General features: G+C 31.9%; 5 protein-coding genes across 13 annotated transcripts; 4 read left to right on the top strand and 1 right to left on the bottom strand.

Annotated features, from left to right (window-relative positions):
- Nucleotides 1-744: 744 nt before the first annotated feature.
- On the top strand, nucleotides 745-10,969 carry LOC112805953 (linoleate 13S-lipoxygenase 2-1, chloroplastic). 2 transcript variants are annotated; one of them, XM_072221491.1, is made up of 8 exons: nucleotides 745-1,100; nucleotides 1,885-2,174; nucleotides 2,759-2,978; nucleotides 4,842-5,165; nucleotides 5,927-6,012; nucleotides 6,117-6,221; nucleotides 6,517-7,091; nucleotides 10,009-10,969. In XM_072221491.1, exons 1-8 carry the CDS (start codon nucleotides 815-817, stop codon nucleotides 10,766-10,768), a joined length of 2,646 nt encoding a protein of 881 aa, XP_072077592.1. In that variant the 5' UTR covers nucleotides 745-814; the 3' UTR covers nucleotides 10,769-10,969. The 2 variants fall into 2 exon arrangements, with proteins under 2 accessions (XP_072077592.1, XP_025704054.1); XM_025848269.3 differs by having other exon boundaries at nucleotides 767-1,100; nucleotides 2,759-2,999.
- A 1,320-nt stretch (nucleotides 10,970-12,289) lies between these two features.
- On the top strand, nucleotides 12,290-16,588 carry LOC112697659 (beta-fructofuranosidase, insoluble isoenzyme CWINV3). Of its 2 annotated transcripts, none has more exons than XM_072221490.1 (6): nucleotides 12,290-12,750; nucleotides 13,458-14,350; nucleotides 14,470-14,634; nucleotides 15,325-15,566; nucleotides 15,968-16,058; nucleotides 16,271-16,588. In XM_072221490.1, exons 2-6 carry the CDS (start codon nucleotides 13,463-13,465, stop codon nucleotides 16,454-16,456), a joined length of 1,572 nt encoding a protein of 523 aa, XP_072077591.1. In that variant the 5' UTR covers nucleotides 12,290-12,750; nucleotides 13,458-13,462; the 3' UTR covers nucleotides 16,457-16,588. The 2 variants fall into 2 exon arrangements, with proteins under 2 accessions (XP_072077591.1, XP_072077590.1); XM_072221489.1 differs by having other exon boundaries at nucleotides 12,319-12,608.
- A 3,856-nt stretch (nucleotides 16,589-20,444) lies between these two features.
- Nucleotides 20,445-26,882, top strand: LOC112697658 (alanine--tRNA ligase, chloroplastic/mitochondrial). 6 transcript variants are annotated; one of them, XM_025750925.2, is made up of 13 exons: nucleotides 20,445-20,662; nucleotides 20,900-21,109; nucleotides 21,562-21,788; nucleotides 22,015-22,193; nucleotides 22,523-22,601; nucleotides 22,709-22,843; nucleotides 22,940-23,089; nucleotides 23,224-23,334; nucleotides 23,453-24,370; nucleotides 24,514-24,786; nucleotides 25,266-25,475; nucleotides 25,600-25,757; nucleotides 26,357-26,882. In XM_025750925.2, the coding sequence occupies exons 2-13, from the start codon at nucleotides 20,935-20,937 to the stop codon at nucleotides 26,691-26,693; spliced, it is 2,952 nt and encodes a 983-aa protein (XP_025606710.1). In that variant the 5' UTR covers nucleotides 20,445-20,662; nucleotides 20,900-20,934; the 3' UTR covers nucleotides 26,694-26,882. The 6 variants fall into 6 exon arrangements, with proteins under 6 accessions (XP_025606710.1, XP_025606709.1, XP_025606708.1 ...); XM_025750924.2 differs by having other exon boundaries at nucleotides 20,878-21,109; XM_025750923.2 differs by having other exon boundaries at nucleotides 20,757-21,109.
- A 702-nt stretch (nucleotides 26,883-27,584) lies between these two features.
- Nucleotides 27,585-31,396, top strand: LOC112697657 (beta-fructofuranosidase, insoluble isoenzyme CWINV3). Of its 2 annotated transcripts, none has more exons than XM_025750921.3 (7): nucleotides 27,585-27,994; nucleotides 28,235-28,243; nucleotides 28,329-29,206; nucleotides 29,414-29,572; nucleotides 30,054-30,295; nucleotides 30,405-30,495; nucleotides 31,017-31,396. In XM_025750921.3, the coding sequence occupies exons 1-7, from the start codon at nucleotides 27,808-27,810 to the stop codon at nucleotides 31,218-31,220; spliced, it is 1,770 nt and encodes a 589-aa protein (XP_025606706.1). In that variant the 5' UTR covers nucleotides 27,585-27,807; the 3' UTR covers nucleotides 31,221-31,396. The 2 variants fall into 2 exon arrangements, with proteins under 2 accessions (XP_025606706.1, XP_072077588.1); XM_072221487.1 differs by having other exon boundaries at nucleotides 27,587-27,994; nucleotides 28,203-28,243.
- Nucleotides 31,397-54,108: 22,712 nt separating this feature from the next.
- On the bottom strand, nucleotides 54,109-54,757 carry LOC112697656 (glutaredoxin-C6). The gene has a single exon (XM_025750920.3). The coding sequence runs from the start codon at nucleotides 54,657-54,659 to the stop codon at nucleotides 54,225-54,227; it is 435 nt and encodes a 144-aa protein (XP_025606705.1). The 5' UTR covers nucleotides 54,660-54,757; the 3' UTR covers nucleotides 54,109-54,224.
- Between the last annotated feature and the right edge of the window lie 6,191 nt (nucleotides 54,758-60,948).

Raw genomic sequence — 60,948 nt, 5'->3', positions numbered from 1 at the left:
TCTGATTTTATCTTAATATTTTAAAAAAAAATTTAAGATATAATATTAAAATTTTTATAACTTAAAAATTTAGAATTCCAACTTTGTTAAATAAAAAAATAGCATAAATAAATCAAAAATTAAAAAAATTATATAAAAAAATTAAAAAATATAATAATTTATCTATTTCTTTTATCAATTTAATTTTTTTTAAAAAATAATTACATAACATATTCTTAATATTTTCAAATATTATCTAATATAATAATTGTATTAGTATTTACTTGTATTTTCAAGCCGATATATATTATTGTGCGTCACAATAATATGGTACGATAATAATATATCAAATCACTTTCAAATTTTATAAAATTATATTCACTTTTTTTCTATTAATATGCATAATAATTAACAGTTATTTTAGACCAAACGTAGTAGAGTTGCCTTATTTGACTATTTAAGATAATTAAGTACGTATATGAGCTACACAACCTAAATTCTAAAAATATATATTTCTTCAAATATTTTATTAGTATTATTTTTTTTATTGTCCACAGTATCCTCTAATTCGATATATCAATGATTAATTTATTGTAGATTTGAGTTCTATTTAAAAATTTGCTGCTGACTAATGGATTGTTGCATACACAAAATGAAATTCGAATCTCCGACACTTATTTAACTCGACGAATGAGCTGATCACTTAATAAACTTAAATTGGTTAATTAGTATTATTAATTAACCAATCACAAACCGATAAAGATTGCACCTTCGCCCTTATATATGCATAATTGGTACGTACGGCATGAAGAACTAATAACAATAACATACAATAATGCAAGTACATATAAACTCTCATCACTTTTCCTTAAGAACTTATTACAAAGGAATTGAAAAAAAAGGTGGTAGCAAAAGGGTGTGGGGTGTGTTTCCTTCAAGAAGCAAAGTTGTTATGGCGAGTAGTGATGGAAACAACAACACAAAATCTTCTCAAAGGGTGAAAGCCATTGTGACCTTAAAACAAAATGGTGGTGGTCTTCTAAATGGAGTTGTTGATGGGATTGATGAATTGGTTGGCAAAAAACTTGTTTTGGAGCTTGTGAGCAATGATCTTAATCCAAGTAACTCCAACTTTCTTTGCTTCTTTCTTTGCATCAATTATATTATTGGATTCATTATGAATAATTATTATTATTATTGGTTTTCTTTAATTTACACTTGGTAAATGATTTCTTCCATTATTCCTTCCTATTCTTCCCCCCTTAAATAGTTGAGTTGCTTTTATTTTTTATGAGGAAATGAAATGATTATTGCATTGGAATAATAGTATTATAAAGAAAAATACATAGATTGATCATATCTCATAGCAAAATGTGTGAACCTGCTTATGCCTTTTTCTTTGAAAAAAAGAGAGGGGGGGGGGAGGATGAAATTTGAAAGAGATATATTAATGGAGATGAAATTTGATGGCTTCACTGAGAGAGAAGTCTTAGGTTACCCAAATAAGGATAGAAGTCTTTCTTATTGTTTGTATTTGTCATGAAATTATTATTTTTAATACATCTTTTTATGCAAGAAATTATATTTTTGGATTTGCATAATTTTTTTAGATTATCTTTTTTAAAATACATTAATAATTATATCTCTAGCAGTATTTTTATTTTTTGAAACAAAAATATAGCATTTTAAATAAAAAATAAAGCTTCATTGCAATGATAAACCCAAGTAAACAATATTTTTTTATGCTAATATATATATATATATATATATATATATATATTACATAAAAATTAAATTATAAAAGTTTTTTCCCATCAAAACAGAAAAAAACTTTTAATTTGCAACTCTCTTGTTTTTACGGTTTTACCCTTCTGATAATATAACCTTTGGTTTCTATGAATGAAGAGGTGAACTCAGAGAAAGGGACCACCATAAAAGGTTATAATGTGCACAAGACAAATGAAAATGAAAATAATGAAGTTCTTTATGAGGCCTCATTTGAAGTTCCACCAGAGTTTGGTGAAGTTGGTGCTGTTCTTGTTGAAAATGAGCAACATGAAGAGTTGTTTCTGAAGAGTATAGTAATTGATGGTTTCCACAATAATAATGGATCTTTAAACTTCACATGTGATTCATGGATTCAACCCAAGAATAATGATAAGGCTTCTAATAAGAGAGTCTTCTTCTCTAACAAGGTTAGAATAGTAAAATTGCATTTTAATTAAGAATGTTTATTTATCATGTTTGTGATTGAAAACTTTACACTACCTAAAATTTAATTTCCATGTTAATTATTCTAAAATGAAAGCCCCACAACCTTTCTTCTTAAATTAGATGCTTCATGGTAAAAAATAATAGTTTATTCAATAGAATAATAATCCTTTAGATAAAAAAAATTAAATAATATTAAATAATTATTTTTTTATCATTAATAAGTTTTATTTTGTATACTAAAAATTTACCAAATCTTTTATATATATAGTTATAAGAATTTAATTTTGATTAACTGATGATAATGTAAAACGTTTTACATAGTCGTATAATCACATCCGCTTTTTTTAATGTCTATTAATGCAGTCAATGTGAAATATAGTTATTTTTGTTAATATATGATTAAGTAATTACGTGTACGTATAAAACTACTTTACATTAACAATGTATCAAAATTAAATTTATAATTATAATTAAATTAAAAAAGTGGTTGTAGGGTCAATTAATTAATTAATTAACCTATATATAAACATGTGTGTTTGTAAAATAAAAATACATGCACACACAGTGTTATTTACCATCAGAAACACCAAAAGGATTGAGAAAGCTGAGAGAAGAGGAATTGGAGGAACTAAGAGGGAATGGAGAAGGAGAAAGAAAGAGCAGAGATAGAATATATGACTATGATGTGTACAATGACCTTGGTGACCCTGACCTCTCCATTCAACTCAAGAGACCTGTTCTTGGTGGTTCTAAACACTATCCTTATCCAAGAAGGTGTCGCACTGGTAGGCCTCACTCTAATAAAGGTATCCCATTTTTTTTTATTGGAGTAGAAATTATATCAAAATATCTAATAATATGAATTAATAAAGTAGATGTATGTATGTCATACAATAATAAATGTACCATGTCGCTTTTATATTTGTCCTAGGTTTTTCTCCAATTGGTTAAATATATATATATATATATATATATATATATATATATATATATATAATTAATAATGATTTTATTCGTATGAGAAAAGAAGTGGTGCTTATTTAGGTACTAATTATTCTATCATTATTAAATTAAATTAAATTAAAGTATGAACTTATTTGTATTTTTCAATTATTTATCTACATGGTATAAGAGCTTTTGTAACTTAATAAAGTCTAAAATTTGAATATTGTTGACCCCAAATTAAAAGAGAGAATTTTAGTATAAGGCCAATAAAAAAATTAAAAGAAAGTTTATGTAAAAATTCGTCCAAACTCAAAAGAGATTCTTGTATCAAAGGTGTATTAAAGATATAATTATTACATTTTTTTATCAATTTAAATTTTTAAAAAAATTGATTTTATGATATAAATAAATGATAATATATTTTTTTTCCACATAATTTGTATGTACTTCCTGATTTTTGTTTTAATTTATTTAATTTGTTGCATGATTTTATGCAATTTAAGAAGTTATTGCTTTCTGTTGAGATGAGAGCTAATCTCAAAAGAACTCATCAGCAATTTTTGGGTCTAAAATATATAGTACTAGTAATTTTTAGAATTATTGGGATCAACTTAATTAAAATAAAAAAATTCTGAATTTAAATATAAAATAATTTATTTATAAATTAATAATTTTTATATAAGATGCTCGCAGAATTAAAATATCCGAATCAATATGAATAGAGTTTAATTTTAATGTATTAATAATATTTTATACAATTATTTAATTATATTTATTATTCTTAATGATATAATCGATAAAAAAATTAATTATTTTTATTAATATAATATTATATACTAATAAAATATACATGAAAAACTGTTTTATATTTAATGTTCATTTATATCAAATTCATTAGGTTGCATACCTATATGAGTGGGCGAAGCCGAGTTTAATGTGATCCAGACCCGATCTGAAAGATACACTGGGTCTATTTATTAGACCCGAACTCGACCCTAAACCTGATAAAACTAATACACTTTCGGGCCACAATTATACTGGGTGAAAATCGCCGTTAACATTATATTACATTGATACCTTCTTGTAAGCTAGCATATAAAAATATCCAAACTTTTAAAACTCCAATCATTATTTAACATGATAATATTTACTTAGAAAAATATAACAAGAACCAACTATTCTTCAAAATTAAAGTATAACACAATCAATACTAAAATATAACTACAATCAATACTAATATTGTCTAATAACACCAAATATTTAAATCAATACAAATAACACAATATTATGGATTAGTCTAAAGTCTTATGCATTCTAAATATAAAACATTAACTTATAGTTTTATAATGACTAATAACACAAAATATTAAAGTTTACAATACTTAAATTCCATATAAAAATAGTCATGATCCATCATTAATAATAGAAAATATTAATTGTGTATGATGACCGGACTACTGAACCGACTCCGGGTGACCCGAGCTATGGTCCGGACCCGACCCAAAATAATGACCGGGTTTATTTTTAAGACCTTTATCCAATTCAAAATCTGGTAAAATCACACCAAATTAGTTTCTAAAGTGTTTGGGATCGAGTCGGACATTCGAGCCAAACCGGGTCATGTGCACCCCTAAAATTCATATAAAAAATATATATGACCTAACTAATTTATTTTTTGTTTTTTTTGTTTTTACTGAAAACAGATCCTTTATCAGAGAAGAGAAGTGGAAGTTTCTATGTTCCTCGAGATGAAGAATTCGGTGAAAGAAAGCAAAAGCAATTCACAGAAACCATAGTATCATCAGGTGTAAGTGCAGTCTTAAAATCCTTGGATGCAATTTTCACAAACCTGAATATTGGATTTCCAAGCTTTGAGGACATAGATTCTCTCTACAAAGAAGGCTATGAGTTACCACCTCTTCATGCAACTGCTTTGAATATCATCCAAAACGCCATTCCAACTTTCTTCAAACCTGCTAATCACAGAGACAATCTTTTGAACTTTGATGCCCCACAACCATTTAAAAGTAAGTACAATATTAATATATGGTCTGGGTTAATCGTCAATTTGATATTGAAAGATTTAATCGCGGATAAAAAGGTTATTGAAAGATGTTATTGACAAAATAACGACTCTATTTAAAAATGTGACAAAAATAATCAATAATTATTATATTTTTTGCAAATGATAAAAAAAAATTTTGTATTTAACAAACGGCTTATTTATTTGGTTTGAATTTTTGTGACAACATTTGAATAAATATTTAGAAAATACATAAAAAGATTAAGAACAAAATTTGATCTCTAGATTTTTTCTTTTATTTTTCAAAAAAATGTAATAATTCATAATAAAAAAACTTTAAAAAAATTATTTGACATAAAATTATCAAATTTTAAGGATAAAAATATCTTATTTTTTTAATAATAATTATAAAAATTTGCAACAAAATTTAATCTTAATTTTTTTTAGAATATATATTTAATATTTATTTTTTATCGTATTTTTAATTAAATATTTCGAATACTTATTTATTGTTATCATTTTTTAAAATTCTTTTTGTTAGTAATGTAAGTTTTTGGATATTATTTTAGTAGTTTACTCTATATACTTTTATTTCTATTGTATGGATATAATTATGAAAACAGTAAAAATAATAAAATTTTATTTTTTATTTTTCTAGAAATAAAATATAAACAAATGCGAATCAAACACATTCTAAAATGCATTGATGCATCCTAAACCTTTGAATTTATTGAGATGATTTTGAAATAATCCTTTGAATTGTAGGGGACAAATTCTTCTGGCTCTCAGATGAGGAATTTGCTAGGGAGACTTTGGCAGGTGTCAATCCATATAGCATCCAATTGATCAAGGTATATTTAATTTGTTTATCCCTGCCTTTATTAATTATTTCATGTATATATTATATGTATTCATGCAAAAGCAATTAATTATGAAATTTTGAATATTTAATTAGGAATGGCCATTGAGGAGTAAACTAGATCCCAAAGTGTATGGTCCACCAGAATCAGCTATTACTAGTGAAGTCATTGAGTCACAAATAAATGGCAGAGTTGAACAGGTACCCATCCAAAGTAATTAATAATATTATAATAATTAAGATTAGATAAAAACTCAGGTATAGTCAACTTTACGTGAAATTGATAGTTAAGAACTATTAAATAATTTAACTGATTTGATTAAATTTTTATCTAACGATTTTTAATTATCAATTTTATGTGAAGTTGACTGCACCTGAGTTTGCACCTTAAAATTAACGGGTAAAACTATTAAAATACCAGTATTTATTTAATGTGAAATATTATATAAATAATTAATATGAGTAAAAGCTAATATTATTTAATTAATAAGTATAGGCAATAAGTGAGAAGAAGTTGTTCATGTTGGACTACCATGACTTACTATTACCATATGTAAGCAAAGTAAGAGAGATTGAAGGGACAACACTGTATGGATCAAGGACTATATTCTCACTAACAAGCAAAGGAACATTGAAGCCACTTGCAATTGAGCTCACTAGACCACAAATCAATAACAATGGACAATGGAAGAGAGTGTACACTCCTTCTTCTTCTTCTTCTTCAACTGAACTTTGGCTTTGGAGGCTTGCAAAAGCTCATGTAGTTGCCCATGATTGTGGAGTTCATGAACTTGTTAGCCATTGGTTAAGAACTCATGCTTCAGTGGAACCGTATGTGATAGCAACAAATAGGCAACTAAGTGCAATGCATCCAATAAATAGATTATTGCATCCTCATTTGAGATACACTCTGGAGATCAATGCCCTTGCACGACAAGTTCTTATTAGTGCAGCTGGCATCATTGAGCTTTCTTTCTCTCCTCAGAGATATTCAATGGAGTTAAGCTCTTCAGCATATGATCAGCTTTGGAGATTTGATTTGCAGGCACTTCCAAATGATCTTATTCACAGGTATATATATATAATCTATTCTTCTTTCATTACCCTTTTTTTTAAGAGTTATGTTTGGATAAGTTTTAAAGTTGTTCCTAACATTTAAATAGTTCTATTTAAGTTTTTAATGTTTTAAAATTGGATCCATGTTGTCTTTTTGTTAGAGATCTGTTTGACGGCGGGACAAAATTAAAATGATTTTAAAATATTAAGAACTTAAATAAGATGAAAATGTTGGGAACAAAAACGATAGATACATAAAAGTAAATTTTAATTTTATCCTTTAATAATATCACTTTTTTACGATTATTCAATTATTTTTTAATCACATCTAACTAAATTGCACTTAATCGCATTATTTTCATTTTAAATAAATTTATTTTTTATAATTCTACTCTTAAAAATTTTACTCATTATGAAATGTTTGTAGAATGATCAGTATATAAATTGGTGAAAGAAAAAAAATCAATATGATACATATACAATAAAATATAGATTGTACTTTTTGTTTCTAATATATCGAAATTCTTTAATATTTAATTTAGTTAACCTTTATTTTTAATTTTATCTTTCAATAATATTAATTTTTTATAGTAGATAATTATTCAATTATTTTTTTAATTTTACTCTTAATCAGTTATTTTTTTTAAGTGAATTTATTTTTAGAGTAAAGTATCGTTTTTGTCCTCAACGTTTGGGGTAAGTTCCAAAGTTGTCCCTAACATTTTAATCGTCCTATTTAAGTCTCTAACGTTTTAAAATTGACTCAATGTTGTCCTGCCGTTAGGGATCCGTTAACAGAATTGACGGCGGGACAAAATTGAGACGATTTTAAAACGTTGGAGACTTAAATAGGACAAAAACGTTAGAGACAAAAACGATACATAAAAATAAATTTTAATTTAATTTTATCTTTTAATAATATTAATTTTTTATTGTACATAGTATTCAATTATTTTTTAATTACATCTAAATAAATTACACTTAATCACATTACTTTCCTTTTAAATAAATTTATTTTTTTATAATTTTAAAGAATTTTGATACATTAGAGACAAAAGATATAATTTATATTTTATTGTATATATATTATTTTTTCTTTTCTGTAAGTTTATATACTAGTCATTCTACAGATATTTCATGATAATTAAAAAATTTTAAGATTAAAATTATAAAAAAATTAATTTATTTAAAATAAAAGTAATATGATTAAGTGTAATTTACTTAGATGTAATTAAAAAATAATTGAATACTATGTATAGTAAAAAATTGATATTATTAAAAGATAAAATTAAAATTTATTTCTATGTATCATTTTTATCCCTAACGTTTTCATCCTATTTAAGTCCCTAACGTTTTAAAATCGTCTCAATTTTGTCCGACCGTCAATTCTGTTAACGGATCCCTAACGGCAGGACAACATTGAGTCAGTTTTGAAACGTTAGGGACTTAAATAGAACGATTGAAACGTTAGGGACAACTTTGGGACTTACCCCAAACGTTGGGGACAAAAACGATACTTTACTCTTATTTTTATTAAGAGCAAAATTAAAAATAAATTAAGTAATTATTTTTTGTAAAAAAATTAAAATTATTGAAAAAAAAATTATTAAAAAGTTAAAAATAAAAATTAATTAAATTAAATATTAAAGAAGTTCGGTATATTAGAGATAAAAGGATATAATTTATACTTTATTATACATGTACATACTCTTTTTTTTCTTTCCTAAAAGTTTATATATTAGTCATTCTATAAATATGAGTAAAAATTTTAAATTAGTAATGCAATTCATTTCGTTAAAATTCATTATCATTTTACTTAATTTTGTAGTTCTTTTAAGAGTAACGTATTATTTTTGTCTCCAATATTTTCGTCTTATTTAAATTTTTAACGTTTTAAAATTATCTCAATTTTATTCCACTATCAATTCTATTAATAGATCAATTAATGACAGGACAATTTTAAAATGTTAGAAACTTAAATAAGATAATTTAAATGTTAGAAATAACTTTAAAATCTATCTCAAATGTTAAGAGCAAAAATAATCCTTTATTTTTTTTTATATAACAATAATGTATGATTTCTGTGGATTCAAAATTATTGGTGTATTCAATTAAAATAAACTTTCAAAGTATATTATACGAGTCATATCTTTTCATAGGTTGCGAAAAATAATTTTATCTTATATGAAAAATATTTTGCAATTACAAAAAGTAACATGATTTTTTTTGCGACACATAGTTACTCTAGCTTTTCGCAGGTGCAAAAGACAGATAACCCATATTCCTATTCATTCCTAAATCCTAATCACCTATTTTAATGATTACACCAACTAGAAAATCATTTATGTATGATTTGCTGTTATTAATTAATTTTTTACTTTTGTTTCCCTTCTAAAATTACCATTTTTTATTAAAAAATCTCCTGTGATAATTTCTTCCTCAACTACAACTTAAAAACCAATAATTGACAACTATAAAAACTAGGACAATATTTTTATGGTGAATTTGAATTCTTTTTTAACTATTTACATAATATACTTTAAGAGGATAAAAAACACAAGTTGAAAATGTAATTTATTTTTATACCAGAAAATATAGGGAGTCAATACATGTATCGTACAATGTATATAATGGGGATTAATTTGTGTGATTAATTTCAAGTATTTTAAATTAGATGTTCGATTCAATAGGATATTAGATGTTTATTATTCCTTGTATTCGACTTGAATGGTTATTTTGGATAGTATAGATGTATTGTGTTTGATAAATTAATAATATTTTATTCTGGATGTTCATTTTTTAATTAATATTGAGCTAAATAAACAGTCCATTGTAAACATTGTACAGATATTTCATTGACTCTTTAGCGGGATTCGTTTTATATAAGCAGCACTCATTTATTTGATATAATTTATTTATTTATTTCCCATAGAGGAATGGCAGTGGAAGATCCTAATGCAGCACATGGTCTAAAGCTAACAATTGAAGATTACCCTTTTGCAAATGATGGTCTCCTCATATGGGATTGTCTCAAAGAATGGATCACAGATTATGTAAACCATTACTATCCAAATCCAAGCACCATTGAATCTGATTCAGAACTCCAATCATGGTGGAATGAGATCATAACAATTGGTCATGGTGACAAGTCTAGTGAACCATGGTGGCCAAATCTCAAGACACAAAAAGACCTCATTCACATTATTACCACTATATCATGGGTTGCTTCAGCACACCATGCTTCAGTCAACTTTGCACAATACATGTATGGTGGATATTTCCCTAATAGGCCTGCAATTGCTAGGATCAAAATGCCTGATGAGGACCCTTCATTGGAAGAGTGGGAAAATTTCATGACCAATCCTGATCAAACCTTACTTGAGTGTTTTCCATCACAAATTCAAGCACTTTTGGTTATGGTCATCTTGAATTTGCTTTCTGATCATTCACCTGATGAAGAGTACATTGGACAATTTATGGAGCCATCTTGGGGTGAGGATCCAATTATAAAATTAGCATTTGAAAGGTTTAATAAGAGATTGAAGGAGATTGAAGGGATCATTGATTCAAGGAATGGTAACATTGATTTGAAGAATAGGCATGGAGCTGGATTAGTGCCTTATGAGCTTTTGAAGCCTTTTTCAGGGCCTGGACTCACTGGAAAGGGTGTTCCATACAGCATTTCCATTTAATCATCTTTAATATTCACTACTAATTATTGTTTATTTTTTTTGCAAAACTACTATTTAATTTGTAGTCCATTATTGATTGTTTGTTTATATGCAATAATTTGATTGTGTCGTCTGATGATCAATGTAATTATCTGACTTGTATCAAGAATAAGTTTAATTATTATTAGATGAATTTAATTTTGATGTATTGTTAGCATAAAACCGTTTTATACATGTATCCAAGACAATTATATAATGCTATATCAGGAAAAATAACTATTTTTATATGAATTTCGCTAAGAAGCTAATAAAATATTTGTACAATGTGTACAATGAGTCAATGAAATATTTATACAATGTATACAATGGACTATTTATTTGGCCAAAAATGAACATCATCTATATTATCCAGAATAACCATCCGAGTACAGGATAATAAACATCTCATGTGATAAAACCACTCATAAGTTTAAACTGATTTTGGGGTTCACCAAGAATTGAATTCTTGACCTTTCGGATCTAGAGCTCTGAAATCATGTCATGAAACCACTCATTCCAAAACCTTAAGCTGATAGGAAAATATAACACTAATAGTTATATCTCTAATACTGAATTGGACATCCTTAAACTTGTACACATTGTACAAATATTCTATTGACTTTTTATACTTCCTCTTATTTTGACGGCGTAAATAGTCGTCAAAAAAATAGTTATGATTACACAACTGTATAAAATGTTTTACACTATTTATGCAAATACAAGATTATATATTGAAGTCAACTCGAAGACTTTTGAGTCTTCGGGATTATTCATAAAATACAGGCTTATGATCTTTCCTAGAAGAGATTGATGCAACTAATCAGGTTTGAAAAATTTGTTTAAGACCTTGAGTAAAAAAAATAAGGCACTAAATAATATATTTCCCACTCAAATTAAACAACACAACCTTTTCGTGTTACTCTTTTCCTCGTTTACAAACCTTTAAAAATGCCAGATGCAAAGAATTTAATCATAAATTAAATAATGTCACAATAACATTAAAATTAAACATTGATAAAGGTTATTTTCAAAAAAAAAAAAGAATAAAATATAAAGGCCAGGTCTTATCATTAAACTAAAAATATACTGTGTCAATTTAAAAGGCTAAAAAATTGGTTAGTCCACATGACGATTGCATACGAAAATTATAGAAATTTGGGATTTGGAGTTTTTTAGAAGCAAAAAAAAAAAGATTTTCTTTTTCTTTTTATTTTTATTTTTTCTAGGTGCGAACAGTATTTTTTATTCTTTTTAACAAAAAAAAAAACTTTTGTAAGGAATGAAACATATGTATTATTGTTATTATTATTAATTTTTTTTCGTGACGAATGAAAACATTTTTCTCACAGAATAAAAAAAGAATTTCCAAATAACACCATTTGAATAGTGATAAAATACCATTTAATTAAAAAATTCCAACTTGCTGGCAATCAAGAAGTCAAGTCATTAATAAAAATAATTTCCAGTTGCATATATATAAAACTAGTGTATGTATGTATATATATAGTAAAATTCTCAATGGTTTTGCATTCCTCTTCACTTGCAAATTCATTATTTCATCATCACTGATTCTATCCTCACACAACAAAAAACAAGTGAAAGATACATATTATACTTTAATTTCTAACTATACAAAAGTTTTAATTTGTTGACCTTCCTTAGCTTTAACCTTTAAGGTGGGTAACAAACATGGAGCCCAATTCATCAGAGGATGCATCCTCAAATATCATCAGTAATGGCATCAAGAACAACAAAATGGTACATGAAACTGATCTATATAGAACTTCGTACCATTTTCAGCCCCAACAAAATTGGATGAACGGTAATTAATATATATATTCAAATATGTTACATGTATATGTTTTTCTTCTTTTTTTAATTCATTTTTTTTTTGTCTTGTGATGACATGTTTTGTTTCGTTGATGAGAATTAAAATTGGTTGCTTCGTTATGCAGATCCAAATGGTAAGCACATGAACTTTCACTTTCAGTTATCTTTTTTAATTGTTCTAATCATAATTTTATAATCTCGAAGCCTAGTTAGTATTATTTAAGGTTAAGTATATGATTTTGATTCTTATGTGTGGTTGGAGGAATTATAAATAATTTCTAGAAATTTTAAGATGGAATATTATATTTCCATGTTTGGTTCAAAGTTTGAAAAACTATTCCTAAACAAGTTTGATTCTAGGAAATCAAAATACCATCATTTCAAATTATTTCTAAAAAATACTTATTAAATTAAAGAAAAAAAAAGAACAGAAAAAAAAAGAAAGAGTTGTCCATTGTCCAATTCTGCCTCCACTATGTTGGCTTCCTGAGGGATTGGCGGCAGGTTTCTTACTGCTGATCCCTCTCGATCGGAGCTCGTAGGGAGCGCGTGAGGAAGTAGGAGAAGCAGAGCGAGAGCAAGAGGGAGAGAGTGAAAGAGGGTAGGAGAAAGAGCGGGTGATAGGGTGAGGTGAGGGTATAATAGTTAGAAAGATGATTTTAAAATCAAATTAAATTTTAAGGACGAATTTGAATAATGTAAAAAAAAAAATTAGAAACAAATAAAATTTTCGGCCTAAATACTAAATCTTAAACACATATCCTAAAAAGTTGAAATATACATTATACAAATGCAGAAATTAAATGATGATTTAATGATTGTAAATTTGTAATAATTGCAGGACCAATGTACTACAAAGAAGTTTACCATTTGTTTTACCAATATAACCCTGATGGGGCAAGCTTTGGTAAGAAAATGGTATGGGGTCACTCAGTATCCTATGATCTAATGAATTGGATTCACCTCAATCATCATCCTCTTCAACCATCTCATCACTATGACATTCATGGCTGCTTCTCTGGCTCAACCACAATAATCCCCTCCAATAATCAACCCTTTATTTTGTACACAGGATTTGATGAAACAAAACACCAAGTTCAAAACTTAGCTATGCCAAAAAATCCACAAGACCCTTTTCTAAGGGAGTGGATCAAACACCCTCAAAACCCTATAATCACTGCCCCAATTGGATTAGTTGAACAAGAAAATTTTAGAGATCCAACAACAGCTTGGAAGGGTAGTGATGGAAAATGGAGGGTCATAATTGGTGCTAGAAATGGTGATTTAGGGAAGGCAATTTTATACCATAGTGATGATTTTGTTAATTGGAAATTAAGCCCTAATAATCATCAATTCTATGTAATTGATGGCATTGGAATGTGTGAGTGCCCTGATTTTTTTCCAGTTTTAATTGATGGTACAAAGCATGGGGTTGATTTAGATTATTCTTCAGTTCAAGATTCTAATGATGTTATTAGGCATGTATTGAAGATAAGTTACCAAAATAAACAGCAAGAACATTATTTGGTAGGTAAGTATGTTTGTGATGAGGACAAGTTTGTTGCTGAGAATAAAATTACAGGGACTAGTTTGGACTTGAAATTGGACCATGGTGAATTTTATGCTTCAAAGTCATTCTTTGACTATGCCAAGAAGAGAAGGGTATTATGGGGATGGGTTAAAGAGCTTGATACAGAACAAGATGATATTCTTAAAGGATGGGCTGGTCTACAGGTACTTTAAGTAACAAATTAATCTAAAAAAGTTAGATAATTTTGTCAATAATATGTATGATTTCATAGATAATTATAATTTTGCATCAATATTGAAATATTGAAATATATATATATAAGGGCATTCCAAGGCAAGTGTGGCTTCATGAAAATGGGAAGTGGCTGATGCAGTGGCCAATAGAAGAGTTAGAGACACTTAGAGACTCCGACAATCAAGTTAGTATTTTGGGACACAAACTTGTTGCTGGATCAACTCTTCAAGTCTCAGGTATCACTGCATCACAGGTAAGCCACTTTATTGTTAATTTTCTCTTGTGAAATTGATGAATTTTTAGACTATATAAAATATCAAAGGCCTTTTTTTTTTCAATTTTTTCATGTCAAAATTATATATATATATATATATATATATATATATATAATAAGAAAATGGATATTGTTACTTCTATTTTAATAATGCTATTTTCTTTTTCTACTTAAAGAAATGAGAGTATAACGTTATCATTTTTCATAAAATAAACTCTTATTTTTGTTTCGGGAAAAAAATATAAAAATAAAATAGTCTCAAAATTAAAAAAATTGACAAATTTGTACTTATATATATTTCTTTAGCATTTTCTTATTAAACTAGTCTCTCACTGTTTACAAAATTAGATATATTAAGTAGTCTACTCTAATACACATGGATTTTATAAGGAAAAAGAGAAAACTAATGAGTAATTTAAAGTCAAATTTTGTTTTCCAAAATTTAAAGGCGAAGTTTGTATTTTGTAGACTTTTTTTTTCTTTTTTCCAAAATTAAGATTATTTAACCATGTACAAATTTTCCATCCATCAATGCCCTCATCTTTCATATCTCATTAAGATTTACATATTAAAATATAATGAAACTTTCATATAAAACAATCATTTTCCATATTTAACAAAAAAGATTATTACTTATTTCATTTATTTTCTGTGTTTTGGTGTTTGAAGGCTGATGTAGAAGTAGTGTTTGAACTACCTGAACTGGAAAGTGCAGAGTGGTTAGATTCCAAAGAAGTTGATCCCCAAATAGTGTGTAGTGATAAAGAATATGCATCAAGAAGTGGCATAATAGGCCCATTTGGTTTGTTGGCTTTAGCTTCAAAGGATCTTACAGAGCAAACTGCAATTTTCTTCACAATCTTTAGAACTCCCAATGGATTTTCATGTCTCATGTGCACGGATCTTACCAGGTTAATTAATAATAATGATTTAGCTAACATGTGTTTTTAGAACATATGATAAACTTATTATTAATAAAAAATTTTAAATTTTTTTATTTAATGAATATAAAATAAATGCACTGATCTTACTGGGTTCATTAATAATAATTATTCTATTGTCCCAACTAAATTTTGGTACATATGTGTCAATTTTTTTAAAAGAATAAATGTATTATCAATTTTTGGATTGTGTTGGACGAAATTTATTTATTATTTTAAATATTTAGGGACAATTTTATTATCTTAATATTTTTTATTAGAGAGCAAATAGAAAATTTACAACTTTTTGTTTTCATATTTTTAAGATTGAATTTCAATTAACAATACTTTGTTGTTGACATATGAGAGAGTTTTCTGCAATTTATTTACAGGTCTTCATTGAGGCAAGACGTTCATAAAACTACATATGCAACTATCTTTGCCATAGATTCCAATCTCAAAGCAATTTCACTTAGAACCTTGGTACGTATGTTACTATGTTTTTTTTTAATATACTGATAGTAAAAAATATTTTACATAATTATCTAATTGTATTTATTTTTTTAGATAATTATTCGTACGATCAATGTAAAAAATAATTATTTTTATTAATGTAATATTACATAATTAAATGTACGTGTAAAACTATTATTTTTATTTGATATATAACTCCTCTTTGTGTTCTTGTTATGTAGATTGATCGGTCAATTATAGAGAGTTTTGGAGAGAAAGGAAGAGTTTGTATCACAAACAGAGTTTATCCCTTGTTGGCTACTGAAAAGGATGCTCATCTTTATGTCTTTAACAGTGGAAAACAGAATGTTTGCATCTCAAAACTAAATGCTTGGAGCATGAAGCGAGCAAAGTTTGTTCAACAGTGAAAGTGATTGTTTGAAATTGTTTGAAATTTGAAGCAATATTGCTACGAATAATTTGGAGAATCATACACCATTTTACATAGATATATTGTATACAGCTGTTTAATTTAATTTATAGTGTCCTGGTTAAAAGCATGTCAAATCTATTAAGAAAGGTCTTTGCTATGGCATCAATGAAAGGAATTGTACATAATAAAATAATGAAGGCAAGATAATTTACAATTATAAAGATAAGAAGATTTTAACTTAAAAACATTAATATAATGTGAGTGGCAAAATAACTCATTATCTATCAACTTGACCAATCTCAACACATTGGTTATTTATCCAAAGCTCTTAATGTCATCAAATGCCACTGGTTCCAACCTTAATATTCACCACTAACTTTTTTATTGGAAAGTAAACAACTTGAATTTTTCCAACACTTTTCGAGGTCTTTAGTTGTTAGGAATTTTTTGTCCATAACATCTTTTAAGATTTTTTTTATCAGTATTTGAATCTTTTAAATACTAAATTAATAGTTACCTCTATAGTTATCAAATCCAGTTCGACCTGCTCGATTTGACTGAAACCTGGTCACTTAGTCACTTTATTGGATTGAGCCACTCGTTAAACCCTCCCTGCATTAGACTAAAAAAAAGTCGAATTGACCCGTCCGGTTTTGTTGAAAACTGGTGACCCGACTTATTTAAAAAAACCCGGACCGAGTCATGTGTTTTATTTAAAAAAAAAAAACCCTAGCAAACGATGTCATGAAAACCTAATATGTAATCACCATGAGTCTAAAAACCGGACCAGACTGGTTAGTTGAACCGATCTAGCTGTGAATCGAATATCTATGGGTTCAGTCTTAAGGAAAAACCCACTATTTTAAAAATCGTTCATGAACCACTGAACTGGCCGAAAACCAATCAGTTGGACCGAATCGAAATCTGACTGGCTTACAAGAAATGCTAACGTTGAGAGAGAGAGAGAGAGAGCTTCCCCATAGCTTCCCCACCACCGGCGCAAGGACTGCCGCCATCCGTCGCGCTCCGGATAACGCAGTCGTCGTCTGGTTGTCTGCTCTTATTCCTCATTCGAGAATCGCACCTTCTTCCTCGAGCTCGGCGTCATTCCTTGGTCTTTGTAAGCTCTGTCGCGCTTCTGCTGTCGTCTGTCGCACTCAGGAACCACCGTCTTCGTCTGGTCGTGGTGCTCGAAGTTTTCAACCCACCAATCGCAGCTTCTTCCTCAAGCTGTCTTGGAGTCTACCCTTCGTTTGCTCAGCCGCAGCTCTTCCAACCCACCACTGTCTTCGAGTCGTGCTCGTTGCCTGGCCTTTGTCTCCGTCGCACTTTTGCCCCTCTGCTCAGAGTGCTCAGACATTAGAACGAAGGTTTACAATTCTGCTAGTGCTACTTAGATTTGTTTCTTCGATTTTTTTTATTCTTTTGTTCTTGATTCTTTGTTCTTCGATTTAGGATTCTGCTATTGCTAGTGTTACTCAGATTGAATTGTCGAATGATTAGTTCTGCTCACTGCTGCTGTGTTGTATTTTGTTTTGTTGTTTTTTTGTACTGTGCTGAAAGCCTGAAATCTTAATAATCCTTGTTAATCTTTGAAAAAGTTTGTTGCTAGTGTGTAACTTTTTATTATGTTATTGTGATATAATTATTGGTATTGTTGCGGTGTAACTTTTAGTTGTTTCTACTATCGTTGTTTTCTTTTAAATTTTAATTGGTGTTGTTATTGTTCTTATATTTTATTATAATTTGTTAATTTGGTGTAATTTTCCTATGGTGTTGATCTTTGTTTTAATTGTTCAGTTATTTTCTGTTGATTATTTTGACTATTATTGTGAACTTGTTAATTTGCTAATTGTTAACTCTATCTATGCTGCACCTGTGGTACATAACCGATTCTAAACCTGGATAAAGGAGGAGGGTTGTGTTAAGCTTTCGACAGCCAACATAAAAACTTAGTCGAATCTTCATGACATAGATCAAAGACGTTATTGCGCTAAAAGCTAGATCATTGTCCGAAAGCAACATGATGTATGGCTCGCGTACAGTGTCAAATGAGCAAGAGCTGTTGCATCGGTGCCCGGGTGTAGTGTTAAATGAGTAAGGGTTTCCGTGTTTTCGTGACGGATGAGGGTAAATAAGCTAGTTCACAAAGAAAAAAAGTAAAGTTAAAGGTTAGAGCGACAGAAGATTGAGATTTGGGATATAAAACATAGACACTCTAACAGAAAAATCCATGGAGGTCGTGGATACCATGACAAGGAAGAAGATTAACATCATGTACCTATAGGAAACAAAATGGGTCGGCGTGAAGGCTAGAGAGTTGGATACCTCCGGTTTCAAACTTTTGTATACAAGAAATGTGAAGAATATGAATGGGGTAGGTATTATCGTGGATAAGCAGTGGAAGAATGACGTAGTAGATGTCAAGAGGGTGGGTGATCGGATCATCTCTATCAAACTTGTGGTGGAAGAAGGTACTTTTCATATGATTAGTGCCTATGCACTGCAAGTGGGTTCGAACGAGCAATACAAGATAAGGTTTTGGGAGGATCTAGAGAGTTTGGTCCAAGACATAGCTTCAAGAGATAAGATTTTCTTAGGAGGTGATTTAAATGGTCATGTTGAAAGAGAAGTGACTGATATGGAAGTATTTACAAAAGTCATAGTTTCGGGGTGATCAATACCAAGAGTAAAATTACTTTGAACTTTTTCTCAATTTTTTATCTTCTCACCACAAATACATATTTTAAAAAGAGAGACAAACATCTTATAACCTATAGGAGTGGCATGACAAGCTCTCAAATCGACTTCTTCTTGTTGAGGAGAGTCCACCAAAATTTTTTGCATTAAATTGTAAAATTATTTTGAGAGAGAGTTTAACAACACAACATAGGATGCTTGTCATGCATTTTTGCGTTGAGTAAAAATTGAGAAAAAAATATCATACGAAAAACCTAAGGATAAGGTGGTGGTAAATGAAAGGTGAGGAACAAAGAAGCTTCCTAAGACAGGTAGGAGAAGAGGCAAAGTGGGAAAGAGATAGAAGCGCGAAGGAGATGTAGAGGGAGATGGCAGAAGTTATTAGAAGAACAACAAAACAAAATTTTGGTGAATTTAGAGGAATAAGACCAAAAGACAAGGAGTCCTACTGGTAAAATGCGAGTGTACAAGACAATATAAAGGTAAAATGGGAGTGCTTTAAAGAGTGATTTTTGTGTCGCAATGCAAATAATTGAGAAAAATATAAAGTGGTTAAGAAAGAGACAAAAGTGGTTGTAAGTGAAGCAAGAACAAGAGCATATGAGAGTCTCTACCAATCTTTAAGCACGAAAGAATGAGACAAAGGTATATATAGAATCGCAAAGAGCCGTGAAAGAAAAACGAGAGACTTGGGTCATTTTAAATCCATAAAGGATAAAGATGGAGAGGTTTTGTCTCAAGATGAGAAGATTAATAAAAGGTGAAAGAACTACTTCTACGAATTATTTAATGAAAGACAGAAGATTATTCCGAACCTTGGTGGGTTATGCACGAGGGAAGAAGATCAAAACTTCGACTATTATCAAATGATTCGAGACTTCGAGGTAAAAGAGACTCTAAAGTAGATGAAAACTGACAGTGCAGTAGGACCCGATAATATTCTTATTGAAGTGTGGAAGGGCCTTAGAGAGAAAGGCACCAATTGGTTAACTAAATTTTTTAATGATATTTTAAGGTAAAAGAAGATGTCACATGAATGGAGAAATAACACCTGACTACCTATCTACAAGAATAAGATAGATATACAGAGACAAAAAATCAATTTAATTTTATGCCAAAAGTAAAAAATATTTTTTATACTTAATTTTTTTTTTGTAAAAAGTCTATTCAAATTTTTGTCAGTTAAAAAAAATATTTTTTAAAAAGATGAAAAAATAATTAATTTATTCAAAAATCAATCCGTACTTATTTTAAATTAATAATAATAATAATAATAAATTCTTATCCACGTTAATTTTATCCCACCTTCCCAGTTCCCAGCACTGACGTCACTCTTATCTCCGATACCAATTCAGATTCTACTCCCTTCTCTGTTCGCGCTCGCCCCCTCCGCCACTTGAGCCTGTTCGGTTCCCCTCCGCCGCTGCATTCGTCAACCGGTTCTTCTTCCGTTCCGCCGTTCTGCTTCCCCAGCCGCACTCCTCTCATTCCGCCGCTTGAGGTTCTGTTCTGCTTCCGTAGTTGAATTTTTATATAAGCACGTTGTCTTTTTATGATTTCTGATTTGCGAAGTTATGTTGTGTTTGCTTTGGTAGGAGTTTTGAGTGTGCATGCTTGTTCAAAATTTTAGAATTCAGCTCCTCTCTATGTTGTTAGAGACTCTTGTATTGATGTGCTTAAACTGACGACTGAGGGTGAGCTTGGTTATGTTCTAAGATATTTACGTGCTGATTCAAAGGGAGAGAGGGAGCCAAAAAATTGAGTGGCAGTGGCATGGAAGGATTGGCGGTTCAGCTTCGGAATCCACTCTTCCTGCATCCAAAATGGAAACGCGCCATTCCCACTCGTGCAGGCTCTGGCGATTTTGGCATTGTAGCAGGAGCCATACCCTCTTTCTCTCACAGTCTCACACACTTTCGTGCATTCACAAGCACGAGGACTGGATCAGGTAAGATTTATTTAAAGCTTTTCATGGGTTCTTTAGGTTAGAATTTCTAATATGTTCTACAATTAATTGTTGACTTTGTTTTAATGAAAATTTGGTTGACTATATGATCTTGTTTGTAAACATAGGCATTAAGTATAGGGCCATTAACCTTTAGCCAGGTAGGATCTTCTTTAATGGTAACGGATAGGATTTCTTATAATTTCAAATTTCAAGAGATTTGATTTAGTTTTCATTTGTTTAGCAATAAATTAAAGCGCATCTTTAGTTTAATGTCGGATTATTAGTTGAGCCTAAATACATGCCTAGGTCCCCTCCCTTCGCAATTGACAATTCCTTATTTCCAATGGCACATTCAGGTAGGTCTTCTATTTGAAACTTTGTGCTGGTATCTTGAATTAATATGATTGTAGTAAGCATTCATTGAATTTCATGTGTTTTTATGTTTGAGTCAGCAATAGTAGCAGCAGCAGCATCACCATCACAGGCCCAACCGCTAGCAGAGAAGGAGAAGGAATTGGATAATTTAGCGAGCGGGGATTCTATACGGCAGAGATTCCTGAAGTTTTATGCTTCCCGCGGCCACAAGGTCCTTCCTAGTTCGTCTCTCATCCCGGATGACCCCACTGTTCTACTAACAATCGCAGGAATGCTACAATTCAAGCCTATATTCCTCGGGAAGGTCTGGCCCTCCCTCATGTATTTCCATCTCTCTTTACTGTTATTTGTTCGAGAAAATCTTGTATGCTCAGCAGCTTTCTTTAGAAACATTTATAGCTTATTAATGAACATACGTGGTATATATATAGATGTTTCTTTGCTCCAGGAGCACACAAGAATTTATCTTCATTGATTCGAAATCCATACGAATTCTCTTTCACACGCACCCCAATTTGCGGTATCCTTAGGTTCCAAGGCAAGTACCTTGTGCAACTACTGCACAAAGGTGCATACGTACTAATGATGTTGAGAATGTTGGCCACACTGCTCGACATCATACCTTTTTCGAGATGCTTGGAAACTTCAGCTTTGGTGATTACTTCAAAAAGGAAGCAATTGTATGGGCATGGGAGCTTTCAACCAAAGAGTAAGCATTAGTGCAACTTTTTCATAGTCTGACCTTGCCTGCTTGCATATCATACTTCTGTTTATGTTTATGTGAGAAGTTTTGCTTTGAAGCAAGGACTTGGTTTGTTATGCTTCCATAACATCTGAATATGTCATGCCTTTTTTTATTTAATAGTTGTTAATTATTCTTCTTTTCCCAGCCTTGTTTGTGCTTATAGTTAATTCCAAACTGAATGTAATGCACCTATATATTGTTCCTTTTGCAAAAAAATGAAAAGCTATTAGTATTACTATTTTAAATCTGCATTTGACAAAACCAGATTTATCATGTCTTTAAATTACTTTTAGGTTTGGTTTGCCAGCGGACAGATTGTGGGTTAGTGTTTACGAAGACGATGATGAGGCTTTTGAGCTATGGTCTAATGAGGTTAGCCAAGACACTGCTTTTTAAGTGTTAGCTAGATGTAAGTTTCCGATTGGCATTTTAATCAAGTGCATTGAGTCTATAGAAGATTAATCTTGATTTATTTGCAGGTGGGTGTCCCATTGGAGCGTATAAAGAGGTTGGGTAAAGAGGACAACTTCTGGACCAGTGGAGTGACAGGTCCCTGTGGTCCCTGCTCGGAACTTTATTATGATTTTCATCCTGAAAGGGGATACTTTGATGCTGTACGTATGTGGTGGTTTGAGATTGATTGACTGAAAATCACTTCAATGAAAATATTTAACTCTTATATTTGTGGGCTGGGTTGTGTGTTAAGGCAGGATCTTGGTGATGATTCGAGGTTTATAGAGTTCTACAATCTAGTATTCATGCAGTACAACAAAAAAGATGATGGTTCCCTTGAACCTCTAAAGCAGAAGAACATAGACACAGGGCTTGGACTAGAACGCATGGCTCGCATCCTTCAAAAGGTATATATCAATTTGCATTGTGTTAAAAAGGCCCATTCATATGTAGAAGCATTCTAAGGCCCGGCTAATGCTTATCAGTTATCACTGCAATGCTTCTAATATCTTTCAGCATATATATTCTGTGTTTTCTGCAGGTTCCAAATAACTATGAAACTGACTTAATATTCCCCATCATAGAGAAGGCCTCTAAATTGGCAAATGTTTCATATGGCACTGCTGACGATCAGACAAAAAGGAATCTGAAGGTAATGTGACTATCTTTCAATAGACTGTTGTACTGTCTTAAATATAGCTTATTTGAACTTACAGTTGTGTCTCTTAAAACTTTTAATCTAAGTCTTCCCTTTCTCCAATTTATCCTAGATTATAGGTGATCACATGCGTGCAATTGTATTTCTCATCTCTGATGGTGTTGCCCCATCAAATGTTGGGAGAGGTTATGTGGTTCGACGGCTTATTAGAAGGGTTGTTCGTACAGGCAGGTTGCTTGGTATAAAAGGTGATGGTATGGAAGACCTTGAAGGAGCATTTTTACCAATTATTGCTGAGAAAGTTGTGGAACTAAGCACCAACATTGATTCCGATGTTAGGAGTAGATCACACCATATCTTTGAGGAATTGAAGAGAGAAGAGCTTCGTTTTGTACAAACATTGGAGAGAGGAGAAAAGTTGCTTGAAGAGAAGCTTGCTAATGCTTTGTCAAATGCTGAGCAAAATGGAACTGCACCTTGCTTGACTGGCGAAGACGTATTTCTTTTGTATGATACTTATGGATACCCTGTTGAAATAACAAAAGAAGTGGCTGAAGAACGTGGTGTGAGTGTTGATATAAATAGTTTTGATATGGAGATGGAGAAGCAAAGGCGTCAATCTCAAGCTGCACACAATACTGTCAAACTTGCCATGGGAAATGGGGCAAATATTGCAGAAAATTTACCTGACACTGAATTTATAGGCTATGACAATCTTTATGCTAAAGCAATTGTACAAAGCCTAGTGATAGATGGTGATCCAGCTGCACAAGTTAGTGAAGGGAGTAACGTGGAAATTTTGCTGAACAAGACTCCATTTTATGCTGAATCAGGGGGACAAATTGGAGATCATGGTTTTATTTATGTTGTAGAGGGTGAAAATCAACCGAGAGCTGTTGTGGAGATAACAGATGTTCAGAAGTCTTTAGGTAACATATTTGTTCACAAGGGTACTGTTCGTAAGGGAGTTGTTGAGGTTGGCAAGGAAGTTGAAGCAGCAGTGGATGTAAAGCTGAGGCAGAGAGCTAAGGTATAACAACTGTTGACTTTCTCATTTCATTAACCAATTTGGTGTATCATAACTCACTACAATGTCACACGGACACATCCTTGTTAGTTTTCAAATTCCAAGTGTGGTTCATGTTGATAGCGAATATATTTGGTGCTTTGCAGGACCATCATACTGCTACTCATTTATTACAAGCAGCACTAAAGAAAGTGATTGGTCAAGAAACCTCACAAGCTGGTTCTTTGGTGGCATTTGAACGTTTGAGGTTTGATTTCAACTTCCACCGACCACTTCTTGACAGTGAGCTTGGAGAAATTGAAGGGCTAATCAATGAATGGATTGAAGCAGGAATACTTCTTCAGACCAAAGTGATGCCACTTGCTGATGCAAAGCGTGCTGGAGCTATTGCAATGTTTGGAGAAAAATATGGAGAAGAGGTTAGAATTACTCCATACACATATGACATAAAATTTTACTATATTCTTATGCTTTGTTTTTTCTGAGGAGATATGCATATCATGAAGTGTATATTTTCAGATGTTTAAACCTAGATTTTTAGGGATATGTTGCAATTATTTCTCAGGGATCTTAATTTATTCTGACTACAACTCCCCTGTCTATTGTCGATACATCAAGACTTAGTCCCCCTCTCTATGTCCTGTCCACTGGCACATGGACCTCGATAGTGAACAATGTAAAGCTGAGTGATATACTAGTATCTGAAGATCCACTGTGAGAGCATCTTGTTGCGTAAGAAATGAAACTATGAACAAAGTTTAAATCCTAATGACCAAACAGATTATCAATCTCTCCGTAAAAATTAAAAAGGGAAGTAGAAGATATTCATATATGTATTTATCCAGCTGATATGATGTTTATGCAGGCTCTTGTGGTTTTCTAATTGGTTGTATTGCAGGTTCGTGTTGTAGAGGTTCCTGGTGTATCAATGGAACTTTGTGGCGGAACTCATGTCAGTAATACTTCTGAAATTCGTGGTTTTAAGATAATATCAGAGCAGGGTATTGCTTCTGGAATCAGGCGTATAGAAGCTGTTGCTGGGGGAGCTTTTATTGAATATGTCAATGCTCGAGATATTTATCTGAAGCAGTTATGTTCCACTCTCAAAGTATGTTTCATGATCCCGAGTTCTCATAATAATATTGCCAATGTCTTGCAAAGTTAATATTTTATTTTGGCATTTTTTATCTCTACGAGTCTTGATGTTTTATGTTTAACCTTACGATATGAAGGTTAAACCCGAAGAAGTGGTGACGAGGATAGAAAACCTTCTAGAAGAGTTGCGAGCAGTCAGAAATGAAAATTCTGCCTTGCGTGCCAAAGCCGCAGTCTACAAGGCTTCGGTTATTGCCGGCAAAACTTTGTTGGTGGGAAAATCAGAACAGTACAGGTAATATTTCTTTCCTGTTCATTAGATTCTATAATATAATGCTAAGGTACTAACTAATGAATGTTACTCATGGAAAAAGAAAAAGATGTGTCTGATACAGAGTCGTCTTCCACTTGAAAAATTTTCATGTCATAGCCAAAAAATTATAATCAATTAAGCAGAAGTAATTAATTGCATCACCTTATTTTATTTCACTTTGTGTATTATTTTCTGTGGATGCTTAGATATGGTTAGAACTCAAGTCTTTAGAGAATTTCCTTGTGCATGTATACTTCCACATATGGTGATAATTTTGTAGTAGCATGTAGGCTGCTTTTTGTATTCTATCTCTTGAGACAGAAAGAGGACATGAATATTATTTATTCTTCACTTTCAACAAGTATTGATAATACATGTATCTTCTATCTATGAAACAGAAAGTTGTGTTTTTGCACAAATTTCTGTCTTAAGAGAGACAATTATCCATCAAAATGCAGCCTAGAAATAGAGAAATAGAGATGTTCTTTAATTATTGTGATGGTTGGGTAGACGCGAATGATCTTTTCCCCGCAATACTCGACGTGTATGATATCTATTTATAGCTTGTAAAAAATGTTTAGGGTGCTGGTTGAGTGCTTGGACGATACTGATCCTGAGTCACTTAAAAGTGCTGCGGAATATTTAATGGAAACATTACCAGATCCAACAGCCATTGTACTGGGCTCGTGCCCAGGTGAAGGGAAGGTTAGTCTGGTGGCTGCTTTTACTCCGGGGGTCGTCAATCTGGGGATTCAAGCTGGTAAATTTATTGGACAGATAGCAAAATTATGTGGCGGTGGCGGCGGAGGAAGGCCCAATTTTGCCCAGGCTGGTGGGAGGAAACCTGAAAACCTGGTGTCTGCCCTCGAGAAGGCTCAGGCTGACCTCATAGCCACTCTATCTGAAAAAGGAAACTGAATTCCAGAAGTTGATCTCACAATGCAACGTGAGAAGCTGTAAAAACTTAGTTACATGTTTACCAAGTGAAAAGATACATATGTAATACATACATACTCCTATTTCATGTAAGCCCATATATTTAAATCAATTAACTTACTGTAATGTATCTCTCTTAAATGTATATAAAAAATGAATTATTTGATCACATTTTTAATACTCGTTTTTACACAAATAATTTATATGATTCTATACAAAATTATTGATGATGCAAGTTTGTCAATTTTACATTGATGCAAGTGTATTTTGCTGTTTTCACTTTATCTCTACCTCTATCTATATGATATACTTTAAGATTGGTGAAGTATATAGTACTTACAATTATGGTAGCTATGCTAATTAAATAGTGTTAGCAATACTTTAAAAATGTTAAATTTAAAGTCATTTTTTATATTTTAGTAATATTTTTTATTTTATTTTTTAAATTAAAAAAGTATTGTTAAATAATAAATTATAAATTTTTAATTCTAAATTTTAAATTATTAAATTATCAATTTTAAACTCTGAATCTTCTAAAAGTTAAAAGTTTTAGAATTCAAATAAAAAATGACTAATATTAACTAACTATAAAATTAAATTATTGTATAAATAACTCTATTGTGTCAAAGCAGATTATGACCCTTGCTCACCAAAATTAATTCAAATTTCAAAGCATGCAATTATACAATTCTTTGCTTAAAAAAATAAATAATAAATAAAGGGAGCAATAATACATATAAAATAACTAAAGCAAAATAAATTAAAGAAATGACCAAGACCTTGATATTTCTTCTTATATTTTTAACCAAAAGACCTTAGACTTTTTTGAGTCTTTGTCATTATTCATTTAATATTGTCTTCAAGTGATCCTTCAGGAAAAGATTCGTTGGAAAAAAAAAACTTAGAACAGGGTCACGCATGTGGGTTTAGATTTAAGAAACTATATTTGGTTTTAGATTTGTCCCATGATCATTATGTCCATCATACATGTTCTTCCAAGTTTTGTGAATATATTAATTAGTCCATTATTAATAAGATGCACTCTGCATATATAATTATATATACAATACAAGTTCTTAATTAATCAAACCAATTCATGTTCTCCTTCACAATATTCATGATGAAGAACTTTGCAACACTAATATTACTTGCATTGTTTCTTTTTATCCTGCAAAATGGAAACAGAATTGAAGCATTCCCAGATAGGATTATTAGTTCTTCTTCTATTAATCAACCATATCGAACTTCTTATCACTTTCAGCCCCCAAAAAATTGGATGAACGGTATTATCCCCCAACCATGCTTTATGATTTATGAACTAATCTTTTTAAATTGAACATGCTTTAGTTTATTTATTTATTTATAGGTCTTACTTCACTGTTGTATTCTGTTCTGTTCTGTTCTGTTCTGTTCTGTTCCTCTCTTTGTTATAAATCATTGATCATCTAATTATATATTTTCTTTATTTCATTTGACATGTTTTTGTTGAAGAAAATTTGTAAATCAATGCCTTCATTCTGCAGATCCAAATGGTAAGCACACAATGAAACTTAGTTTGACTTTATAATACACCAAAATTTATGATCTAATAACTAAAGTTTGATGTACCTATGGCAGCACCAATGTACTATAAAGGTGTTTACCACCTTTTCTACCAGCATAATCCTTATGCAGCAACCTTTGGAGACAGAATTGTATGGGCTCATTCTGTGTCCTATGATCTCATCAATTGGATTCATCTAAACAATGCTATCGAACCGAGCGAGCCTTTCGACATCAATAGCTGCTGGTCAGGTTCAGCCACCATACTCGAAGGAGGCGAAAAGCCTTTTATTTTGTACACAGGTATTGATGAAAACAAACACCAAGTTCAAAACTTGGCTATTCCAAAGAATGCATCAGATCCTTTCCTAAGAGAATGGATCAAACTCCCTCAAAACCCTGTGATGAAACCACCAATTGGTGTTGAGTTGAACAATTTTAGAGACCCTTCAACTGCTTGGCTTGGAAATGATGGAAAATGGAGGGTAGTTGTTGGTGCTCAAAATGGTGATCAAGGGAAGGTTATTTTGTACCATAGTAAGGATTTTGTTGATTGGAAAGTGGATTCTAGGCCGTTTTTCGCGACGGATAACACCGGAGTTTGCGAGTGTCCGGACTTCTTTCCGGTGTTGATCAAAGGTGAAAATGGAGTAGATACATCTTTTGATCATCAAGATCCTAATTTTGTTAGGCATGTAATGAAGATAAGTTATCTTAGTAGGTTACATGACTATTATTTTCTTGGAAACTATAATGTCTTTGGTGACAATGAAAATTTTGTTCCTGATATTAAATTCACAGGAACTAGTTCAGATTTAAGGTATGATTATGGTAAATTTTATGCTTCCAAATCATTTTTTGATTATGCTAAGAACAGGAGAATATTGTGGGGATGGGTGAATGAATCTGATTCTACACAAGATGATATTCAAAAAGGATGGGCTGGTATACAGGTATTTAATATTTTTTATTTTTAGTTGACTTTTTTTTATTAGTCATTTTTACTTTTTTAGTCTAAGGAGTCAAAATTTTTATGAATATAGTACACTTATTTTAGGTCAAATGTATATGATGTAAAGTTTAAAAGTTGAAATGCAATTAATTAACAAGCCATTTAGGTAAATGATGGTTGTTGCTTAATTTGGCTATGTTTGTTGTAGTCAATTCCAAGGCAAATTTGGCTTGATAAAAGTGGGAAGAGATTGGTGCAATGGCCAATTGAAGAGATTGAAAAATTACATGACAAACAAGTTAGCATTAGTAAAGAAAACCTCCTTAGTGGATCAACTCTTCAAGTCTCCGGCATCATTGCATCACAGGTAAGTTATAACTAATTAATGGTCATACATTTTCCAAATCAATTATTTTAAGAAATTTTAGTTGAATATTTTAGAAAATTTTCAATTATCAAATTAGTTCTTAACCTTTTATTTTAATAGATAAATTAGTGTCGCATCGAATTCTGTTAAAAAGATTGACACATTAGTTTTATCATTATTTGATAAACTAAATCCCTAAGAATTCTTAAAATTTTAAGATTAATTCCTTCATATAGATAAATAAACTAAGGTGCAGCCAATTTCACGTGAAGTTTATAACTGAGAATCGTTAGATAAAAATTTAATCAAATCAGTCAAATTGTTTAACGGCTCTTAATTATCAACTTTGCATGAAATTGACTGTACCTGAGTTTTCACCGTAATCTAATCTTTCTTTAAAAGACAAATTTAGAATATTACTCTATAATAAATCATCATAACAAAATTATCTTTACTTTTGAAATTTCTCATCACTGTGAAGGTTGATGTAGAAGTGGTATTTGAAATATCCGAAGTAGAAAGTGCAGAATGGTTAGATCCAAAGGGTGTTGATCCACAAATACTATGTAGCAAAAAAGAAGATGGATCAAGAAGTGGCAAAATTGGACCATTTGGTTTGTTAGCTTTGGCATCAGAGGATCTCCGAGAGCAAACTTCAGTGTTCTTTCAAATCTATAAAGCTCCAAATAGATATGTAGGCCTAATGTGTAGTGATCAAAGCAGGTATTTTTTTGTTTATTATTGTATTATATATGTTTCTGAATTAAAATAACCCAGAACAATATGTATCCACACATGCTCTTAATTATATGTTTTTTCTCCTCTTATTCAGGTCTTCATTAAGAGATGACCTTGATAAAACTACATATGGAACTTTCTTTGACATAGATCCTACTCAAAAAACAATTTCTCTTAGAACATTGGTATGTCTATTTGTGTGTATCTCAATGCATGGTTCATAACATTCATGCTATTTTTTAAATGTCTAATCTGATCTATAGTCATCTTTCAAACAATCAGTGCAATCGACTTCACGTAAAGTTGATAGTTAAGAGCTGTTAAATAAAAATTTAGTCAAATTAGTCAAATCATCTAATAACTTTCAGTTATCAACTTTACGTGAAGTCGACTGCATTTGAGTTTTCACCTTCAAACAATCATACGGTTTTTTTTCCTAAAAAAAGATTGACAATGCAGTTATGTAAATAAAAATGGACAATTTGTATTGTCAATTTTTTTTATTTAAAAACTGCCTAGTCTTTTGAAAAAAACATAGCAATGTAGTTGAAAATTTGCTTTGGTTCTAATTAAAATACACTTTTTCTCAAATTTTTTTTATCATAGAGCAAGTTGACTTATTTATATAATTTTATCTACCATCATAAGTATAATACTTAATTGATTTGAGTGGAAAGGCTTATTCTTATAAATTCTTGGTATACAGATTGACCACTCTATTGTTGAAAGTTTTGGAGATGAAGGGAGGATTTGTATCACCAGTAGAGTTTATCCTTCTTTGGCTATAGACAAAAATGCTCATCTTTTTGTATTTAATAATGGGATTCAAACTATGCAAATTTCAAAATTAAATGCTTGGAGCATGAAGCAAGCACAAATTGGCTATGAGGGCAATATAAGTTGTGTTTGAAGAGAACCATAGAACTTTAATCCACAAATTATTGTTTTTTTTATCTGTTTTTCTTTTTTTTTTTATTGGTCTATCCACCATTATTGTAATAAGAAGATGAATCTGATGTAAGAATTAGTTGTTCTTATTAGAAATTCTGCATTTATTTTGCTTAAATAAGATTTATATTATCTTAATGAGTGATATACCAATGCAAGCACATCATATCGTAGTATTTTATTTAGTTTATTAAACAAATTCAAATAACCCAGACTCGTGCATATATGTAATCATAAGATCAATTTATTAAGTAATATATTTGTTCATACCCTGACTCAACACTAGGTTCAGGTCCAAATAATTTAAAAAGCCCAATTTTAAAATTGGCCTTCGTCACACACCGACCTTCACAGAAGAGGTCGGCTTTGACACAGGCCTCTTTTTAAAGAAGTCGGGTTCGAGGGATAATGGCAAATAACACTTATTCAAATAAGTAACTGTCCCTAAAATCTCTCAACCCACTTGTAGAGGTCATATCTCAACAACCTTAAAATAAAAGGACGGTTATCCACCCTCAGAAGTAGAATTACTCCAACGGTGGTTATTGGATCACCACTATAAATACACTGATATCCCTCGAGTATCACTAAATTCCAATACTTTCTAAACCTGCTTAACCCTTGTTGACTTAGGCATCGGAGTGTCTTTGCAGGTACCACCTCCCATTCTCTCACATACGTAACTCGGACAGAGGCTCTCAAGCGCACACAAAGTCAGAGACCTTCTTCTATTGACACTTGGGCCAATCCTTCGAGCGCAAACCATCAATTTCAGGTTACCCACGTAACAATATTAATTAATAAACTAGGTTAAAATAATTTTACTAGGTAACTTGACATATATGTTGGAATAATTTCATAAAGTTACATAAAATCAAATCATTATTCATTTTGATCACATAGTAATTAGATGTCCAAACCTAGTTTTTGTTATGCCCAAAACTAAATCATGGTAACTATTGTTTGCTATTAGGTTGATGTGGCCTATTGGGCCAGAACACGGGAAATTTTTTTATAGAATGGATAGGTTGATATTGGGCCTAGAAAGAATACTGGGATTATCAAATGGGGATTTAGATTTTCATTACTTTTTTTATTTTTTAATTGTAAAAAATCTCATTTTTTAGAGGATTGAGGATTTAAAATTTAAGATAAATAAAACTCTTTTTTTTAATTCTCAAATATTGTTGTTTACTTATGATTGTTTGAGATAAAGAAAAAATGAAAAATATGAAACAACAAAGTAGTAGCCCCTTCTCCTGCTTGGTAACCCAAGTCTCTTTCTTTTGTAAAATTTATATTTTTGTTACTTTATTATTATACCTCATTATAATTATCGTTATGGCCCTAGCATTATAATCCGAAAATGGTAGCATCTTTTGCTCACCTTACCCGTAACAAAAACATATGGCAAATTCTTAACAAAGTTAATAATAAATTTGTTGTGAAATAAATAAATAAATAAATATAAAATAAAAAATATAAATAAAAGGTTTTAATATTAAAATTTATTAATATTATTATCTATATATATATATATATATATATATATATATATATATATATATATATATATATATATATATTCACTAATTATACCTTGTAGCGTGCAAAGAGAAGGAGGAGTGTTTGTTGTTTGTATAAGTATTTGCCTTATATCACACTTTTATTTATATACATACAAAAGTTACACTTTTAAATTTAATTAATTTTAGTCTTATTTTGATAAACTGAACTTTACTATTAAAAAAGTTAGTGTCCAAGTTATTAAATGGTCATTCATTTATATCACAACACTTCTTTTTGAATATTCATTAGAATTATGTCTCGTTAAAACTTTATTAAAGAAAAACCTAATAAAAAAAATTTAGTGAACGAAAATTAGTACAATATCTTTTATGACGATGACTGCCTCGTTAAAAACCTTGTCAAGAAAAACTTAATAAGGATAAAAACCTGACCAAGAAAAAAAGAGTACAGTCTCTCCCTCTTGTCGACATTATTTAATATCTCGAAATCGACGCATCCCAATTTGATGTATCAATTTTTTAAAGGAGGAATTTGGAAGTGATTTTATAAATAAATCTGCCAGATTATCGCTTGAGTGGATCTGTTGGACATAAATTATTCCTTGATTTTGAAGATCATGAGTGAAGAAAAATTTAGAAAAAATATGCTTTATTCTATTACCTTTGATGTATCCATCTTTAAATTGAGCAATGCATGTTGTATTATCTTCAAATAGAACAGTTGGAGCTATTTTTCTATCAGTCATTCCACAAGATGATATAATATATTGGAGTAAATTCTTGAGCCAAAAACACTCGCGACTTGCTTTATGTATCGCTAGTATTTCAACATGATTAGAGGATGTTGCTGCTATCGTCTGTTTCGTGGACCTCCATGATGTAGCCGTATCACCATATGTGAATAGGTATCTTGTCTGAGATCTTCCTTTGTGTGGATCAGACAAATATCATGCATCTGCATAGCCAACTAATTGTGACTTGGATTTATATGGATAAAACAAACTCATATCAACTGTTCCATGAAGATATCAAAAAAATGTATTTGATTCCATTCCAATATCTTCTGCTTGGAGAGAAACTATACCTTACTGGTAAATTTACAGCAAATAATATATCAGATTGTATATTATTAACAAGATACATTAGTGCTCCAATGACAATGAGATATAGTACTTCAGGACTAAGGATATCTTCATTTTCTTCTTTAGGACAGAATTTGTCATTTTCCACATCCAAAGACCTTACGATCATGGGGTATTTAATAGATGTGACTTATCCATATAAAATCTTTTCAAGATCTTTTCTGTGTATATTGTTTGATGAATAAAGATCCCATTTTTTGTATGTTTGATCTGCAGGCCGAAACAAAATTTAGTCTTTTCAAAATCTTTCATATCAAAATCTTCTTTTAGACCTTTTATAATTATTGAAATCTCTTCAGGGGTTCCAATGATATTTAAACCATCAACGTGCACAGTAATTATAATGAATTCAGATGCAGATTTCTTTATGAAAATATATGGGCAGATATAAGCATTTTTGAATCCGTTTTTGGCCAGATATTCAGTAAGACGATTATACCATATTCGTGCAGATTGCTTTAGACCATATAAAGATCTGTGCAATTTGACTGAGTAACCCCTGTGAATATTCATTAGATGATTTAGATATCTTTAATCCTTGATGAATTTTCATATAAATATCATGATCTAATGATACGTATATATAGGCTTTCACCACATCCATTAGATGCATATGTAGTTTATGGTATGCAGATAAACTAATCAAATAACGCAATGTTATTGCATCTATTCCAAGAGAATATGTTTCTTCATAATCTATATCGGGCCTTTGTAAAAAATCTTATGCCACGAGTCGAGCTTTGTAGCATACAACTTCATTTTTCTTATTTTGTTTTCTCACAAATATCCATTTGTATCCAATAGGTTTTACATCTTCTGGTGTACGGACTACAGGTCCAATGACTTCACATTTTGCACGTGAGTCTAACTCAACTTTCATAGCTTCTTCCTATTTTAGTCAATCATTCATTTGTCGACATTATTCGACTGTTCTTAACTCAAGATCCTTACTTTCATGCATGATGTGTAAATAGGGATGGCAGGAGTACCCGAACCTGCGGATACCCGACCCGGAGGCGGGACAAGTAGTTTAGTGGAGCAGGACGGGGTCGGAGTCAAGGTAAACCCGTCCCGGAATATATATACATATATGTTTCTAGAGATTCTGGTTCTTTTGTCTGTGCCTCCATCAGATCCTAAGTCTCCAGAGTCTTCTATAGAGAACCATAATCACCACTGTCTTCCTCTCCGCTGCCCAGTCCTACACCTCCTTGACGTTGCTACAGCTTAGTCCCGCAGCTCCTTACCGTCGTTGCTCAGTCCCACAGCTCCATAAAATTGTACAATGGGTTTATATGAGTTTAATTGAGAATTTTATTGTAATTTTATTGATTGAGAATCATTTGTTGATGGCAATTTTTTTGTGTTTCATTGTAGTTTTTCATTTTTCATTTCGATTATATGTTCTGATTTTGGTAATAATTAAACCAAAAATAGCAAAAGTGACTATTAGAGCATATAATGAAATTGTCCAAGCTAACATAAGCAACCAGGATAGATCAAGGCTTTGCTTGGTCAGAATTTCAGAAAGATATGTTCATTAACATTGTTGACATTATAACAGACTCTGTACATACTTGATTTATATGTGTTGATATTACAATATTGTTGACATTACAATTGTAGATTTTTATGTTTGATTGAGAATTTTGTTGTAATTTGACTATTTCTTATTTTCAGGGGGCTATCGTGGCAGTTGGAGCATCAAAATCTACTGTCGAGGCTGATGCAACTGGATTCTTCAAGGTAAAAAATAAGATGCTGGTGAGTATATGTGCATATATTTTTTTTGTAAATGTATAATCTTTTAAATTTCTAGTTCAGATTGCCCTGATCGAGGATCTAAATGCATCAAAGATGATGCATTTCAATTAAGTTCCTTTTTAAGAAATTTATTCTCTCTTCTTAATATTTGAAATTTTGATTCATCAAAATGATAATATGCAAATCGAGTTTTAAATACATCTCCAGTTCATATCTCAAGATACCACACTATAGAGAGAGAATCATATCCAACATATATTCCCAATTTTTTTGGGGTCTCATTTTAGTGTGAAAAGGCAGGACAATTGGAAGATATATTGCACATTGAGTATTCTCAAATGAAAAATATTTGACTGCTGGCCAAAATCTAATTGCAGAAGAGAGAATTGGTGATAACTTGTTGACCTTAAGCGAATAAGTGCTGCAGCATATAAAATGACATGCCCCAAGCAGAGATTGAAAAATTTGTTCTCATAAGTAACGGTTTAGCAATCAATTAGAGTTGTTTAATAAGTGACTCTGTTAGTCCATTTTGTGTATGAACATGAGCTAATAGATGCTCAACATTTATACATTGGCCATATAATAAGCATTGAAAGCTTGAGAGGTGAATTCACTAGCATTATCAAGACGAATTATTTTTATTGAATTTTCTGAAAAATGTGCTTTTAATCGAATAATTTGAGCAAGTAATCTCGCAAACACCAGGTTGCGAAAAGACAATAAGTACACATGTGACCATCTCAAAGATGCATCTAATAGGACTATAAAATATCTAAAAGATCCACATGGTGGATGAATATGTCTACATATATCGTCTTGAATCCTTTCTAGAAATTCAGGAGACTCAAATCCAATATTTATTGGTGATGGCCTTAAAATTAGTTTTTCCTGAGAGCATGTAACCCAACAAAATTCACTATATTTAAGAATCTTTTGTTTTTTAATGAATGTTCATAGGAGTTTTCAATAATTCTCCACATCATGGTTGTTCAAGGATATTCCAATTGATCATGCCAAATTATGAATTCATTTGGGTTAGTAAATTTCTGATTTACAATAACATGTGATTCAATTGCATTGATTTTAGAATAATATAACCCAGAAAAAAGTGAGGGTAACTTTTATAGTATAACCTTTTTATTTAAATCATGAGTTGTCATACATAAGTATTCATTATTTTCCTCATTCATTGTTTCAATATGATATCCTTTTCGCCGAATATCTTTAAAACTCAACAAGTTCTTTAGTGACTTAGTAGACAATAATGTATTATTCATTATGAATTTTATTCCTCCAAAAAATAAAATTATAGCTCTTTCCAAACCTTCTATCATATTGCCTGAGCCAATAATGATATTAACACATTCTTCTTTTGGTACAAGATGAGTAAAATATATATTACTTTTGAGAATGGTATGCAAACTTGCACTATTCGCAAGGCAAACATCTTCATTATATGTCCTTGTCATTTTCTTCAAAGATAAATAATAATAATAATAATAAAATGAAAAAAAAAGTATATGCATAGTAAAATTGTATTCCTAATTGGAATTATTTTTTCAAGAGACACTGTACATAATATCATATACTAAAAATTTTACTATTATTATTGTTATTGTTGTTGTTGTTGTTGTTGTTGTTGTTGTTGTTGTTGTTGTTGTTGTTGTTGTTGTTGTTGTTGTAGAACTTGACACATTTAGTAATTTTGAAATTTTTAAACATAAATATTTTATTAAACATTATTTATATACATCATACTTAAAATTCAAATGTATAGGAAAAAAACCTTAATAAGAAATTTTTTACATTATTTATTTATATAAGTATTTAACAAACTCTACTATTAAACTTTTTCATCATTGACTAAATGACCAATATTTTCTTCAGGATTCTCAAAGAAATCAAATACTTCATAATGAATGGTGTAATTTTCAACAACATCTTTTGAAGTAAAATTTGTCTCATTTTTTTTTTGTCGTCCTTTTTCAAGGAATCTTGATAAAGATCAACTAAATGCCTTGGGGTACGACAGGTACGCGATCAATGGTCATTTCCACCACAATGGAAATATTTATCCTCTATTGATTTATTTTGCCCATAATTTCTTTCTTTATTCCACTTCTGGTGAGATCCTTTCTTGTGAACATAATTTTTCTTCATGCCATAATTTTTCTTATTAAAAGCCTTGCCATTTACTTCTTTTGGAGTTATAATTTGGCATATTTGCTTCAGAAAATGGAACAGCGCCAGCTGGGGGCGCTTCATAATTTCTTAAAAGCAATTCATTATTTCATTCAATAACAAGAAGGTAAGAATTAGTTGAGAATATTTTTTTTAAATTGTTTTTCTCGATACTGCTGCTACATGAGCACATTCGAGACATGGAAGGTCAAGAAAGTTTTTTCTAACATGTCATTATCAATTATCTTTTTCCCACAAAATTTCATTCGTGAGGCAATTTGGAACATTATTGAATTATATTCATTTATGAATTTAAAATCCTGTAGCGCAACTGTATCTACTCATATCGGGCTCGAGGAAGTATCTCTATCTTTTGATAATTATACTTTTTTTTCAAGGTTCTTTCACAGATCTGCAGGATCTTTTAGTATGAGATATTCATTTTTTAATCATTCGTCAAGATGACGACGAAGGAAGATTATGGTTTTGACTTTATCCTTTTGGACTGCTTTATTTTCAGTTTTAATAATATCTCCAAGATCTATTGAATCAAAATGAATTTCAGTATCTAATATCCATGATAAGTAGTTATTTTTAGAAATATTAAGACCATTAAATTTAATATGAAATAATTTTGATATAATAAAAATTTATTATTTGAATTTTTTTAAATTTTGATCAAAACTTCGTGCCGCATTGTGAAATAAATAAATAAATAAAATATAAAATAAAAAATATAAATAAAAGACTTTAATATTAATATTTGTTAATATTATTATTTTAATATAATAAAAATAATATATATATATATATATATATATATATATATATATATATATATATATGTTACGGTGGGTAACCGGAAATTGTCTGAATGGATGGCGTTGACTGGCCCAAATGTGTGAAGGAGGAGGTTTCCGTGTGAGTATGGGACTCGGGAGACTCCGTCCGACTTGTGCTCGTGAGTGAATGGGGGGTGGTACCTGCGAAGACACTCCGATGCCTAAGTTAGCAAGAGTGTGAGCAGGTCTAGAGAGTATTGGGCTTAGAGATACCTGAGGGGTGTCAGTGTATTTATAGTGGTGAGCCAATAACCACCGTTGGAGTAGTGCCGTATCTTTAGGGTGTTAACCGTCCCATTATCTTAGGGAGGTTAAGATATGGCTTTATGAAGCAGTTAGAGAGATTTTAGGGGCGGTTTACTCATTTGAATGAGTGCTTATCTGCCAGCTAATCTCATGCCCGACTTCTTTAGAGTAAGTCGTGGTTGTTACCGACTTCTTATGTGAAGGTCGGTACTTAGCTAGGCTTAATCCTTTGGACTAGGTCTTTTATTTGGACCTGGGCCTTTGTTATTGGGCCAGGGTATGAACAGTGCCCCTACTTGAGCCCAAGGTCTCTTTAGGGCTTGGGTTCAAGTATCTAGCTCGGGTTCGTAGCCGACTTTCCTGGAGGAGACACGGGTTTTTAAACCGACGTGATTTTCGCAACCTTTTGTTTTCTGACAGTTATGTCTATTCAAGCGTCGTGTCCGTTAGGGATGCACTTAGGGACTGATGGCTTTGGTAACGGTGCATTCTCATTAATGACTGCTTCGTTTTTACCATTATGTCCCTTAGCATGTTTATAAATATTTTCCCTCTCTTTCCTTTTTCCGTTTCTGCAATCTTTCAAACTTCCTCCTTCTTTGTTCGTGCTGTGTTTACACGTACTACCTTCTCGTGCTCCTGAGACTTCTGCTTCTTCCTACCTTCATTTCCAGAAAGAGGTTAGTTTCTTTCTTCTTCTTTGCATTTTTCGCATGACTTTACTTTGTAGAGGAATAGGTTTGTAGATTTTTGTTTGGTTCCTTTTCTCCTCTCTAGAGACCTTTTTTTATTTTTCCTTTTCTTTTTTCCCTTTGTAGGTTTCCTTCATTTTCCTTAGAGAAAGAAAAATGGCCTCCGTAGATTGGGTTGACGTTACTGTTCTGGGGGAGGAGCCGTTGGTTGATGCGGAGTTTATTATTCACCTTCGCACCCATCATCGGCTCTGTACTTCGGATGAGGATGAGCCTAAATACGAGTTGCTTGTTCCCGGTTTAGAGGACCGAGTTTGTCATGGGAGAGCCAACGAAACGGCTCCCCATTTCTTCTTTATGTATGAGTGCATGATCACCCGTCTGGGCGTCTTTTTGCCCTTTTCAGATTTTGAGATATCTGTTTTGCAGCATTGTCGGGTTGCCCCTACCCAGCTTCATCCCAACTCCTGGGGTTTCTTGAAAATTTACTAATTTATTAGCCATGCTCTGGATTTCCCGACTACTCTGAAAATCTTTTTCCATCTTTTTCATATGACAAAACCTTTTAGTGGGCTGAATAATAAACAACAATGGGTTTCCTTCCGAGCCATACAAGGTCGGAGGATTTTTACCCTTTTTGATGAATCTTTTCATGACTTTAAAAATTTCTTTTTCAAAGTGCAAGCTGTAGAGGGTCATCACCCCTTTTTTCTGGATGATAATTCTTTTCCTCGCTTTCCTTTATACTGGCTGGAGGCCTCCCCTTGCGAGAAATATGGTTTGGATGACCTGGATGAAGTAGAGGCTGCCGTCGTGGGGTTCCTCCGAGAAGTGTGGGGGAGGGCCCCATATTTGGATACTAAAAAATTTCTCCAAGGGTCTCCGACCTTTGTCCAATCACAGCTAGGTAGTTTTTTCTAGCATGCTAAATTTCCGACTTGTTAACCCAACATTCCGATTTGTTTGATTCTTTGGCTATTGTTTTCTTTTTCAGAAATGGCAAAGACCAACGCTCAAGAATCTTTTCAGAGGGTCCAGGAGGCTAAAGCTAATTCTCGCGCTCGGTCTGGTGGTGCCAGGGTTATCTCTCCCCTCCTCCTCCTCGTAACGTTAGAACTCTTTCCAATCCTATGGTGATTTCTTCTTCAGCTCCTCCTCAGCCGCCCTCCGTCGTCCGACCTTCTCCTGATCCCAAGAAGCGCAAGATCTTAGAGTCTGGCTCTTCTGGGGAGGTTAAGGCGGACGCCCTTGCATTCGTCCGAAAGAATATCTATCCTTACGCTCGTATAGGCATGGATGATATGTCTGTTCGGGGCCATCTTACCACTATGGTCGAGGAGAGCCTTAAGGCGGCGGGGGTCTGCGGCAAGCTCTTGGATATCTTCGATAGGGCTCCTCTCAGCTCTTTGGGGGCGACCTCGAGGGTCGAGGAGCTGGAAGGGAGGCTTCGTGTATATCAAGAGCATGAGGGAGAGTTGAGGAAGGAAATTGCCAAGCTAAAGGAGGAGAGAGATACCCTTCGGGAGAAAGGGAAGGCTTTGCAGGCCCAATGCAACATGGAGATGGAATTGAGGAAAACGGCACAGGCCAACTATCAAAGCCTATTCAAGGATCTTGTGTCTGTAAAAACTGACCTGTTGAATTCTCGGAAAGCATATGAGGAGTTAGAGGACTCCATTGCCGATGGCGCCGAGGAGTCTTGGAGGATTTTCCTGGAGCAGGTCAGAGTCATTGCTCCTGACTTGGATCTTTCTCCTTTACATCCTGACAAAGTTGTCATCGATGGTGCCATTGTAGATCCTCCTATCCCCGTAATTGTTTCTGAATCAGAGTTGAAGACTCGGGGGCAGAGGATCATTGAGTCTCCTCCTCGCTCCAAAGATGCTCCGAGTACTTCGGTTATTCCTCCGACTTCCTCTTCTTCTCCTGTGGGTGCTTCTCTTCCTGGTCCTGGCGGTGGTTTGTCTACTTCTGCTGTGAAAAAATGATCTAATGACCTTTGGCTATTTGGGGGTCCGGCTTGTGGTCCCCCCCCCCATTTTTGAACTCTTTATTTATTTTGTTCTTGGTTGTGCAGTTTGAACAATTTCTTTTGGCCTTTTAAGGCCGTAAACAAAATATTTCAGCAAGTGCCCTTTTTTGAATAAGGGTTTAGATTAACAAAGTAAATGCCCCTTTTTTGGATAAGGGTTTAAGTTACCTTATGCGTGTATGCTTTTCTAATTTTGATATTTCAAAACCCTCTTGATCTTTCTCTGAAAACCTTTTTATTGGCTTGTCTTGTTTTCTCGAGCCTTTTAGTTTAAGGGCTTTTATGCAGCCTTTAAACCTAGGTTTTCCAATCTCTTTTTGTTATCCTTTATACTCAACTTTGCTTTAGTGAGTTTTTATGACTTAGGTTATTTTTGTGATGCGTTTTTGATCTACTCGGAGTATTTCCGAGTTTGTTTTACTCGGGTTCTCATTTCGACTTAGGAGTCAGATTGTTCCCGAGTTTTTTACGATCAACTCACACAACCTCTTTACACCGACTTGTACCTCGTCGTTTTATCCTGACGACCATCTAGGTCGGTTCATGGGATTTTCACGCTTTGTCGAGCTTAAGTCGGCGCGTTTCGTAGAAAGACTTAGAAAAAATAAAGAAGGATATTATAAGAGATATTATAAAAAAGATCTTTATTAATTGGGGAGGTACCTTCTTGCTACTAAGGGTCTTGATAGCCTATTTCCCTTAGCCTCTACTATGATGCCTCGTTAAAAACCCTTCTCCAGAAAAAACCCTTTTGGGAAAAAATCATGAAGTTGGGAAAAGAGTACATCAGGGAGTAGAGTTCGCTTTTAACTGTAGTACCTTTTCATATTACAAGCATGCCACGATCTTGGTAGCTCAGTTCCGTTCAGGTCGGTTACTTTATAATAACCTTTCCCTAACACTTCCTTGATTTTGTATGGTCCCTTCCAATTTGCGGCGAGCTTTCCTTCTCCTGACTTGTTGACTCCAATGTCATTTCTGATTAGGACCAAGTCATCTGGGGCAAATGCTCTTCGAATGACTTTCTTGTTGTACCTGGTAGTCATCCTTTGTTTCAATGCCGCTTCTCTTATCTGGGCATCTTCTCGGACTTCGGGGAGCAAGTCGAGCTCCTCTTTGTGTCCCCGTACATTTCCGACCTTGTCATGGAGAATTACCCTTGGGCTTTGCTCATTGATTTCTATTGGAATCATGGCTTCTACACCATAGACTAATCGGAAAGGTGTTTCTCCTGTGGTGGATTGGGGGGTTGTCCTATAGGCCCATAACACCTGAGGGAGCTCTTAGCCCAAGCTCCCTTTGCTTCCTGTAGTCTCTTCTTTAGTCCTGCCAGTATAATTTTGTTGGCTGCCTCAGCTTGCCCATTGGCCTGTGGGTGTTCTACCGAGGTGAACTGATGTTTGATTTTCATACTGGCCACTAAGCTCCTGAAGGTAGCGTCGGTGAATTGGGTTCCATTATCCGTAGTAATGGAATAAGGTATCCCATATCTTGTGATGATATTTTTGTGGAGGAACCCGCGACTTCTTTGAGCGGTGATAGTGGCTAATGGTTCTGCTTCTATCCACTTTGTGAAGTAATCTATTCCCACGATCAAGTATTTGACTTGTCCTGGCGCTTGGGGAAAAGGACCTAACAAATCCATTCCCCATTTTGCAAAAGGCCATGGAGAAGTAATACTAATGAGCTCTTCTGGGGGAGCCACGTGGAAATTTGCATGCATCTGACACGGTTGACACTTTTTCACAAATTCTGTGGCATCTTTTTGCAAGGTCGGCCAGTAGAATCCAGCTCGGATTACTTTTCTGGCTAGTGATCTTGCTCCGAGATGATTTCCGCAGATCCCGCTATGTACTTTCTCCAATACCTCGGTGGTTCTTGAGGTCGGTACGCACTTTAATAATGGTGTTGATATCCCCCTTCTGTAGAGGATATTTCTCACCAAGGTGTAATGTTGTGCTTCTTTTCGGATCTTTTTAGCTTCTTTCTCCTCTGTAGGGAGGATGTCGAATTTCATGTATTCGACTAAGGGGTTCATCCATCCGAGGTTTAAACCGACTACCTCAAGTACCTCTTGCTTATCTTCTATTTTTGCTATCGAGGGCTCTTGGAGGGTTTCTTGAATCAGGCTTCTGTTGTTCCCTCCTGGTTTGGTACTTGCTAGTTTGGATAGGGCATCCGCTCTGCTGTTTAGATCCCGAGTTATGTGTTTGATCTCGGTTTCTGCAAAGCGTCCAAGGTGCTCCTAAGTTTTTTCCAAGTACCTCTTCATGTTAGGGTCCTTTGCCTGATATTCTCCGCTTATTTGGGAGGTCACCACCTGTGAGTCGTTGTATATCATTACTTTTGTAGCACCGACTTCTTCTGCCAACTTTAGTCCGGCGATCACGGCTTCATATTCTGCCTGATTATTTGAAGCCGGAAATTCAAATTTTAAGGAAACCTCTATCTGGGTTCCTCTTTCATCTACTAATATTATGCCTGCGCCGCTCCCTGTTTTGTTGGAGGATCCGTCTACATAGAGTTCCCATGTAGTCGGTTTGTCCTCTTGATCCCCTGCATATTCTGCCACGAAGTCGGCGAGGCACTGGGCTTTAATTGCTGTCCGAGTTTCATATCTCAGATCGAACTCGGAGAGTTCTATTGCCCATTGAACCATTCTCCCTGCAACATCCGTCTTTTGGAGGATTTGCTTCATGGGTTGGTTTGTACGGACTCTTATTGTGTGAGCTTGAAAGTAAGGTCGTAGCCTTCGTGAGGCTATTACTAAGGAATAAGCAAACTTTTCTAGTTTGTGGTACCTTAGTTCAGGGCCTTGTAGGACCTTACTCATGAAGTAGACTGGGTGTTGTCCGACCTCGTCTTCTTTTATCAGGGCCGACGAGACAGCCATGTTTGCTACGGATAAGTACAGAACGAGGTCTTTTCCTGGTGCTGGTCGGGTTAGGATAGGAGGTTGGCTTAAAAACTTTTTGAACTCTTGGAACGCCTCCTCGCATTCCGGAGTCCATTCGAATGGGCATCCCTTTCTTAATACGGAAAATAGTGGAAGGGATTTTAGTGCCGATCCTGCCAAAAATCTGGAGAGGGCTGCAAGTCGGCCATTGAGCTGCTGGACCTCTCTCAAACAAGTCGGACTTTTCATTTCTAGGATGGCTCTACATTTATCGAGATTGGCCTCAATCCCTCTTTGTGTTAGCATAAATCCTAGAAATTTTCCTGCTTCCACCGCGAAGGCGCATTTTGCAGGATTTAGTCTCATCCCATGCAACCTTATGGTGTCAAAGACTTGTGAGAGGTCGGATAAGAGGTCGACTTCCTTTTTGGTTTTTACTAGCATGTCGTCGACGTACACTTCCATTAGGCTCCCCAGGTGGGGGGAAAACACTTTATTCATCAACCTTTGATATGTGGCTCCTGCATTCTTTAATCCGAATGGCATGACCACGTAGCAATAGTTGGCTCTGGGTGTGATGAATGATGTTTTCTCCTGGTCGAGTTCATACATCGGGATTTGATTATATCCCGAGTAGGCATCCATGAATGACAAGTATTGGTACCCCGAGCTGGAGTCCACCAGGGTATCAATACTTGGTAGGGGATAAGGGTCCTTAGGACATGCCTTATTTAGATCGGTATAGTCGACGCACATTCTCCATTTACCATTCTGTTTTTTGACTAGCACTACATTGGCTAGCCATGTTGGGTACTTGACCTCTCTAACAAAGCTGGCTTCCAGGAGCGCCTGTACTTGCTCTTCTACTATTAGTGCTCGTTCCGTGCCGAGCTTGCGTCTTCTTTGTTGTACAGGTCGAGACCCTTGATAGACCGAGAGTTTGTGGGACATGAGCTCGGGATCAATCCCAGGCATGTCAGAGGCCTTCCAGGCGAAGAGGTCGGAATTGTCTCTTAAGAGCTCAGCCAGCCTTTGTTTTAGAGTTTCCTCTAGGTTGGCTCCTATGTAAGTGTTTTTTCCTTCCTCTTTACCAACCTGTATCTCCTCGGTCTTTCCTCCCGGTTGTGGTCGTAGCTCTTCTCTGGCCCTTGCGCCACCGAGCTCTATTGTATGAACTTCTCTACCCTTTCCTCTCAGATTTAGGCTTTCGTTGTAGCATTTTCTCGCCAATTTTTGATCTCCCCTTACCGTTGCTATTCCCGCTGAGGTCGGGAATTTCATGCAGAGGTGGGGAGTGGATACCACTGCTCCGAGCCGATTAAGGGTAGTTCTGCCGATTAGGGCATTATAAGCCGACCCCTCCTCAATGACTATGAAGTCTATACTCAGAGTCTTTGATTTTTTCCCTTTTCCGAAAGTGGTGTGAAGGGGCAAAAATCCTAGTGGTTTTATTGGCGTGTCCCCTAATCCATATAGGGTGTCGGGATAGGCTCTTAACTCTTTTTCATCTAACCCTACCTTGTTGAAAGCGGGCTTGAAAAGGATATCTGCCGAGCTTCCTTGGTCTACTAGGGTTCTGTGGAGATGGGCATTGGCTAGGATCATAGTTATTACCACTGGATCGTCGTGCCCAGGGATTATCCCTTGCCCATCTTCTTTTGTGAACGAAATAGTAGGGAGGTCGGGTGACTCTTCCCCGACTTGGTAGACTCTTTTAAGATGTCTCTTGCGAGAGGATTTAGTAAGCCCCCCTCCCGCAAATCCTCCTGAGATCATATGAATATGCCTCTCTGGAGTCTGCGGCGGTGGGTCTCTTCTATCCACATCCTCTCGCTTTCTCTTTCCATGGCTGTCCGACCTCTCTATGAGATATCTATCAAGCCGACCTTCTCTAGCCAGCTTTTCTATCACATTCTTGAGGTCGTAGCAGTCGTTTGTGGAGTGACCATATATTTTATGGTACTCGCAGTAATCGCTGCGGCTCCCCCCTTTTTTATTTTTAATGGGTCTGGGGGGTGACAGTCTTTCAGTGTTGCAAATCTCTCTGTATACATCCACTATAGAAACTTTCAGGGGAGTATAAGAGTGATATTTTCTCGGCCTCTCGAGACCGAGTTCTTCCTTTTTCCTGGCTTCCCTTTCCTTCTCTTTAGTTGAGGGAGGGGGTCCAGGTCGCCAACTCAGGTCCCTTAATTTGGCATTCTCCTCCATATTGATGTACTTTTCAGCTCTTTCTTGTACATCACTTAGAGAAACGGGGTGTCTTTTAGATATGGACTGTGAGAAGGGACCTTCTCTGAGCCCATTGACCAGTCCCATTATGACTGCCTCTGTGGGCAGGTCTTGGATCTCCAAACATGCTTTGTTGAACCTTTCCATGTAGGCTCGTAAAGATTTTCCGACCTCCTGTTTTATTCCCAGGAGGCTCGGTGCATGTTTTACCTTGTCTTTCTGAATTGAGAACCTCATCAAAAACTTCCTTGAGAGGTCTTCAAAGCTGGTGATCGATCTCGGGGGAAGGCTATCGAACCACTTCATCGCTGCTTTCGACAAAGTGGTCGGGAAAGCTTTGCATCGCGTCGCGTCGGAGGCATCAGCTAGGTACATCCGACTTTTGAAGTTGCTCAGATGATGCTTAGGATCCGCGGTTCCATCGTAGAGGTCCATGTCCGGGCTTTTGAAGTTTCTCGGAACTTTTGCCCTCATTATGTCCTCGCTGAAAGGGTCCTCCCCACCCGAGAGTTGTTCTTCCTGTTCGTCGCGGGAGTTGTGACTCTTGAGGGAAGATTCTAGCTTTAAGAGTTTTCTTTCTAACTCTTTTCGCCGTTCCATCTCCTCTTTGAGGTACTTTTCAGTTTCCTTTTGCCTTTCCCGCTTTTGTTCTAATTGTTCCAGGCGGCTGTGGACTAACCCCATTAGTTCAGCCACGTGGGATGGTCCGCCTTTTTCTGATTCGTGCTCGTCTGAGGAATTTACCTTCGGGTTTTTTACCCAGAGGTGCCCTCTCTATGTTGGTTGTTAACTTCCTGGTGTAGGGCTAAGTCCACATCGTTATTACCCGTGTCCAGATTCTCTTGTTCGGAATCTGTTTCCACATGGCCTTCTTCGTGGGATCTGTCCGCCATCAATGGATGATCTCTCGGGTCCCCGACAACGGCGCCAATGTTACGGTGGGTAACCGGAGATTGTCTGAATGGATGGCGTTGACTGGCCCAAATGTGTGAATGAGGAGGTTTCCGTGTGAGTATGGGACTCGGGAGACTCCGTCCGACTTGTGCTCGTGAGTGAATGGGGGGTGGTACCTGCGAAGACACTCCGATGCCTAAGTTAGCAAGAGTGTGAGCAGGTCTAGAGAGTATTGGGCTTAGAGATACCTGAGGGGTGTCAGTGTATTTATAGTGGTGAGCCAATAACCACCGTTGGAGTAGTGCCGTATCTTTAGGGTGTTAACCGTCCCATTATCTTAGGGAGGTTAAGATATGGCTTTATGAAGCGGTTAGAGAGATTTTAGGGGCGGTTTACTCATTTGAATGAGTGCTTATCTGCCAGCTAATCTCATGCCCGACTTCTTTAGAGTAAGTCGTGGTTGTTACCGACTTCTTATGTGAAAGTCGGTACTTAGCTAGGCTTAATCCTTTGGACTAGGCCTTTTATTTGGACCTGAGCCTTTGTTATTGGGCCAGGGTATGAACAATATATATATATATATATATATTCACTAATTATATGTTGAGCGTATAAAGAGAGAGGAGTGTTTGTTATTTGTGTAAGTCATTTGCTTCAGACTACACGTCTCTTTATATATGTACAAATTAATTAATCACAATTAACCAATATTATGTACTAATTAACTCTAACTTCTCTCAAACTCTTTTTTGTCTGTGCGTGTACATGCAATATTCACACATATGTCTCTCGCATAATACCAACACATTTCAATACTTACTTAAAAAAAATTGTATTTAAACATCATAGCAACTATTTTATATTACAATTATTAAAAATATAATTATTAATATTATTATTTTTTATCAACTTAAATTTTTAGAATGAATGATAATAATTTTCAATTCCCATCGATAGTTCTTCTTAAATTTTTATTACTGGTGGTTTGGTTTATATGTTTTTATTCACATGGGAAGAGATCTTTCCTCCTAAGTCCTAACCTTATATTTAGTAGTTACTGATTTTCATATTTAATTTACATGCTATAATTAGAAAAATTCGAATGTTAGTAGTTAAATTTAAAGAAAAAGAAAAAAAATACATCGAAGTGTGACACAAATGGCGGGCTTGATGAAAGTAGTGGTGTGAACTCAATGAAAGATTATAATTGGGAAAAATTCTAAAGTAACCATTAATGGTAGCTCCCAACCTTAGAATGTGCTATGCTAGGTAGAAAAAGCTTATTCCTTCAAGTTTATTTATATATGTACATTGATGTAACGTTTACCAAGATATAACAATTATTAAAGTGTCTTTCTTATAGCTGAGTGCACCACCTGAAGTCCAAGCATTAAGGAACTAATGATTTTTCATCTACCATGCCATTTATATTTTTAGCCTATTTTTAAAATTAAAAAAAATTGGTAAAATTTTAATTTTGTATATGCTTGTGTGTGGAAAGAGATCCATTTTTGAGAGATTCTTCTTGGTTAGGGTGTAAAAGATTCTAACATGGGTCCTCCCATTGCTGTTCATTATTATATATATCATGCCATGCAAATTGCATGCCACATTTGATTTTCCATTATAGAAAAAGCCACAAAATTTGGGAGAAAAAAGAACCCCCCACTTATGGAGTCGTTGACTAGTTATGATAAAATTGTGAAAAAATAAAAAAAAAAGAGATGAAAAAATTTTATTGATTGAATTGTATTGTAAATTATGAAGGTAAAATTAAGTATATATATATATAGAGCATTGGCTTATGAAAGATAAAAGTAAATAAAAATAAAATAGAGATAAATATAAAGATAATTATAAGATAAGATAAAGACTAAAAATCTAAAATTATAATTAAATTTGTGTATTTTATTGGGTTAAATTTGTGGACCCTCTTTATTATTGTCATGAACTAAAGTAAAAAAGTGGTTTAATAAGTTATACAAAATGAAAAACTCATCTTTTATATAAAAACGTGAATAATTTTAATTTGTAATTTTTTAAAGCATTTGTAAATATTTGTTTTTTTTTCCTAAAGTCAAAAACCTTAGCTTTCATGAGTTTCATCATACAACTGCGGTTTCTTAAACAAAGTTAGTTGGATATTTTATAATATAATATAAATAACGGTTTTAAAAAAGTAAAAAAGTTCCGACTTTTTTATTTCTTACACAAGGGGCAAGGGCAATTTTTTCTTAATTTGATGGTCTTTTTTCTCGATAATAATACTAGGTTAGCTTTGCTCCTGTGCTTCAAACGACAAATATAATTAAGAAAAATAGTAGAACTATTAGAATTTATTATTTTTATTTATCACTTAATTATTAACTCAATTTTTTTAGTTTAGTAATTTAATAATATATTATTCTATATTTTTAAATATTAATAATTAATTAATAACTAAAAATAATAAATTCTAATAACTTTTTAGCATTTTTTTATAATTAATTACTAAAAAGTTTGCCAAAAACAGTTTCTTTATCAATTGTATATTTTCAATGATCAATATATTCTATTGAAGTGTGTACTTTATTAATAGTGATTTTACATAATTTATTTTAGTTTCTTGTAGTTTCATTGTCTAAAAAGGATTAGTGAGTCTCTGTTTCAGTAGGATTGTGGGCTTGTAGTGGTTGATGTCGTTGATGTCATCACTCATCACCTTTGGAGTCTTTTCCAAGCCCAAAGGAAAAAGAACTAATTGGGCCCCACTTAGTGCCAACTGAACTGGAATTTGGACTTACGTTCTTGCCCTTAATCATAACCTTCTTCTTTATTTTACTCCATTCGGAATATCAATATCAATCTTTGTTTGATTCAAACATTGACAACCAAATTAAAATTTAATTAAAACAATAAAATTAAAATAATATTTTATTTTTAATATTTTTTTAAGAGTAAAATTTTTTTTATTCTTGTCCTTTTTTTAATCTAGACAACTTATATCTTAATAATTGAAAAATGACCATTCATCCCTTATTCTTTCGTTTAATTATATGTATGAACACTTCTATGAAAATCTCTAAAAAAAAAAAAAAACAGAAAATGCTTACTTATGACGTTAACTTGTATGATCTAACATTTATCTGTTTTACATAAATGATAATTATTATATTGTGACCGTTTATTACCTATACATTCATCAAATAATATTATAAAAGAATGATAACCATTTGATTATGATATTATTTTGATAATTATACAGAAATTAAAATAATCTCATCAAATAATTATCATTCACATAGAATTGATGAATGTTAGGTTATATAAGTTACATCACATATAAGCATCTTTCACCATCTTTTATTAAAAAATCTCATAAAAAACTCATACGTCTAATGATAAAAAAAAAAAGAAAAAAATTGTCATTTTTCAATTATTAAAATATAAATTGTTTAAATTAAAATAAGATAGGAATTCAAAAGAGGTTTTACTCTAATTTAAAACATACCAAAAACAAAAGTGATGTTTTATTATCCTGCCCTAAATGAAATATGTGTGCACAAATATGTAGAAAGCACCAAGATGCTGCTCTGGCTCTACCCCAGCTTCCAAGATGCTTTGCTTATCTCAATAATTAATCACAACCAAAGTGCTTTTTGTTTATGTAAGCAGTGAGAGAAATTAAAGTAGTGGCACTCATCCAATGACAACACTACTACTACTAAGTGCTAAACCCTTTTTTCGTTTTTGTTTCTATTTGGGGGTTTTTCATTTTGTGTGCGGACTTTGCCTTACAATAGTGAAGTAGTGATCATCATAGATATTTATGATTCTTTTCCATGAGATGCTCCCTAATCCCTATGCTCTAATTTCATATGGTTCATACTTTAACCAATTTGGTTCGGTGATGTCGACTCACTCGACCGGTTTAGTTTTTAATAAGTATTGAAAATACGAATCTTAATTTATACATGTCATAATTTATTAATTAACGATAAATTTTTAAATGAAATACAAATTCATAATGGATCAATCTTTGATCTACTAGATCAGACTACACCGTGAGAAATAAAAAAAATAACCATGGTTGATACTTTAGACTAAGGTCTAATTTGAGTAAATAGTTTAATTAAGTTTTTTTTGAAAAAAAATAAATAATAAATATTTATATTAAATTTATAAATAAATTATTTTGTGTTTAATTTTTTAATCTTAAAAGTACTTATTTTAAAAGAAGAATAATAAAAGATTTTTTATTATAAAAGAACTCATTTTTGTTAACTTTAATATAAGTACTTAAATAACTTTTTAGAAAATTATAATTTAGTTTTAAAAATTGCATCAAACACTAATGTTATAACTTTTCATAAATTAAAAGTAAAAAAAAAAAAGCTACTTATGGACCCTTTTAAATTGACTCTTAATAATAAATATGGAGACTTACTTTGACACAAAAAAAAACAACTGCATTATGTGACTTTTGGTGTTGTAGTCATGCATGCCATCATGCATTACCACATCAAAGTTGTCTCTTACCATGATGACAGTAATTTGATTTTACCTTTGAATCTAATCAGAAAGCTTTTTTAATTCATCTTTTGTGATCATCAATGGTACTAGATTCAATGATGAATTAATTAATAATTATTTAAATAGCTTCATCAATAGTGTCCAAGCGAATATATGCACATACTATTTTATTCTCATGTGGTAATAATACTAATAAAAATTATTATTATTGTTGCAACATAAATAAAGCCAAGTTGAACACACAACAATTACTTTTATTTTTATGACATGATTTATTATTTACACACCACAGGCATTACTGTGAATGAGAAAATGAGGTCTCTGTCATTTGAAAAAAAGAAAAAGCAACTCATATTTAGTCAAAAGAACAAAAAAGAAAGCAAGAAATTGAAGAATATATAAGAGGTTAGTATGGATTCCAATTATTCCAATTCTAATTCCAATTGCAACTCCTTTCATGCATATGATTCTGGCTCGACAATAACAGCATAATTAACCAATGAACCATGCCTAAAGTAGTTATTTTAATTCCTTTTTAGAGGACAATATTACTCAGAAATTGGGATTTGATTCTATTGGATGCTTATCAAAGTGCCAAGGGTGCAGAGAGGACCAAAAAATATATAATTAAAAATATTAAGAGCCGTGGTAGACTTAAACTATATATTTTTTTTTCAATAATTATTGGATATGCGTGCCATTAATTGAGAACCCCTTAGCCCTTTCACAAGGACCTATAGCCCCCCATAGGGGACAAGAAGTCAAGAATATAGAAATTAAAATAAAAAATAAAATAGAACAAAATAAATAAAAGATCTTCCTCACTCGGACGGCCATATTTGTCCCCATCATTGGTAATGGCAAGTGAAGCAATCAAAACATAAGTTTTAAGTTAGAAGGAATCATCTCTGTTACTTTTATAACATTTCATTCAATTTTTCACACCACTCAACTATATACTACGCTTATTAGTTTTGGAAAATGGTTTAGGAAAATGAATCTTGTCTCTACAATCTACATAATCATTATTTATATAAAGAGAGATTCCTTTATGTATGTGTTCATTCATTTCCTAATGTAAACATTTTTAGTATCATTTTGTATATGACCTATAATTGAGATGAGTCAAACTCACAAGAATGCTCTTGGTCCTAGAGGAAACTTTTCCCATGTGAAATTCGTCATCTTGATCTCATAACGGATATATTAGATTAAAAAGAAAAAGGAAGTGAGAAAGCAACGGTCCAGATTGCACAATAATTGTAGAGTGGGACCCAATCACAGAAGAACACACACTTGAAGTTGAAACAGATGAATAAAGTCCAAACAAAACAAAACAAACAACGTTGTCACGCTCTCTCTGCACACAAGAGAAACAGATGCTCTCCCACAACACGTGTCCCCCCTATGAAAACCCACAATATCATCTAATTTGGTCAAATCATATTATTATTATTATTATTGTATGCACTCAATTTTATTTAATTTTAAATATTAGATTAAATTAAAGTTGAATGGTTACTGTAACTAATAAGATCTGCGATCATTGTTTTGCTTTTTTAACCATTGTCACAATCCATAAACGCTAAGAAAAAAAAATACATACACTTCTTAAGATTCCTGTTCAAAATTCCCTAGCAGCAGAAGAGGAAAGTAGATCAATAATTGGGATATAGAACTACAATCTATACCTATATGGCACTTCTTTCTTACCCTAAAATCATTCATAATAACTTTAATTATTAACTAACACTGAAGACTATTTTTTATATTAACTTTTTATATTTAATTACATCAGTTTAATTAATTAACTCACACTTCAATTCTAACCAAAATTAGAAACATTGCATGAAGAGAGAGAGAGAGAGAGGGAGAGGACTAGAAATTATACAATTACTTATATTTTTCTTTTTCTTTTTTTTTTTTGGAGGAAGAAATAACAATATTGATATTTTTAATAGAGAAAAGGAAATTTATAATTTGGATAATTGATTTTGATATTCATACCCAGAGAGCACCGACTTGAACGAGCTTAGGAACAAGGTGACCGCTGACGTGGAGAGCCACGAGGGACTCGAGACCACCGACACACGCGCCACCTATGAAGACGGCGGGGGCGCGGTTCCGGAGATTGGAGGCGGCAGCAGGTCCGTCTTCGGAGGAGGAGGGGAGGGCGGCGATCTCGTGGTCGTCCAATTCGATGACGGTAGGGTTAACTCCGATGGTAGCGAGAAGCTTCTTCATGACGTGGCACATGCAGCAAGAAGATCGTGTGAATATGATGACTGGGTGCTCTGTTATGAGCCGTTGGATCTTGGCCTCCACTGATTCCTCAACGTCGATGGACAGTGAGGTTGATGATGTGTTTGTGGTCGTCACTGTACTGGATAGGTCCAGCTGAACGACGTCGTTTGAGCACCGCCGTAGCCCCTGCATCGCCGTTTTCCCCTTTTCTTTTATGTCAACGAGAGAGAGAGAGAGAGAGAGACTTGCAAGTTGCAAGTGGGGTGCGTTTTTGAGAACAAGACCTCTTGGTGTTGGACCTAAGGGGTTTTAATTTATATATATAATTTCATTTTTAATTCACTTCTAAATTCTAATATAATAAAAACAGATTAAACAGAATTTCATAGCAAATGTTACTTTTCATATAATATTTTTCAATCTTCCGGGATAAAAAATAGGCTAATTCTATTGTGCTTACAAATTAGTGTTTAAATTTTGTCTAATTTATTTTTTGTAATAAGTTTTGATTTTTTAAAAATTATTTATTGTTATATTTTTTAAATTAAATATTATTTTTTAACCTTTTTTAATAAATAGACAACATCTTTTAAGCACCATAGCATTCACCAAAAAAATAATCTATCAGAAACTTCAACTTTATTTAGAATTCCATCACCTTATTAGTTAATAAAGGAGAAGATTCATATGCAGAGTCTTTATATAAAATTGATAATTAAAAATTATTAAATAATAATTTAATTAAATTTATCAAATTAATTTTATATAAATATAACTGTATTTAAATTTTTATTGTTAATAAATTTGTATTTACAATTTAATCTCATGAATGACTTTATTATTTAATTAATTTAAATTAGTTACATACATTTAATTCGTACATAAAAATTTAATTATTAAATTAATAATTATTTATTTACATATAAATATATTTTATTTAATTTATTTTTTGATATATATTTATACTTTAACACGTATTTTATAATTGATAATTAATTTTTTATATATACATAATACAATCAATTTGGTAAAACAGTAACTAATTTTATAGAACCAAATTAAATAATTATTTGTAATCCTCTATTAGAGTAATTATCATCAAGGATCGTAAATAAAACTTCTAAGAGCATAATAACTAATTCTTAATTTTAAAATATTTCCATGCTTGATGTAAGAATATTAAATATTTATTTTATTAAGAAGAAAAATTTAATTAGATAATAATATAACGTTTATATAATTAATATGTAAAATTATTTTCATAAAACTTATAGGAATAATTCTTTTTGGTATTCTACTATTTCTGAGAGTTTTTTTTCTTGCATCTATATATCTATATAGATATAAAGTATTTGTCTATCTCCCAATAATTAGTTTAGCAAACGAGTAAATATGCATATGTCTTGAAATTTGTTCCAATAATCACGAAAGTACGTGCCTAGCTATCACATGTGGATGAAAAATATTTGCACACTTAACTGATCAATCATCTATTATTAATTTATTATAAAATATTTTATAAACAAGATCATACAATTATATCAAAGTTACCTTTTAAATGAATTATTCATTGTAAATTACATTAATTTTCTAGGAGCTTTAATGAAATTTACAAAAGTATGCATTGATCTATTTTTATTAACAAATTTGAACTAATAAAAAATACTCTAATAATTAAGAAATGCTGTTTGTCTTATTAATATTTAATAATATATATCGGAATAAATATAGTTTATATAAAATAAAATAATAATAATAATAATAAAAGGAGGAGGAGTCCGTGCAGCTTACGTCAGAAACAATAGTGTATCTCCTCAGCACTTGAGACTGGCTCTGTTACACGCTGTCAAAGTGGTGAGCGTGCACCCCACGCGCTTCTTTTTTTGGTCTAAAACTAAATAAGCAAGTGCTTTCTCTTTTGGTACAAAAAGCAATATTCCTACAGAAAATTAATATGTTCTAAATTTTAAATTTGTACTTTAGAGAATGGAATATAATTTTTTATTTTTAAATAATTTTTTTATATTTATTTTTTATTCTATTTATAAAATAAATAATAAAAAATTATATTTTATTTTTTAAAATAAAATTCAAATTTTAGATAATTCAAATTCAATTAATATAATGCCCTTAATGCATGTGAGACATTTTCAATTAAAAATAAAGTCATTTATATTTGATTTAACCCTTGTTTTATACTTTTATAAAGGCATAACAATATAAAAGACGATGAAAAGTTGGATATAAATTTAACATGTTATATGTAACACAACAATAATAAAGTTAATTATATACATAAAAAGTTACTTTTCTACTAAATATTTTATTTTTGTATCCTTAAAAAAATATACATCCCTATAATATTAGACATACAATAAAATAATAACTCAAAATTATTTTATTTAACTTAATATAACATTCATAAAGTAACATCTGTGATTGTAAAATAATTTTATATATATTTATTTCATCTAGTATTATTTAATTATTTAAAATAAAATAATTAAAAAATAAAGAATAAAATCATTTTAAATTATCTTAAATTAATTTTCTATTATATGCTAAATATTTTTATTTTACTATTTACTATAGCATATTATTATTAATCTAACACCAAATGAAAGTCCGTTAGATATTGGTTTATATATACTATAAAAGATAAAAATAAAATAACAAAATTTATAAAGGAGTATTTCTTAAACAAAATTGTTATATTATGATTAAATTAATTCATTGCAAGTGTGGCAAGAATATATGGTTTATTAAATTTATATAGTTGGTAAAAATCTGTGCGGGTTAGCTTTTTAGTGATTGTGACAATATATATGTTAGAATTACCTAGCCAGTAGTTATTACTATTTATCACCTAGATATTGGAATTAATAACTATACTTTCCGATGATTAGATAACTGTGCATGTTATGCGATAAGATTTGTCAATTGAACAGAATCTATCGTTATTCAAAATTAAATGTCCACAAGTTCACAAGGTATAATGCCATAACATGCATTTATTGTTAAATTAAATCAAAAGGATATTATGACAGATAGGTTTTTGCTAAAGCTATTCCTTAAGAACTTTTAAGGCCATTCAATGTGTTAAAAATTACTTTCTATAATTAGAGATTTCATTACATAATTATTAAAGAAAAAAGAACATTATTATGTGGAATCTACTTCATCTAATATGCGAATTTGAGACATAGAAAACCTATATTCTAAATGTGAGTTGGAGACATTACAAATCTATTTTATGGACAGACACATAAAACTTGTCGTTAACAGTTAAACTGCATATGGCAAATATAGCATCAACTCGGTACTAATTATTATGTGGACGTGAAACCTTCAAAGATTCCCATTCTTATTAGTGTTTAGCCAAGGCATTTAACTTTTCTATTTAAAAATAAATAAATAACTTTTATGAATTTTTAATTATGTTTTAATACTGTACAAATATTATTCAGTTAATTCTTGTAATTTGAAATTTTGTTATCAAGTTTCTATATCCTCCCAAAATTTTCAGAAAAAAGTTAGAGATTTCTAATCTAATATAAGGAATTATTATTATTATTTACTCAAAAAAACAAAAATAATAATATAATATTTATATATCATAAGAAGTTGGTTAGAGATGTTTATAATATAAAAATTTGATTATTAATTTTTAAATTACAAAATCCTAATTTAAAATTGAAGAAAAAAATAAAAGACTTCGAAAATAATTTAACCTATTATATTTAAAAGCAGGTAAATATGATGAGAAGGTGGGGCGTGAAAAGCACGAGCAAAGGGAGCGCGTGAGGAAGTGAGAAGTATGTTGGGAAATAGAGGAAAGTTTGCCGCTGGAAATGGCGTGGAGAAGTCACATGGGAAGGTGATGGTGGTGATCAACGCTGACGTCACATTGACTTCGATGTAGAACCGTGAGATTGCATCGTGATGTCACCAAAAGTAAACCTCTTCAGTTGTGTTGTGTCCTAGTAAACACCTATAACTCAATAATTCCATTAGGAATAAAATTTTATGACAAATATTTGGAGAATAGTAATTTTCCGTATTTTTAGTTATTATTTCATCAGTATAAATATTAAATTATTTTTATTAAATAAATTTTATTAATTGATACATATAAATTTTTAAAAAGGTAAAATATATTTTTTGTCTCTAAAACTTGATAAAATTTTTAAAAATACTCTTAAATTTTATTTTATTTTTATTTTGTTCCAAAAATTTTCGATTTGCATCAAATATATTCTTGACGGATAATTTTTTAAAAACTTTAAAATCAATTCAATAACAATTTTATAAGATCAGCCCTCAACACAAGTAAATCAAGCATAATTTCCATGCATTATTGTTAGAATAGTCTTAAATTTTTTGAAAATTTAACTGTCAAGGGTATATTTGATACAAATCAAAAACTTTTGGGACAAATTTAAAACAAAATAAAATTCAAGAATATTTTTAAAATTTTTGTCAAACTTTAAAAAAAAACGTGTACTTTATCCCTTTTAAAAATACAAATATAAATATATTAATTTATGTGTATAAATTATGATAATTATAAATAAAAAATATACGTTTTTTACGTGTGAAATTCTTTAAATATTACTATAAATTATTGCTAATCAAATATTGACTAAAAATAATAATATTTATTGATTATGTAACATTGTTCAATTTTTATAATACATATTATCTTAATATCAATAATTTTAAAAAATATAGTTTAAGTTAGTATTTAATTAATAATAATTATATTTTTATGCAGATGTTAAGAATATTTGTTGTGCCAATAATATTATCATCTAAATAAATATCATGATGCTGCAGAATTAAATTGTGTGTTTAGTTTTTTTTTTTTTAAAAGAATTCTTGAGTGAAATATTGGGAAGTAAAATAATCAGAATTGGAAAAAAAAACGCCTCTCTACAATAACAATTTTTTGGTGTCCAATGTTTTTATGCATTTTTGTCTTTTACAAATTATAGAACCTCAATTATTTTAAAGATTTCAGACATGAACTCTTTTATTTAAATAATTGTAAAAGATGTTTTATTTTCATAAATATACATACAGTGCTAAAAATGTTTCTCTATTTATGCATTATTGTAAGCTCATTTCAATTCATCATGAGCATCACGCGGTGAAAGAAAAATACGCTTTAAAGATATTTGCTAAAGTATTGAATATAAAAAATACTTACTAAAAAAATTAAAAATTTCAAATCATTAAACAATAAAAATATTAAAACTTGTGATCGTGAATAAAATTAAGTGTGGCTAACAAAAAATAAAATAAAGTAAGAAACAGTGCTTACGTAGAAGACAGAGGGAAGAAGGGAAAGATATATAGAACCCCACGCCCATGACATGATCATCGCAGAGAGAGTTCACACTTTCCACGTCATCGTGACGTTACTTCCCTGTTTGACACGTGGACACTAATCCTTCACGCAGGGAACGTTTTGTGGGCTTTTGTTTTATGGTGCTACACCTCCGCTTTTTGGGCTCCAATGCTGGAAGCCGGGCCAATTAATAGGCCCACGTGGTTGTCCATTTTCTGCTTTTTGCTTCTGATGGGGGATTATTGTAGTGTGACACCTCTTTGCACCAACAAAGTTAGTCACATTTGAATGATATAGATAGGAGATAGCTTAGTTGGTTAAAGCATTTTATGTTAGATCCATGCTGCAATCTACCCTAATTATCAGTCTACGTTCAAAGTTTATTTTAGAAAAAAAAAAGATAAATAGGTAATATTTTTTAATTTAAAAATATATAAAATTTTTATTAATTAAAAATATAAAAATATTTTTTATTTTTTAAAATACAAAATATTTAAGTTTTTTTATCTAAAATATATAATAATAAAGATCTTTTGAAAGGACTTAAATGTCTCGCTTTTTAAGAAATAATAAATATTTTTATATTTTTAATTAATTAAAAAAATTTATATTCAAAATAAAAAGTCAAAGACTTATTTATTATTTTTTTATTTTATTACATTTGAATAATAGAATTTGATGAGTTTTTGTTTTTCATATAAATTTAATTAACATATATCCTTAAAATTGAAATTAAGATTATTATTAATAATTTTTTTATAATATTTTATTTTAATAAATGCACTATAACTACATTAAAAATCAATCGTTACATAATTTTTTATATAATATTTTTTAATTAGTATTAATAGGTGTCTTTTTAAAGCACATATTAACTAGTTTTTTTTTTATATTAGGTATGAGTCATATTTATTGTGTGGTTAGTTTTTGGCTTATCTTGATTATAATGATCAGATATTTTCTTTAAGACTATATTTGATTTGTGCAAGAAATTAATAATATTAAACTAAAAGATTCATGCTTAATTGTTACCTTTGTTATTTAACGTATTACAATTTAAAAATGACACAATTTAAAAAAGTCTAGTCTAACGTTTCCAATTTCATTCTTAGTACACGTCAAGCTAGCTAT

This window comes from Arachis hypogaea, chromosome 16 (assembly GCF_003086295.3).
Source record: "Arachis hypogaea cultivar Tifrunner chromosome 16, arahy.Tifrunner.gnm2.J5K5, whole genome shotgun sequence".
NCBI classification, from domain to species: Eukaryota; Viridiplantae; Streptophyta; class Magnoliopsida; order Fabales; family Fabaceae; genus Arachis; species Arachis hypogaea.
This window is presented reverse-complemented; position numbering and strand designations above follow the sequence as displayed.

What these genes read in the sequence shown, in the direction of transcription:
- LOC112805953 (XM_025848269.3), top strand. Translation starts at nt 815, where the DNA reads ATGCAAGTACATATAAACTCTCATCACTTTTCCTTAAGAACTTATTAC. An exon ending in TAGGCCTCACTCTAATAAAG is followed by an intron (nt 3,000 to 4,841) that starts GTATCCCATTTT and finishes TACTGAAAACAG; the next exon opens with ATCCTTTATCAGAGAAGAGA. An exon ending in TAAATGGCAGAGTTGAACAG is followed by an intron (nt 6,222 to 6,516) that starts GTACCCATCCAA and finishes TAATAAGTATAG; the next exon opens with GCAATAAGTGAGAAGAAGTT.
- LOC112697659 (XM_072221489.1), top strand. Translation starts at nt 12,476, where the DNA reads ATGGAGCCCAATTCATCAGAGGATGCATCCTCAAATATCATCAGTAAT. An exon ending in CCAACAAAATTGGATGAACG is followed by an intron (nt 12,609 to 13,457) that starts GTAATTAATATA and finishes TAATAATTGCAG; the next exon opens with GACCAATGTACTACAAAGAA. An exon ending in ATGTGCACGGATCTTACCAG is followed by an intron (nt 15,567 to 15,967) that starts GTTAATTAATAA and finishes ATTTATTTACAG; the next exon opens with GTCTTCATTGAGGCAAGACG.
- LOC112697658 (XM_025750925.2), top strand. Translation starts at nt 20,935, where the DNA reads ATGGAAGGATTGGCGGTTCAGCTTCGGAATCCACTCTTCCTGCATCCA. An exon ending in AGACAAAAAGGAATCTGAAG is followed by an intron (nt 23,335 to 23,452) that starts GTAATGTGACTA and finishes AATTTATCCTAG; the next exon opens with ATTATAGGTGATCACATGCG. An exon ending in AGCTGAGGCAGAGAGCTAAG is followed by an intron (nt 24,371 to 24,513) that starts GTATAACAACTG and finishes GGTGCTTTGCAG; the next exon opens with GACCATCATACTGCTACTCA.
- LOC112697657 (XM_025750921.3), top strand. Translation starts at nt 27,808, where the DNA reads ATGTTCTCCTTCACAATATTCATGATGAAGAACTTTGCAACACTAATA. An exon ending in AAGGATGGGCTGGTATACAG is followed by an intron (nt 29,207 to 29,413) that starts GTATTTAATATT and finishes TGTTTGTTGTAG; the next exon opens with TCAATTCCAAGGCAAATTTG. An exon ending in ATGTGTAGTGATCAAAGCAG is followed by an intron (nt 30,296 to 30,404) that starts GTATTTTTTTGT and finishes CCTCTTATTCAG; the next exon opens with GTCTTCATTAAGAGATGACC.
- LOC112697656 (XM_025750920.3), bottom strand. Translation starts at nt 54,659, where the DNA reads ATGCAGGGGCTACGGCGGTGCTCAAACGACGTCGTTCAGCTGGACCTA.